General features: G+C 41.8%; 1 non-coding gene across 1 annotated transcript; it reads left to right on the forward strand.

Moving 5' to 3' along the window:
* The first annotated feature begins 36,653 nt into the window (after positions 1–36,653).
* Positions 36,654–36,760, forward strand: LOC131254519 (small nucleolar RNA R71). The gene has a single exon (XR_009175631.1). It is a non-coding gene; the product is annotated as a small nucleolar RNA R71 (small nucleolar RNA).
* The last annotated feature ends 27,187 nt before the right edge of the window (positions 36,761–63,947 follow it).

The raw sequence follows: 63,947 nt of genomic DNA on the forward strand, positions 1-63,947 counted from the left end.
TTATAGCATTCAAGGCTTTAGAATTTGTACTACTTTCACTTTTCTAAGTAGTCATCCAAAAACCATAAGTAATTTCTTTCATGGACATGGTTCTATTATCAGCTACTCTTCCATCATAGAAGGGATCCATTGAGTTACAGTGGCATGCCACACACTTTCATTAATGAATTTGAGGAAGATCCTCATCCTGGCTTTCCAATATGAACAATTTGAGCAATCAACAGGAGGTGGCCTGAAAATGGATAACTTCTCGAAATTTGACATCTTATAGCTTTGGATCTAGCTCTAGGAGGTAAATCCCAAAAAGAGCAACCTGCTCTACTACCACTTGAAACATGAGCTACAGATGTCCTGACGGGGGGGGGTATATTTCGAATATAAAATGCAGAAATAACACTATCAATCGCACAAAGTATTAAAATCTTGATTCCCATTAATTTGTAGGACAACCATCACCTATTATTTTAGGCAGGACAATCTTACATCACGACATCTTTGAAATCAAACTTTCAAAAAAAAAGAGATAGAGGATCAAATAAAATAATCACCATAAATGTGCAAAGAGTTATAGTGGTTCAGTGTTTAATGTACACCTAATCCACTCCCAAAATTACTACCCTCGTAATTTTAGCTTTCACCATTTTAAGGTTTTCACGGGTTCACCTTAATAACCTCTTACAGTTCTTGTGATTTTCACGAGCTTACCACAATAAAACCCCCTTTGTGATTTTCACGGGCGTACCACAATAAAGCCTAATGAGATTTCTGGGTTATTTCAACAAAACCCAAATGAAATAATAACAACAATGCTTATCTTCAGAAGACAAGATGTCGATTTGAATATGTAGTCGAGGATTTGAGTAGCAATTTTCTTTCTTGAGTATTGATGAAGCAGTATATGCTCAACCAGAAAGAATATAGGGATCTAATGTATTTTAAAGAATATAAACTTGGACTATTGCACATTCAATTCTCTATTTCTCAACTAGAGTATAGATTACTCTCTAATTGCATTTAATACTAACTTGAGAAAGGGAATTGAATAAGCTAAATAAAAATAATAATTACCACATAAATAGCTTTGGGAGGACCTGAATTTCTCACTGACTTGTAGAAGATTTACCACTGATATTCATTATAGAAATGAATAAGAGAAGGTCCCTATTTATAGCCAAAATATTTGGAAATTCAGTCCGCCTAAGAATAAATTCAACTGGCCAAATTCCAATGATTATGTTCCAATGACTATCGAATTGCGAGGGATAAGATTTATAAAAAATTTGGCTAGCCTGAACCAAAATTCGGCTAGCCAAATCCCTTTAAAATTTGAAAGTTCCATTGCTAGAAACTTGACCCAAGACACCTTTGGGCTCGCCCAATCCCAAGTTTGGCTGGCCGAACCCAAAGTTAGGTTGGCCGAACTTGCAACAGATTTTTCGTTAGATCAGAAAACTTGGTCGAATCTGTAGCTGGGTTAGCCGAAGTAAGTTGGGCTGGCTGAACCTGAAGTTAAGTTGGCCGAACTTCAATGAATTTACACTGTAAATTAAACATTTTAACCATTTTTCAAAAGGACCTAACCTAAAGTCTTTCTAGGGTCATTCAACCTTGTGGTTGGCATATACTTGATCCTTATCTTGAAATCATGTCAAGTCTTTAACTCCTGAGATGTTGAGACGATCTTCATGAGGTGTCGTAGAGGACTGAAGTGTCTTGACATCTAACTAGCATTTTGTCTATGAAATTTGACAACTCCAGGTGTGCTTCAAATATAAGCACTTACAGAACGTCTTCCCAATTGGACCCAACTTTAAATAGCCTTTCGTCCTTTTTACAATGAGAAGCTAATGTACTTTCCATACTTTATTCTTTTTGAACACTTATTTAATTATCAATGAGAGTTTTTTGTGCTTGTTTTGTATTCCAAATTAAATTCTTTCAAGAAAAGTGTAAAAATAAAGCATACTACCACAACAATCACAAACCAACAAGATTGAGAGAAGATCAACCATTAATTTTCATAGATCCCATGGTAGTTTATGATGGAAAGTGACTCACATACAGTTGCCCACTTTTGTTAGGAAAGAGATCTTACGTAGTTTTATTTTATAAAAATTTCTCATATGCATGCACTAGTAAAAGAGAATATCAAAAGGAGCCTAGAAGAAAGCTTTAGATTTGTCTTCTACACTTTTTACAAAATAATTTCAATTTTCAACTATCCAAAGCCATTGTCATTTGCATCCCTATCATCAACCATTTCGTAAATGCCAAACTCAAAAGGGCCTTTCTCTCTGCTTGAATCAAAACCACCAACCACACTATATGGTGGAGAATAATCTAAAAGAGTGATGACAATGTGGATGAGTGAGTGGGCCCCACTTGCATCTATGCTCATAGGTGAATGATGAGCCCCAAATGGAAGTAGAAAATATAAGAAAAGAAATTACAACATCAAAATAACCCAAATGATGCAAAAAATGTAAAAAAATAAATTACAAAATCATATATTTCCATCTCTACATCAAAAATTGAAAAATGGAATTTCTAATAATTGAAAATTTTGTTATGTTTAGGTTTGAAAGCATGGGTAGAAGCATGATTATAAAAAAAATGCATGTCCAATAGGTATGATAGGCCACTAATAATCAAACAAGGCTACCCTGAACTTAGCAAGCTATAGGATAGGTGGCGCCATTTAACAGAAACTGAAAGTCGGTTCACTCCATCAAGCGTCGATTTTGGTTTGTAGAAAATGGAGCAAAATGCCATTTGGCATTGAATTGAAATCGGGCCAACTTTATTTAACAAGCTCTTGATATCCTTACACATGACACACATGTAAGAGATCCAGATTGTTCATCAATTTTTCCCTATCATGAATAGGCTATATGCTATATACTTATTGTTAATTGGAGGATTTTTTCCCCAATTGAATGTTGGTTGCCCTTTTCTTAATCTTTCATTTGTGATTCTCAATGGTCCCCAAATCTGCAATTAGGATTAGCCCCAATCAAGGGTATATCTTGTCCACTGTAGGTATGGCTCAGATTGAACCAATAATAGGTCTAGATCTGTAAGACCCGTATTGTTCCATAGGCCTCCGCGGTCCTCTCGATTGAATTCCGGTGACCCGCGATCTATTTTCGGTGTTTGCGCGATCCTGAGTCATGTTCCGTATATCAGAGTCGGTTCGACCCAAGACTTATACCCTTGCGACCGCGTGGTCACCGCGGTTCCGATGCCGCGTCTCGCGCGCTAATCCGATACCTGAGCTAGGAGATGTGGGCCCGCATTTAGTTCAAGAAAAACGTCGTGCGTTGCTAATCCCAAGAGAATCTATCACATCAATCATATCAATCAAGTACAAATCACACCCCATCACTCACCCATCCCCAAGTACAACCACCCCTCCCTTAAAGTCAACTCTCCCCATCACCCATCCCTCTCTCTCTCTTTACATCACATCTTTCATCTCTCTTATCTCTCTAATTTCTCCCAAGCAATTCACGTCTCAACCTCCATGAGAGAGAGCTTGGTGTGGCCCACCTTCCTATCTCCCGTCCCCACCATCTAAAGCCCATCTCAACCGTTGAATCATGCCCCTTGGAACTCTAGATCGCATTGGCGGAAGAAGGAAGAGAATATCCTTAGGTGGGTGCCTCTATTCTTCTCTCTCTCTCTCTCTCTTTCACTTTTGTTTTGTGTGACGATGTGGCGGTGTGGCCCACCCGGATGTACCCCACTTGATGTATGTCTTATCTAACCATCCAAACCATTTGGGCCCTACCTTAGGGAGATGGGAAAACACAAATATCAAGTTGGTCCAAATCAAGTGGGCCACATCCACGTGGGACACACCAGTCATGGTACCCACACGTGGGACCCACCTTATGCATGTGTTGAATGCAAACCGTCCAGCGTCCAGGGACGCTGGATGTGGCTGAGACGTGAAAGTGAACCGATAGTGGGGTGTACAAAAAAATGTATATATAATTATGCTTTTGGGGTGGGCTACTCTTGCAGGCCCCACCTTGATGTGTACATCTAATCCACGCCGTCCATTCCTTTCCCTAGACCATTTTAGGCGTTGAGCCGAAAAGTGGGGCCAATCTGGCTTTCGGGCAGGCCATAGCATAGCAAACGGCGTATTTACCGTTGAAATATCCCCTGTCATTCCTATACACCAAAATATATCAAATTTTGGGGTTGGTTGGCTTGTCCTAAGCTATGGGAACCAGTGGTCGGGGTGGATTCTTCCGATGCGGGCCCCACGCATGAAAAACTGTAAAAATACGCGATTTAAAAAAAACAACATATGCAGCAAACGCTGCTGCTACCAGAGACGCAACCAGCGCCTACTGCGGTTGAAGGACGGACGGGTAGGGGAATACGGGTCCCAGCTGTGGGCCCCACCGTGATATGTGTTAGACATCTAAACCGTGCATTTGTTACCCCCTTTAGAGAAGTGGGCCCCCTCCGAAAATCAGCCCGATCTGGAACCCAGGTCACCCACATCATAGGAAACAGTGGGATTAATCGTCTGCCATTGAAACTTTGTTTGGGTTCACATAAGCTTTGGATCAACTTGAAATTTTTTTCCCCTGCATCTAGGTCCGTGTGACCTTATCATTGGTTTGGATGGAAAGTAAATGTTACGGTGGGCCCCACTGATGTTTGTGTTTTATTCACATCGTCCACGGCTGTGGATGGTGGAACCCACCACGGTGTGTGTGTTTTATGCATGCCGTCCAGCCATGGGCTGCTGGACGGTCAGTGGACCCCGCCTTTGATGTAGGGGTTACATCCAAACTGTAAACCGTCCATTCAGTTGGTGGGCTGCCATAGGGCTTGAGATAAATGAGGCAGATCTGCCTGTTAGTGGGCCACACAGCAATAAGTTGTGGAATTTGAATGCCTGCCATTGAAACCCTTTTTGGGGTTGTCACAGAGGTCTTGGTTCGTCTTGAAATTTGTTTTCCCTCTTCATTTGGGTCTGCGTGACCTTATCAACAGATTGGATGGCATATAAACAATATAGTGGGCCCCACGTGGGACCCACTAATGTATGTATTGTATTCCACACCATCCAGGTAGCTGGACGGTGGGCCATACCATGGTGTATATGTTTTATTTGCACCGCCCAAGGTGATGGATGGTGCTGTGAACCCCACTTTAATGCATATATTATATTCAAACCGTCCCTCCTTTTGGCACGTGTGGGGGTGGGACCCACCTTGATGCATGTATTTTATATCCACACCCTCCAATGTTAGGAGGGTGAGCTCACTGGAGTGATGTGGGTAAGTTCTGTGGCCGACCATGGTGTATGTGACTTTCAGCCACACCGTCCATGTTGGGACGATGGGACCCACCCCTGACGTATCTGTTAATCCATACCATCCATCTATGTGGGACCCACACACTAGCTACACAGCTAACATATTGACGCCAGCAATGCTCTATGGGTCTGATCAGAGGTATGTGTTATATCTAAACCATCCATTGTAAGGATGAACCAAGTGCTTTAGGGCGCACCATGATGTATCTTCATTCCATACTGTTCATCAATATTTCATTTGGGTTGTCCATCCGTGGACCCCAGCATCAACAGCTGTTGTATCGTCATCAGCAAGTTCTATGGGACCTGTGTAATGTATGTATTTTACCCTTACCATCCAACCATTGGTAGAGATTGTTTATGGCATTACAAAGAGGATGTAATATATCTAAATTTTGGGTGGGACCCACACTGATGTATTTATTTTATATCCACACCGTCCGCTGGATTGGGACGGTAGGACGCCATCCGTGATGTATATATTGCCGACCATTTGATGGATGGCCCAACAACCATTGCTACTGTGTAGACGGCACGAGTTCTGTGGGAACCACCCTGCACGTGTGGGGGTGGGGACCACCTTGATATCTGTGTTCTACTCAAGTCATCCACCTGTTTTGCCAGATGGACCATCACGTTGTATTTATTTCATCCACACCATCCAGATTGTGCTGGACGATGCTGGACAATGTTTGGACGATGCTGATTACATGGGGAATGTTTGGATGGTGTTGATTTACATGGACAATGTTTGGATGATGACGTGGGCTCCATCGCGATGTATGTTGTATATGTTGTACCCATGCTACTCACCTGGTGAGGCTCACCTGCTGTGTAAGTGCAGGGCCCACTTGCTTGTCGTGCAGGGCCCACCTACTCGGTGGCCTGATGTGATGTATATGGGGCTCGATATGCAGACCACTTGATGTGTATCAGGCCCATGGGTTATGGCCCATTGCAATATACGTAAGGCCCAATTGGTGCGGCCTATTCGATATACATATGAGGCCCATGTGATTAGGCCCATCTGGATGTACTTGTGGCCCGTCCATTAAGGTCACCTGTTGTATATATTTGAGGCCCATGTGTAGGACCCACCTATTGTGTATTTAAAGCCCATGGGTTGTGGCCCATAGTGATGTATATTAGGCCCATGTGATGTAGCCCGTAGTGATGTGTATTAGGCCCAAGTATGTGGCCCACCTGTGAAGTATATCTGAGGCCCACTTGCGATGTATTCGAGGCCCAATATGATGTATTCGAGGCTCAGGGGCAAGGCCTGATGTGATGTATATGTGGTTCATTGAGATTGTATGCCCATTGTGATATATCCGAGGCCCATGGCGTGGCCCATTGTGATACGTTTGAGGCCCTTGTGGAAAGCCCAACGCGATATATGAGAGGCTCATGAATGAGGCCCAATGTGATGTAGGTGTGGCCGTTACATTGTGTATGAATCCCTTATGTAGGCCACTCCTTGGGAGCAATGTTGGTAAGATGTCCACATTGATGTACAATGACGGTTAGATGTCCTCATTGTGACCTTCCCATTGGCTTTATTGGGCCCATTCGCACCATTCTCTAAGTGGGTTAACCTAAATAAGTCGGCCCCATTCGCCCTAGACGGATGGCTCCGTGCCATCAGATTTGATATAACCACGGCCGTGGGCCGATCTTTATATTATGGTTGATCAGTTGTTCATCTATGGACCCCGCCTTGTTTATATGCTGATTGTCGATTAGCGATCGAAGCCGATTATCATGACCGGATTGCCGATTCCGATTATCGATCGATTTTGATTGTCGAGACCTTTATGGTGTTGTATATGTGGCCCTTGTGTGAGGTCATGGGTCCACTATATGTTAGGCTCTATGTGGGTCATTCCTTAGAGGCAATGTTGGTTAAATGTCCACATTGACAAGGTCGGTTATTGGTGCCGGTTATCGATACCGATTACGAGTATATCATTCGATACCAATTATGAATATGTGACAGCATAGCACCATGATACATGCCCATACGCATCATCTGCATGTTTGTTATGAGATGTGATTGACCATTACATATGTCATTGGGTAGGTTGATATGAGACTCCCTGATAGGCGGAGGTTATCTCACATGAGCGCACGGCATGCGTAGGATTGATGTATGACTAGATTGTATGACTCATGCATCACGTATTTTGTGACATGACTACTATATGTCCTAGCGATATCAGGGCCGTAGCCTCCACAGGCATATCGTGGATGGCCAGATGGGACACCGAAAATATTTGGTTCTAGCATACGGGCGCCATAAATGTCTCTGGGTGAAAATTCCTAAACCTCCGTGGCCAGAAAATGCCCCAACATCGAGATCGAGTGAATGTATATGAGCACATGAGAGCCGTATACCAGTAGGCCGCGTCTCCTACTATGTCGTGGTCGGTTGGGAGGGGGTGTGACCTTACCCGCCTAAGTAAGGGGGTAATATTTAGGTTGAGTTTGACCAGCTTGAGGAATGGGTCCACTATCGACTAGCCGGACCCGATATTGGCAAGCGGATAGTGAGGTCTCTTCCACTTACCCAGTTGTGCACTCGGATAGGGGCGGCAAGCTGGCATAGAGTGTAATAGACCCCGGTGATGATCCCAGAGAGGAACTGTACTGATATGTGGACTTATTGAGCAGGAGTTGCATACTCATTCATTCATTCACTATCCACTCGGGCTGGTGGTGCACAACAAATTGTTACGTGTACCTTCGTAATGGCCAGGATTTCAGCTAGGGCACGCGACTAACTTGAGATCAGGAGTTTACCACATTGAGTCTGACAATCCAAATTTAAGTATGGGACTAGTTTGGATAGAAGTCCTTATGGTGGACCTCATAGCCTGCGATACTACGTACTATCACCCCGACTTCATATTCATGCAAGGTCATTCGCACCGCATATTGCATTACATCTGCGGCATATGGCATTTTGGGTTGCTATGTTTCTGTACTTATATGACTTAAACGGACTTAGCAGGATTTACATATTGCATTGTACTCTCGCCATCTGATATTTGTCTCTCTTTGACTCCTCATTTGCATAACTGATTTATATTGCTTACTCTGATACTAGATGACTCATGGACTTGTTAGTATTTCTGCTTACTCTGATATTATATGGCTTGTGGACTTATCGGTATCTCCATTAACTCTGATATTACATTCTGGGCATGCATATTCTACTCACACACTTTCACCACCCACTAAGCTTTCTATAAGCTTATGCACGATAGATGCATGTACGTGGCGTTAGGTTGTAGCAGCGTTAAGATGGGAGCATGCAGCTGTCTTCTAGAGCTTTGAATTTTTAACATATGTATTTTCCTTTCAGCATTGTATTCAAAGATTATATTAGTGGATATGTGATGATGATATTGCCTTTATGATTTGGGTATACTTGTGGTTATGCTTCTTATGAGATAAATGTACGTTGGAAAATCCTCCTTGTAGCATCCCAGGATCGGAACCTGGCGTATGGACGTTGGGAGTCGAGAATGGGGTACTACGGAGGCTGTCGGCACCGGATTCAGCAATCTGAAATTTTGTGAGCGTGACAGGATCTCATTCACTTGTAGTGTACAAACATTTGCTTGAATATTTGAAAGAGAATTTAAATAAATAAGCCCGACTCGAAATATGGCCAGGTTGACTGATTTCATTAAGATGAAAAACAAACTCAATTTGGTCATGAAATCGAATAACAGATTTTCTAATAATTGAGGGTTAATAAACAAAATTTTCTAATAATTAACTAAATATGCAAAACCCTAATTAAGGGTTAATAAATGAAATTTTCAAACTAAAACCTTGATTAGGGTTTGAAAATTCAATGTTTGAGAGAGAGAGAGAGATGTCAATGACAAGTTGCTGACTTAGTGGATGATCGTCAGAAAGATAGATTGCTAGATTTGGAGAACAAAACTCTTTATCAACCCTCTTGTAGTGAGATTGAGAGAGAGGAATAGGGAGCGAGAGAGAGAGAGGGAGAGGAAGAGGGAGCGCGGGAGATCAAGAGAGAGAGAGGGAGAGTGAGAGGCCAAGGGCAAGGGAGAGATAGAGAGAGAGAGAGGGCGAGCGTGAGGGCGTTGTTTAGGTTTTTCGAAGAAAATGGATGAGGGAGAGGGAGCACAAACGGTCCTATTAAGGGACTCGTGGGGCCCATCGTAATGTATGCGGTTTATCCACTTCGTCCATCCATTTTTAATGGCTCGTTTTAGGGTTGATCTAAAAAGGAGTCAGATTGAAGCCATAAGTAGACCACACAACATATTAACGATAGAAACTTAATTTCCATTGTTGCTTATGGTGTAGTCCACTTAGGCCTTCGATTTGCCTACTTTTGGGGGCTCATGCCCTAAAATCAAATGTCAAAATGGATGGGTGGCTTAGATAAAACACATATATTGCAATGGGCCCCATAGAGCCCCTTAAGAACCGTCAATCTCTAGTAAAGGTCCTAGTGAGGGTAGTAGGTTTTAGTTATAAATTAAATCTGTAGCACACTAGGTACGGTTTATATCCATAGAAAGACACTTCCATAGTCCGTCACCTTTGCTCCATTTTTTTGGTAGTGGGCATCTATGAATACATCAAACTATTACTGTATGACTATCCATCGGATCCTCCTCTTTTTACCATGGCACTAACATTTTGGAGTCCATCCACCAACACATTCTTCTTCGAATGTAGTCCTAACAGTCCTACAATTTTGGGTATCTCTACTCTCACCCAACTTCTTCCCTTCGGTGATGCAGTCTTACCAGGCTTCGCTCAGAAGGAACCAAGACATTTCACCAATAAGGCTGGCAAAGCTTATTCTCACTTCATGCAAGTGTACCACAAACATGAAGGTCGAGTAGAATATGAAAAACACACAACCTTCTTGTTGCTCTGGATTTGCCGTCATTTTCTATGTTTGAATGCTCTTCAGAACACCACTGAGTATGTCCAACTTTCCGAGGTGCTCGCACAAGGTTGAAAACTTGACCTTGTGCCCTTTGTGCTCGGCCACCTATACATAGTTATTTATAAAGTGACCACCAAAGATCTATATCTCGGCGGAGGACTACTATGGCTTCTTCAAATGCGGATCTGTGAATACTTCTGTTCTACTCTTGTACATTCTTTAATCCCCTCCGATATTGTTTATACTTCTTATGGTCACAATGTTAATCATTGTCCTTAGGAGATTCGCACATTCTCTAGTTATATGGATTTCTTATTCTTTCATCTTAATAAAGGCAAATGTAACCAAACTTTTACCCCTTTCTTACTCAAAGAATTCGGCCTAGTTTGGTTCATGAGCAATTTTGAAGATAATGATGGACAATCAATATCTCAGATGCTTCTCGCCTGGGAAAGTTACCTCATCTATAGAGATCTTCCCTATGGTGGTACTATAGATACTGGCATAAATATGAAGGCTGGAATCGATTAATATTATCTGAATTTGCTTGCTCGACAATTCGGTCTTGTCCAATGCATTCCTTGCCCATTCATTTATAAAACTTTTAATCATCCCCCTTTCTCTCGGCCGATTTCAATCAAATCAATCTCTATCGTTCCATTCATTCGGCTTTTCAATCTACTAATATGGCTTTTGAGGTTCCTATCTCCCCAAACCAACTCCAAATAATGGATACTTTCTCTGACTGGTGGGAAAGCCATTATAACTGACTAGTTAATAAATTTCCTAAACTCATCACTGCTCAACTCTATTCCTCAATGGAGTTGCGAGGTAAGAAGAGAGTGGCATCCCAATCAACAACAACCTCCTGCAAAAAAAAAAAAAACCAAAGAATAAGCCGACTAATGCCACTACTGTAGCAGATCCTACGACCGAGACAGCTCCAAAACCAAAACGTCAAAAATTTATGGTGAAAGGACTTGTTCTCCAAAAGTCTCCACCTTGGCCATCTTTACCCGCTCCTAAGAGGATTCTTGATTTGGGAACTCCTCTCGGTCTAGCTTCATAACCTCTTACTCTAGTCATCACTTGCATTAGCTCGACTCCACAACCAACACCAATGAGTCGGTTAATGTCAATCCCAATACGTAGTCGAAAGCAATCACGTACTTCCTCAGCCGACGTCATATCTTCTTTTGAAACATATTTCAAAACCAATTACTAGCCATTGCTCTCCGTTGAAGACTGCACCAATAAAATTAAGGAAGGCCTCAAACGTCACGAAGACACTCATTATGATTGATGTTGGAATAAATGGTGGCAGGATAAGGAGAGATTGAATGATTTTATTCTTCCTTTTGACGACACATATCTCACTCCATATCATCCCAATCCACCGCTATTCCCAACTTCTACTTGAGTGATGGTAAAAATCTTAAGAAATCCCCAGTCTGTGGACAATCGATTCATCATTGTTGTTGTCCATTTCGATTTGGGTGGATGCTAGTTTCATTTTCATACTTGTTCACGTCTTTCTTATTGCTTTCTTTCCAACTCCACTCTTATTGTAGTATTCGGGAGGTGTCAGTCACAGAGAAGCACGTTGTTCAAGAACCAATGCTTCAACAAGTTGAACAAATGACCAACATCATCGAGGCAACAGAGGTGCAAGCTACCCATTTCGAAGGGATAATACGCAACGAACCTCTTCATCCTCATCCTACCTTGGAGACTACGATCATCGACACAGAACCTGCATACATAGTCAAACACCCTCAAACACTGACTGTTATTGTCCTCCAAGAAAATTTTAAAAAAATGAAGATGAGAGAGATGAACTCCCTCTAACTTTAACTCCCCAAAGTTCTAGAAGAGAATCATTTTCGCGATCCACCCCAACATCTGCTCAACATCTTTCTCCAATCTAGAACCTCTTGCTGACGAGGAAGAACCACTTTGATCGAGTGCATCACGCAAGGTTACCATCACTGGTCAGACTAAGACCATAGAAATTCTGGTGGCCGATGTATCTATTCTTAAATCGGAACCAATGCCTAATTATGCTCCGATACCAGTCGACGTTGTTCTAGCGTCTACCACGACCATCGAAGATGTGCTTCCAATTAAAGACATCCTCTCTTCTCTCTAACAAGCCCTTAGTAGTAACATTTCTATGCTCGAGTCTCCTACACCCTCTACTAACCTACAACCTTTTTTAAGAGGAAATCCAAACACTCGTACATTTTGGGGGACTAGAAACTGCATCAACCAAACTGTTGGAGAAACTTACTGAGCTAATCGACCAGTATCAAGTCTTTTCTCATTCGGACAAAAGTCTTACAGCCAAACTACCAACATTTAGGGATTTCCTGGACCTAATTAAGGCAAATTGCATGCTTCACATTATGATCGACCATATTGAATTCGAGCATGCGAATGCAACTTCCCAAGTAGCTACAGTTAGCGATGTCGCTGCAAAACTTTCAGGCGGACATGAGGAGATGAAGAAATCTGAGGCCAGGTTAGAGGACATGAGCGCACATATTTTTACTCTAGAAGTACGGCTGATGGTGCTGAAGAGGACTTTTGATGAGAAGAGAGTTGAGCATGACTAAAAGAAGAAGGCAATTAGAGACTTGGCTCTTTTTTCCAAGGCCCAAATAGAAACAATCAGCCAGGTTACACTTGCAACCTTGAGGCATCATATCATCATGACTAAGAAGGGTAGACAGGATGTCACATCCCAAACTCGGAAACCGGGCTCACAAAATTCCCGATCACCTAATCTAGTGCTGACAGCCTCCATAGTACCCCATTCTCAGCTCCCAGCACCCATACACCAGGTTCCGATCCTGGGATCCTACAAGGAGGATTTCAAACATGATCTTGATTCTGTTCAAGCATAACCCACGAACAATAACCACAAGAACACCATCACAAAATTCACTATGATAAAAAACTTTAAGTACAATGTATTCGAAGGGAAATACAAGATAATGCAAATAACGAAAACTCCAAAAGCTCGTCTGCGCGCTCCTGCTGCTACTATGCTACGGCTGCGTCCTTGTGTCACCTGCACGCATCAATCGTGCATAAGCTTATAGAAAGCTTAGAGGGTGGTGTAAGTGTGTGCGCAATATAAGCATGCTCAGAATGCAAGGTCAGAGTAATGCGGAATCATGCTAATGAGTACATAAATGCAATCAACCGTACCAAGGCTATGCGGTGCAAGATATGAATGTTATCGGCCATGTCAAGACCATGCGATGTGAGATGCAGTTCAAGCATGTCAATCCTCATCATATATCAGTACAATTCTCATTCTGGATAATCACCGGGGTCTAGTAAACTCTAGCCAGCCTGCTGCCCCTATCTGAATGCACAATTGGGAGAGTGGAAAAGACCTCACTATTTGCCTGCCAATATCAGGCTCCGCTTGTCGATAGCGAACCCATTCCTCAAGCTGGTCAAACTCAACCTAGAAATTGCCCCCTCACTCAGGCAGGTAAGGTCACACCCATTTCCAACTGACCACGATACAGTGGGAGACGCGGCCTACTGGTATACAGCCCTCGCACGCTCATGTATCCACTCAGTCTCGACAATGGAGTCATCCTCTGGTACCATCGGGTTTAGAGATTTTCACCCAGGGACATCTATGGTGCCCCGATGCTAGAAACGGTATTTTCGGTATCCAATCCAGCCACCCACGATGTGTCTATGGAGGCTATGGCCCTAATGTCGCTAGGGCATATAATAATCACAATCATATAAATATAAGTGCATGAATCATACTACTAGTCATGCAACAACCCTGCACGTACCGCGCGCTCATGTAGGGCAACTCTGCCTATCAGGGAGCCCATAAACGATCCGCCTGAAGGCATATGCTATGATGAGTCACTCCTCACATCAGGCATACATATGATGCGTATGATCATGAATCGTGGATCTATACTAAACATGTTATGTGGTGATGGGCTCTGTTCATAACTCTGCCTATCAGGGAGCCCATAAACGATCCGCCTGAAGGCAAATGCTATGATGAGTCACTCCTCACATCAGGCATACATATGATGCGTATGATTATGAATTGTGGATCTATACTAAACATGTTATGTGGTGATGGGCTCTGCTCATAACGAAGATGGGCCTAGACGACCTACACACTACAAGTATGGGCCTATCGATGGGCCCTAAGGAGAGTGACAATGTGGACATTTAACCAACATCACCTTATAATGTGGACATCAAACCATCATTGCTCCCAAGGCATGACCTGCCATAACATCATTACATTAACCATGGTGGAATCACACTTCAATGGGCCTTATGTACGTCCTATTGGGCCTCATATATATCAAAGTGGGCCTCAACATCGAGCCACAAATACATCAAGATGGGCCTAATCACATGGGCCTTATACATATCAAAGTGGGCCTCAACATCGGGCCACAAATACATCAAGATGGACGAATCACATGGGCCTTATATCTATTAAGGCGACCTCAACAATGGGCCTCATACAAATCAAGGTGGGCCTCAACAATGGGCCATAAATATGGTAAGTGGGCCACATGTATATCAAATGGGCCACACTCAAATATAAATGGTGATAAGGATTTCCACCATTAGAATTCCCAAGGGTTTAATGGTGGACGTTCAGACCCACTGTTTCCTGAAATGTGGCCCACCTGATCCTAGATCTGTCTTATTCTTAATTTCAAGTCTTAAAATGAGCCCTCAAAATGGTTGGACGGCTTGGATGCAACACATGCATCATGGTGGATCCCATAGTGATTGAAAGGATGGACGGCATAGATGAGGTACATACCCATGGTGGGGCCCACACTAATGGGAGGTGTGGATTACAATACATACATAAGTGGGTCCCAAGTGGGGCCTACCATAACGTTTATTTTCCATCCAACCCATTGATAAGGTCACTCAAACCTAAGGGCTCACAATAATGTTTATTTGCACCCAACATGTTGATAAGGCCACTCAGACCTGGGGCCAACCGTACTGTTTATTTTCCACCCATCCTATGGGTGAGGTCACACGGACCAAGGCCACCATAATGTTTATTTATGATCCAATCTGTTGGCAAGGCCACATATACATGGGGCCCACCGCAATTTTTCTATGCCATCCGAACTGTTGATAAGGTCACATGGAACCTGAATGAATAAAAAAAAATATATTGATCCAAACCTTCTGACCTAAAAGGGTTTCAATGGTAGACGTTCAATTCCCACTGTTTCCTTTGGCGTGGGCCACCTGAATTCCAGGTACGGCTGATTTTTGGGTGGCTCAACGCTAGGGGGGAGGCCCACCATTTGCACGATGCAGATGTTCGACTTACATCATGGTGGGGCCTGAGATGGGCCCCACAGTCCAGCCCACAGAGCAACGGATGCTGCTAACTACAGCGTCTAGAGACGCTGACAGCAGCAACGTCTCTGCCTCATTTTCATTTTTTTTAAAAATGGAAATTTCATGATTTTTCCCAAGTGGGGCCCGCATCAGGTGGATCCGACCCAGCCATTGGTCTCCATAGCTCTATACAAACCCATTAAGCCCAATATTCGATGGGTTTTGGCGTACCGAAACATTAGGGGGTATTTCAATGGTGAAAATTCTATTATCCAAACCATGGCACGCCAGGAAGTTGGATCAACCTCATTTTTTTAGCTCAACGCCTAAAATAGGCTGGGGAACGGGATAGATGGCATGGATTTTATACATACATCAAGGTGGGGCCTGCATGAGCAGCCCACCCCAAACTTTAAAATATTTATTTATTTTTTCTTTCGCTGGTAGTAGGGCTGTTCACGAGTCAAGCTAGCTCGAAAAGCTCGCTCGACTCGGCTCGAGTCAACTCGGATTGACTCGGCTTGAATGGCCGATTCGAGCAGAGCCAAGCTAATTATTTGAAGCTCGAGTTGAGTTCAAGCCAAGTTCGACTTTGCTCTATTTCTTTTCTAGTACTTGGACTTCTAATGGCGGAAGAAGATAAAAAACAGATCGATTCTTATAGGTTTCCTCATCCGATTCGAAGCTTTGTTTGGTTTTTTCATTGGGTTTTGTTTTGATTCTCTTAAGATTTTTGAATTTTTCATCAATGGAGGATCAAGAACAGAATCCATTACTCTCTCACCCAACAAGCTCGGGCTCAACTCGAGGTAAACTCGACTCGACTCGAACCACTAGCTCGACTCGATCTCGACTCGACAGCTTTGGCAAATGAGCCAAGCTTCAATGTTGAGCTCGAGGCCAAGCTCGAGCTCGAGCTCGAACTTGAGTACATCATGGACAAGCCAAGCTTGGCCCACCTCGACTCGACTCAGCTCGATGCTCACCTCTAGCTGCTGGTACACGCCCATGTCAGTATACGCACTCCATGTTTGCCACTACCTACGTCCAGTGTCTAGGGACACTGGACGACGTGGGTAGTCATAGACACAATGGTGGGTCCCACATGGACGTGGCCCACCTATTGGATCAACATGATATTTGTGATTTCTCATCATCCAGGCCTACTAGATGGCATGGATAAGGCAGATGGATGGCGTCGATAAAATACATCCATCATGGTGGGTCCACGATCGGTGTGGATCTAGTGGACCACACCCATAGCAAAGGAGAGAGAGAAAGAGAGAGAGACAAGAGACGGTGATGGTGGAGCCCCGCCACTATGGGCCCCACATGATACAACTCATATATCAAAAATGGGTCCCACCAACAAGTGGTCCCTAAAAAAAGGAATTTAACGGTGGATCACCCACCTCTAAGCCTTCTCATTGCTCCCTTAGGCTTGTATGCTCCTATGCTCGACTTTTAACGGTGGATGATGGAGTCTTAATGGTGGGGATGAGAGATGAGAGGGTGGAAAAATGTGCCACACTTGTTGCTCTTGGAATTATTTGGGAAGGCTTGGACGTATGGAGCTTAGGAGAGTAGAGATAAAATGAGGGAAAGAGAGAAAAAAATAATAAAGGGATGGGTGATGTGGTGGTTGTAATGAAGAGGTATGGGTGAGTTTGAATTTTTGTAAAAAGAGGAATGGTGAGGGGAGAGAGAGAGTTGACTTATGGAAAAGAGAGATATGGGTTATTGTACTTAGGGTATGGTGTGACTTGACTTATCCTTGACATGAGTGATTGATTGATTGATAGAACATGTTGTAAAGATTCTCTTGAAATTTGCACGCGCAGCATTTTTCTTGAAATGAACGCGGGCTCACATCATCTACCCTAGGTATCGGTTCGGTGCACGAGTCACGGCTTGGAACCGCGGCGATGACGCGGTCACTAAGATACAAGTTTCGGTTCGAACCGACTTCGGTATGCGCAACCCGGCTTAGGATCGCGCACAAACGTCGAATACGGGTCGAGGATTACCGAAATTCGACCGAAAGGGCAGCGGAAGCTAATGGAACTGTACGGACTATGACACGGGTCTTACAGCTCTCCCCTCCAAATAAAGATTTCATCCTTGAAATTTACACAATCATTGCAAGTAAACATAACTCAAAAAGAAAGAGAAAATATGGTATCATCATATAAAATTGGAGACAGCATACAAGATACAGCGTAAAATCAATCATCGAAGAGATGGGGATAGCACTCTCAAATCTCAGCCTCGCGCTCCCAAGATGCCTCATCAATAGAATGGTGACCCCACTGAACCTTCACCAAGGGAATGACCTTGGTACGGATGACCTGCTCCTTCCGATCAAGGATACGAACTGGCTGCTCAATGTAAGAAGCGTCCTCAAAAACCTCTAACGGCTGCCAATCAATAAAAGGAACGATGTCTGACCAACACTTCCTCATCATAGAGATGTGGAAAACGTTGTGGATGCCAGACAACTAAGATGATAAGGCAAGCCGATAGGCCATGGCGCCAATGTGCTCAGTGATCTCAAAAGGTCTTATGAATCTCGGGGCAAGCTTGCCCTTCGCTCCAAATCGAATTACGCCCTTCATGGGCGAGACCTTGAGATACAAGTGGTCCCCTACATCAAATTCTAAGGGACGATGTCGGCGATCAGCAAAACTCTTCTATCGGCTTTGAGCTGTGTGCATCCTCTGCCTGATGATATTGATAACCTCTGACATCTGCTGCACAAGCTCAGGACCCAGGAGACGCCGCTCTCCAACCTCGGTCCAACAACTCGGAGATCTGCACGGTCTACTATACAATACCTTAAAAGGGGTCATGCCAATAGTCGCCTGATAGCTGTTGTTGTATGCAAACTCAGCTAATCACAGATGCTCATCCCAGCTACCCCCGAAGTCAATCACGCAGGCCCGAAACATGTCTTCAAGGATCTGGTTGACCCTCTCGGTCTGGCCATCGGTCTATGGGTGATACGCGGTATTGAGCTGCAAATCAGTGCCCATCGCTCTCTAAAAGCTCCTCCAGAACTGAGACATGAACCTTGGGTCTCAGTCAGAAATGATCGAAACTAGAATGCCGTGCAGTCTCACAATCTCCTCAATGAATAACCTTGCAAGCCGGTCCAAAGGCCAAGTCACACGGATAGGAAGAAAATGTGCCGACTTCGTCAGATGATCAACGACAACCCAGATAACATCATGACCGCGCTGAATTCTCGGCAAGCCCATGATAAAATCTGTCAACACGTACTCCCACTTCCACACCGGTTGGCACGTATCACACTCGACCACAAAAATGGAGATTTGGCACTTCATCCCCACCCAAAAATACTGTCTCTGTATATCATGATACATCTTCGTCGAGCTATGGTGGATAGAAAACCGCGATCGATGTGCCTTGGTCATAAAATCTCTGCGCAACTTAGGAATATCCAGGACACATAATCGGACTCTGAAGCGAAGTCCACCATTAGAACCAATCTGCCAATCTATCTGACTCTCAGATGCTGCCTCTGCTCGGTAATTCTGTAACGACTCATCTGTCTACTGAGTCTCGATCACCCTTGCGACAAGAGAAGGTTGAATCGATAGGCTTAATAGTTGAACGATAGAAAACTACAGACCAAAATCAAAGTCGTACTCTGTTATATCCTTGAGCATCCTCCACTCATAAATCATCATATGTGCCATCAAGCCTCGTGGCTGACGGCTGAGGGCATCCGCCACCACATTCGCCTTGCCTGGGTGGTACTGGAGGTCAAAATCATAGTCCTTTAGAAGCTCCATCCAGCGTTTTTGCCTCATGTTCAGCTCATACTGAGAGAATAGATACTTCAAGCTCTTGTGGTCAGAGAAGAGCTCGAACCTGACCCCATAGAGATAGTGTCTCCACACCTTCAATGCAAAGATGACTGCTGCCAGCTCCAAATCATGTGTGGGGTAGTTCAGCTCATGGACCTTGAGCTAGCGAGACGCGAAGGCTACAGGCCTGCCGTGCTGCATCAGGACAGCACCTAAACCAATACGTGAGGCATCGGTAAATACAACAAATCCATCACTCCCAGAGGGAAGAGTGAGGACAAGAGCAGACGTCAGATGGTCCTTCAGGTCCACGAATGCCCGCTCACATGTGTCAGTCCAAACAAAATCTACGCCCTTCTGAGTCAACCTAGTCAACGGGGCTGCAATAAGGGAGAAGCCCTCAATGAAACGCTGATAGTATCCCGCTAAACCAAGGAAACTATGGATCTCAGACGCAGTCGTGGGCTGGCCTCACAGAGGCACTGCCTCAACCTTCGAGGGGTCCACTGCGACACCCTTCGTCATCACCACGTGACCGAGGAACTTCACCTCCTCCTGCCAAAACTCACACTTCTTCAGCTTCGCATACAGTTGGTGGGCACGAAGGGTCTGCAAAGCGATCTGCAGATGCTGCGAATGGTCCTCACGGGTCCTCGAATAGATCAGAATGTCGTCGATGAATACCACAACAAACTGATCGAGATACGGACGGAAGACCTCATTCATCAACTGCATGAAGACCGCGGGTGCATTGGTCAGTCCAAAGGACATGACCTGAAACTCAAAATGACCATAACATGTCCTGAAGGCTATCTTCGGGATGTCCTCCTCTCGGACTCGAATATGATGATAACTGAAACGCAGGTCAATCTTCGAAAAGAACTGTGCACCCTGCAGCTGATCAAACAAATCATCTATTCTCGGGAGTGGGTACTTATTCGTAATTGTGAGCCGGTTGAGCTCGCGATAATTGACGCAGAGCCTCAACGAGCCATCCTTCTTCCTGACGAAGAGTATCAGTGCTCCCCACGGAGAACTGCTCAAACGGATGAATCCCAACTCACGCAACTCGTCCAACTGACGTTGCAGCTCACGCAACTCCATAGGTGTCATACGGTACGGGGCCTTCGAGATAGGCGTGGTACCAGGCACAAGGTCGATCTGGAACTCAATATGATGGTGCGGTGGCAATCTCGAAATCTCTTGGAACACATCGAGAAAATCACAGACCACTGACAACTAATCGATACACAAGGCAACAGACTCCTCGACTGCGCAGGACATCAAACAAGACAATGCCTCTCCTTTGGGCTCGACAATGAACTGAAACTGTGGTAAGCCTGGTATGCAGATCGTGACTATCCTCGCGGAACAGTCCAAGATAGCGTGGTACTCGGCAAGCCAATCCATGCCCAAGATAACGTCAAAATCTGAAATCGGTAACACAAATAAGTCAGCGGGTAAAAAAGATATCACCGACCAGAACAGGGCAAGACGAACAAAAAATGGCCCAATACTGAGGTCTTCCCCAAGGGCGTCGATATGATCAATCCCTCACTAGCAGACTCTGTCAGTAATCCAGTCGATCGGTAAAAATCCTCAGACATGAATGAGTGCAAAGCACCGAAATTAAATAGTACTCAGGCAATACATGAAGAGACTAGAAGTATACCCTCAACGACTCCTCCAGATGACTGCGGGTCCTGTTGAGCTACATAGAATCTAGCCTGAGCTGTCTGGGGAGGTGTCTATCCCCTCGGAGGATAATGCTACTGATGATGTCACTGAGGCGCTCGAAACTGTTGCCTCTGCTGCTGCGGTCACGGAGGCTGATGTTGATGCTGCTGCTGAGGGGGCCTCGATGGTGGAATCTGTTGTCACTGCTGTGGTGCTCTCGGCTGCTGTGGAGGTTGCTGTGGTGCTCTCAGCTACTGCTGCTGAGGTCAGGGATACTCCCACCTATGTTATCCTATCCTACCACATCCATAACATGTATCAGAAAGCTGTCTCTGAGGTGGTGCTGCTGGGGGTGCCGAAGGTGCTACTGGTGCTCTGGCGGATGGGTGGCTCCTATATCTCTGTGGTCGTCGATGCTGCTGGGAACAACTGGAGGGGGCCTGCCTCTTCCATCTCCTCCTCTGATCTCGATCAGCCTGCGTGCCAGCCCACTCAATCTCATAAATCTGAGCCTCCGCACTACCATCTGAAAAGTTAGGAGCTCATGCCCAATAACACGGCCTCGAAGACCATAACGTAAGTCGTTATCGAAACGGCGGGCCTTCCGTCCCTCATCATCAACTAAATACGGCGTGAACCTCGATAGCACCACAAAACAGGCCGCGTACTGCACCACGGTCATGTCCCCCTGCACCGGAGTCTCGAACCCCAGTGCTCTCTGACGTCGAATGTGGTCAGGGAAGTACTGCTCCTCGAATCAGTCGATAAAGTCCTCCCATGTCCAGACATAATCAAGTCCTGCAACACGGGTAACAGAGGTCCACCAGTGCTCAGCCTCACCCTGAAAAAGAAATACTGCCAACCGGACTCGCTGCTCGGTCGTACATGCCATAGTATCGAAGATCTTCTCTACATCGGAGCGCCATCTCTCGGCTATAGTTGGATCTGGTTCACCTTGGAAACGCGGAGGATCAAGCTGTCTGAACTCTCGAAGAAGGGCGCTCACGCGCTCCTGCTTGGCCTAGGCTGGAGAAATAACTAGGCGTCTGCCATATCCCTGAAGTGCGGCTGTCACAGCCTGTAACATCTGCTGTAACTAAAAGCCACTCACAGGTACGGTCGGATCCGCACTGGCCTCAGGTAGAGGAACGACATCCTCAGGCAGTTGTTGAGGGTCAAATATTGCATATCAGACCCTAGTTACTGCCTGGATTTATGAATATGGTACTGTTTAACAGCCCGATTTAATCGTATTTGTGGTGCAGAGTGTATTTACGAGTTCAGATTGAAATAGGATGTTAAAAGCAGGGATTTAACGCCCATGAGTCACCAAGGCAAGGGACGGACCTCAGGGGACCAAGATCGACAAATTTACACGCCAGAGACCCGAGAATTTCGAGAAACTGAAGCTCCAGTGGCCTGAAATTGGTACATAATACAAGATTATAAGGTTCCCACCATCCGTTCAGCTCGAAACTTCATATATGGCCTGAAGACCTTAAATAAGCCATACACGTCAAATTTCAGTAGTTGGATACCTGTGGAAGTGGTCCAACAGTTAGATCAGCCTATGAATTACTAATCTGAGGCCCACCTGATATTCAAATATGCTTCAAACTCAAGCTTTATCCACTAGATGATATGAGAAAAGATGTGAACGGAACGGATTTCTCACGACCATCATGATGATGGCCCATGAGCATCGCATGTATAGAGAGTGTATGTGCACTCAACGTGCACCGGATGGAGAAACTCGAACAAAGTCGGTGTTGACCGACTTCTTACATAAAAATGGCAACTGCCATTACAGCGAAGTTACACTGTCATCATCGGTTAATGTTGTGGGCCCCACCCATTGTCCATATGAAAAATCCAAACCATTCATCAGATCCATAAAGGCCTGCTCACCAAGTCCTAGGTGACGAAATTTCAATGTACAGCGGATATTGATTTTTAACCGCCCAAACGTAGGACGGATAGCTGAATGAAAACATCCATGAACCACAACGAATCTGATTCAAAACCAATTATGTCCGACCGATTTTTCAAGGGAAATTCAACGGACGGTGTGGATTTCCCAACCGAACTCAATCATGGACCCCACCACTCAATCAGCGCAAACCCATATACGCAGTCCCCTATTTTCGGCGTCCTGCGTAACGAACAGACGCTGTCCGTTTTGCGGAAGACAGTGGGCCACCTCTGTCATCCGTACGGCTAATCTAAACCGTCCATCTTGTAGATGGCCTCGAATATGACAAACCCATGTTGAAATTTCGGACTCATACGTACACACGTATGCGGTACAGAGGCCACAAACGGACTGCACTGCAACGTTCAAAAGTACTTTTATTGTGATTTCTCCACTGGGCCGCGTCAATGGACGTTCAAAACCACCCATTCTTGACTGAAATTTCGTCCTGAATATAATGGACGGGGTGGATTTCCATGAAAGCACCTCTGTGGGGCCCACCGATCACGACAGCGCTGGACGTGCGAAAGGTTACGCACGTCCGCGAAATCCAGTTTTCCAGGCGGTTGTGGCCCACCATCTTTGATCATATGGCAGATCTGAACCGTCCATCGTGTAGGCCAGCCAAAATACTTCCAAGAGACGTTGATTTTACAGAAATAATGCAAGGAACGCGAGAGTTATGAAGCCCCAAACTTAGCTGCGAAAAGGCTTTCGCTGCGCGTGTGATAGCTTTCCAAATCCGATTTCCACCACTCCAGCAGCTATAAAAAGAGTTCTAAAACGTGGAGAAGGGGGAGCTTGGAAAGCAGGGACGTGGAACAAGAAGAAGAGAGAGAGAAACAAGAGCAGAGACAGGTTCTAGCCTTTCTTCTTCTTTAGTTTCCTTTATTTATGAATTTTTCCAGAGATTATAGCCTCATCATGTCCATGAGTGGCTGAACCTCTTAGCTAGGGCTAAGAGGTGAAGCTTCTAGCGTGATGGGGGACTCTTTCGCTTGTGTTTTGTATTTATACTGAACTGATACTGATTATAGTTTATTTAAGGGAGTGTTTTTAGTTTTTAATGGTCTGTTGTGACTAAAATTACAATGGGTCTGCAATGGCTTTGAGCATGTTCCTTCCTTTTATGTTTATGATGTCAGGAAGCCCTGTTTTTCACCATCGTCTCCTAGGCATGTTAGGATGACGGTACCCTTCCTAACCTTCATAGCATGTTGATTGGTTGGTAATTAGTTTAATTCTGTTGTTTGCTTTGTCTCCTGGATATGGTTTGGTGATGGAATCCATTCTAATTCATATACTTTTCATCTCTTTAAAATTATATTAGAGGAAGTTCAGTTTAATTATCGTGATTTTTGAAGCAGGCATAAGATCTCCCTAATCTCTACAAGTGGATCCTCTGAATCCCTAGTTTCTTATCTCTAATTTCTCTTAAGTTTTACATTAATCTCTCACCATTATTCATCAATTTATATTTGATTTAGATTTCATCTTAGGTTAGTTCTATTTCTACCTAGTTTCAGATTACTTACAGGTATCACTCCCTTGAGATTCGACCTCAGTCTCACCGAGTTTATTACTATATCACAACCCTATACTTGGGGAGTGAACAGCTATGGAGCAGGGATCTCTGGGGGTAGAATGGGAGCCGCAGGTAGTAAAGCGGGAGCCTCAGGTGGTGGAGTGAGAGTCGATCGAGTCACTCTCCTACGCGGCATGTCCTATAGGAAGAAATAAGGACGCCAATCAACTTTAAGAATCGCACGTTAGGGAACTCAATCGGAAGGTCACGCACTCAGAACCTAGTCGTCCTAAGCTCATAGCAAACATGTGATGTTGTTCTCGGTTATTCCCAAGTTATGCTCTGATACCAACTTCTGTCATGGCCCAAACTCGAAAATCGGGCTCACAAAATTTTTGATCGCCGAATCTGGCACTGACAGCGTCCATAGTACCCCATTCTCAGCTCCCAGCACCCATACACCAGGTTCTGATCCTGGGGTCCTACAAGGAGGATTTCAAACATAATTTTGATTCTGTATAAGCATAACCATAAGCATAACCCACGAACAATAACCACAAGAACACCATCACAAAATCCACTATGATTAAAAACTTTAAGTATAATGCATCTGAAGGGAAATACAAGATAATGCAAATAATGAAAACTCCAAAAGCTCGTCTGTGCGCTCCTACTGCTACTATGCTACGGCTGCATCCCGGCATCACCTTCACGCATCAATAATGCATAAGCTTATAGAAAGCTTAGAGGGTGGTGTAAGTGTGTGCGCAATATAAGCGTGCTTAGAATGCAAGGTAAGAGAAATGCGGAATCATGCTGATGAGTACATAAATGCAATCAGCTGTACCAAGGCTATGCGTGCAAGATATGAATGCTATCGGCCATGTCAAGACCATGTGATGCGAGATGCAGTTCAAGCATGTCAATCCTCATCATATATCAGTACAGTTCTCATTCTGGATAATCATGGGGGTCTAGTACACTCTAAGCCAACTTGCCGCCCCTATTCGAACGCATAACTAGGAGAGTGAAAAAGACCTCACTATCCGCCTGCCAATATCGGGCCCGGCTCGTCGATAGCGAACTCATTCCTCAAGCTGGTCAAACTTAACCTAGAAATTGCCCCCTCACTTAGGCGGGTAAGGTCACACCCCTTTCCAACCGACCACGACACAGTGGGAGACGCGGCCTACTGGTATACGACCCTCGCGTGCTCATGTATCCACTCGGTCTTAACGTTAGAGTCATCATCTGGTACTATCGAGTTTAAGAATTTTCACCCAGGGACATCTACGGCGCCCCGATGCTAGAAACAGTATTTTCAGTATCCAATCCAGCCACCCATGATGTATCTGTGGAGGCTATAGCCCTAATGTCGCTAGGGCATATAATAATCACAATCACATAAATGCAAGTGCATGAATCATACTACCAGTCATGCAACAACTCTGCACGTACTGCGCGCTCATTTAGGGCAACTCTGCCTATCAGGGAGCCCATAAACGATCTGCCTGAAAGCATATGCTATGATGAGTCACTCCTCACATCAGGCATACATATGATGCATATGATCATGAATCGATGATCTATACTAAACATGTTATGTGGTGATAGGCTCTGTTCATAACGAAGATGGGCCTAGACGGCCTACACACTACAAGTATGGGCCTATCAATGGGCCCTAAGGAGAGTGACAATGCGAACATTTAACCAACATCGCCTTACAATGTGGACATCAAACTATCATTTCTCCCAAGGCACGGCCTGCCATGAACATCATTACATTAACCATGGTGGAATCACACTTTAATGGGCCTTATGTACATCCTATTGGGCCTCGACCCATGGGCCTCCAATACATCAAATGGGCCTCATATATATCAAAGTGGGCCTCAACATCGGGCCACAACACATCAAGATGGACCTAATCACATGGGCCTCATACATATCAAAGTGGGTCTCAACATCGGGCCACAAATACATCAAGATGGGCCTAATCACATGGGCCTTATATCTATTAAGGCGACCTCAACAACGGGCCTCATACAAATCAAGGTGGGCCTCAACAATGGGCCTCATACAAATCAAGGTGGGCCTCAACAATGGGCCATAAATATGGTAAGTGGGCCACACCACATGGGCCACATGTATATCAAATGGCCACACTCAAATATAAATGGTGATAAGGATTTCCACCATTAAAATTCCCAAGGGTTTAATGGTGGACGTTCAGACCCACTGTTTCCTGAAATGTGGCCCACCTGATCCTAGATCTATCTTATTCTTAATTTCAAGTCTTAAAATGAGCCCTCAAAATGGTTGGACGGCTTGGATGCAACACATGCATCATGCTGGATCCCATAATGATTGAAAGGATGGACGGCATAGATGAGGTACATACCCATGGTGGGGCCCACACTAATGGGAGGTGTGGATTACAATACATACATCAGTGGGTCCCAAGTGGGCCTACCATAATGTTTATTTTCCATCCAACCCATTGATAAGGTCACTCAGACCTGGGGGCTCACGGTAATGTTTATTTGCACCCAACCTGTTGATAAGGCCACTCAAACCTGGGGCCCACCGTACTGTTTATTTTCCACCCATCCTGTGGGTGAGGTCACACGGACCAGGGCCACCATAATGTTTATTTATCATCCAATCTGTTGGCAAGGCCACATATACATGGGGCCCACCGTAAATTTTCTATGCCATCCGAACTGTTGATAAGGTCACAGGGAACCTGAATGAATAAAAAAAAATTATATTGATCCAAACCTTCTGACCCAAAAGGGTTTCAATGGTAGACGTTCAATTGTCACTATTTCCTTTGGCGTGGGCCACCTGAATTCCACGTACGGCTGATTTTTGGGTGGCCCAACGCTAGGGGGAGGCCCACCATATGCACGGTGCAGATGTTCAACTCACATCACGGTGGGGCCTGAGATGGGGCCCACTGTCCAGCCTGCAGAGCAGCGGACGCTGCTGACTACAGCGTCCAGAGATGCTGACAGCAGCAGCGTCTCTGCCTCATTTTCATTTTTTTAAAATGGAAATTTCACGATTTTTCCCAAGTGAGGCCCGCATCAGGTGGATCCGACCCAGCCATTGGTCTCCATAGCTCTATACAAACCCATTAAGCCCAATACTTGATGGATTTTGGCATACCGAAACATCAGGGGGTATTTCAATGGTGAAAATTCTATTATCCAAACCATGGCACGCCAGGAAGTCGGCTCAGCCTCATTTTTTTTACTCAACGCCTAAAATAGGCTGGGGAACGGGATAAACAGCATGGATTTTATACATACATCAAGGTGGGGCCTGCATGAGCAGCCCATCCCAAACTTTAAAAAATTTATTTATTTATTTATTTCGCTGCTAGTACATGCCCATGTCAGTATACGCACTCCATGTTTGCCACTACCTACGTCCAGCGTCCAGGGACGCTGAACGACGTGGGTAGTCACAGACATCATGGTGGGTCCCACATGGACATGACCCACCTATTGGATCAACATGATATTTGTGATTTCTCGTCATCCAGGCCCACTAGATGGCATGGATAAGGCAGATGGACGGCGTTGATAAAATACATCCATCATGGTGGGTCCACGATCGATGTGGATCTAGTGGACCACACCATAGCAAAGGAGAGAGAGAGAGAGAGAAGAGATGGTGATGGTGGGGCCCCACATGATACAACTCATACATCAAAAATGGGTCCCACCAACAAGTGGTCCCTACAAAAAAGGAATTTAATGGTGGATCACCTACCTCTAGGCTTTCTCCGTGCTCCCTTAGGCTTGTATGCTCCTATGCTCGACTTTTCATGGTGGATGATGGAGTCTTGATGGTGGGAATGAGAGATGAGAGGGTGGGAAAATAGGTCACACTTGTTGCTCTTGGAATTGTTTGGGAAGGTTTGGACGTATGGAGCTTGGGAGAGTAGAGATAGAATGAGGGAAAGAGAGAAAAAAATATTAAAGGGATGGGTGATGTGGTGGTTGTAACGAAGAGGTATGGGTGAGTTTGAATTTTTGTAAAAAGAGGAATGGTGAGGGGAGAGAGAGAGTTGACTTATGGAAAAGAGAGAGATGGGATGTTGTACTTAGGGTATGGTGTGACTTGACTTGTACTTGACATGAGTGATTGATTGATTGATGGGACATGTTGTAGAGATTCTCTTAAAATTCGCACGTGGGGCGTATTTCTCAAAATAAACGTGGGCCCACATCATCTAGCCTGGGTATTGGTTCGGTGTGCGAGTCATGGCGTTGGAACTACGGCGATGATGCAGTCGCTAAGATACAAGTTTCGGTTCGAACCGACTTCAGTATACAAAACCCGGCTTGGGATCGCACGCAAACATCGGATACGGGTCGAGGATTGCCAGAATTCGACCGAAAGGACCGCGGAAGCCAACGGAACTGTACGGACTAAGACACGGGTCTTACACAGGAAGAATAAAAGTTGAGATAGAAGGATTTTCAACTTTTAAATTTAGCTTTCTGCATGTTCCCCATTTTTTTATTCATTAATATAATTGGCTTTTGCGCCATTTAATTTCCTCAGTCACCTTTTACTTGGTGTTTTTCATACTTCTTACAATTGATATAACTGACTAATGATGTGGCACACAAAAAATGAGGAGTCATGCACTGCCTTGGCCAAAAATAGCTGACATGATGGCTACACGATCCTACTTTTCATGAACATGAAGAATACCTCCATGTCATAATTGCCCATGATACTCCAATCGTGGGGCACCTAGTCTTATATATAAACAATGGTAAGCTCCATAATGTAACTCACTGAAACCCAATTTTACCCAAATTCTTCTACCCTGTAAATATCGCCATCAGCTAACCCTCTTCCTCTTTCCTTAGTCAGGCTAAGGCCTACATGAAAGAGATCTTTAGCAATGGCCTTGTCAATTATGTCCAATTGTTCACAACCCCAAGTGCAGGGTCGCGATGTAGTAATAATCTCGATGAGACCAAGGTCGAATCCACAAGGACTAATCTCATGTGTATTCTGAAAGCAACTAGAAGTAGAACTAGAAAAGATATGAATTTAAATCTGGAATTAAAGGGAGTAATTATAGAGTGTGTAATTAGAAACTTAAGAATTCAAAGGTGGGAACTAGGGTTTTCAAGGATCCACTTGTAGCAATTAGGGTGATTCCTTACTTGATTCAAGTAACACAATTGGAATTGGAGTCATATCCTATCCAATTGGAAGATATAGCAATTAAGATCAAATCTTAACTTTCTTTGACCTAATTCTCAAAAGAGGGAAATTGTGATAATTGGCAGGGATTCTATCACCAAACCATGTCTGTGAAACGATGACAAACAACAGGATTTACCAATCTCATAATCTCAAAACAAGAAAAGAAGATACTCAAAGCTATTGTAGATCTACTATAATTTAAGTCACAATAAATCATTAAAAACTAAAAGTATTCCTTAAATATTAAACTAAAATCAAAGTAAGTTCAATATAAACATGAATCAAAGCAATAAAAACATCCCATCATACAACAAGCTTCACCTCTTAGCCCTAGCTAAGAGGTTTAGCCAACTATAGACATGATTGAAACTAAAATCCTAAAAGAAAGCATGAAAAACTAAGGAAGAAGGGAAGAAAAATGCTTGGTGACGACTCTCCACCCTTCTGCTTTGCTCCTCCAAACTCTAGAATATGCTTTGGAGCATCCTAGGGAATCCTATTTATAGTTATAGAACTCCAACTTTTGCACCTAGTTAGACAACTCTAGAAACTGCCTCAAATTTACGCAGTTTGCTAAAATAAACTTCACTCTGCGCAATTTCAAAATAAACTTTACTCTGCACAATTTCACAGAATGACCCAGAGTTTCAGAATATATTTTTTCAGGATGATTTCAGGATTCCTTTTCTTCACTTCAAATCTTTGATTCTCTTCATTCTTCACTTGGTTTTCTTGAATCTTTGGCATGTGAATTCTTTAACATCGGTCTCCTAAGATTCATCCCTTGCCTTGGTGATTCTTAAGTAGCAAATCCATGCTTTTAGTACCCTTTTCAATCTAAGTTCTTAAATTCACCTTGCAACACAAACATGAGTAAAATAGAACATTAAGCATTATCATGTTCATAAAACTAAGATATAAATGGGGGATAATATATAATATTTGACCCTCAACGCAATCCCCAACCAGCATTTTGCTGGTTGCGTGAAATAAATCTCAATGCTTAATGTTCAAAACCTCTCTAGGAAAATAATCTTTTATACACTCAAGTATGAATGGGTTGAATTAAGATACGAAAGTGGGGTTTTAAAAACTTAGAGCAGAACCACATAAGCAACCAATCAAGTAAATTCTTTGTCCATTAAATCAAGCATAATTTGCATATCAAGTTTTTCAATGTGCTCAGTGAAAATCAACTTACTTCTTATATGAACATTATTAGTTCATAATGTTAGCCATGTTTATCATATAAGAATAGTTTAAAATTTCAAGTACCGATTCCGAACTTATCCCCTTCTCCTTCTTTTTTCAATTTTTGATTTTACATCGACGGTCACTTTTTATACACTTTTTTTTTCAGACTTTACATTCTTTTCAGAGACTTTTTCCATTCTTTTCCTGTCTTTTCACCATACATGACCTTTTAGTCGATTTCACTATTTTTTAACTAGTTCTATTCATCTTTTAAGGCGGATAAAATTCTCCAGACTCAATTCTCAATATCTATCAATTATTCACATGTTAACAATCAAAGTTTCTAATATTATTTACAAAAAATAGTTTGAATGTGTCATGTAATTTAGATTAACATGATATTCAAATTTTCTCTTAATCAATTAAGCGCAAGAACTTAGGTGATAGATTACTTAGTTGATCAAACTCCGACAATCCAAAATTCAATCTCTATTTTATCATACTCAAACCATTCTTATGTACAAAATTCATCGCTTCTCAAAAAGATTTTAACTTGAAACATTGAAATTTTAAAAAAAAAAATTGCTCAAAACTGAGAAAACACTGATTAGTTCACCTAATCCCCCATCCAACCAAAAAACCTACATTGCCCTCAATGTAAAAGAAATAAGCATGTAATGCAAAAGAGGCAATGAAAAAAGAAGGGAAGTGATGGAAGGGTAATACCTAAAGAAGGAATTTTGAGGCTTTTCAAATGGTCTCAGTGTGAAGATGGGTTAGCACAAGAATTAAACCAACAGAAAGCAAACTATCCTAAACAATAGAAAACACACTATCTTAAATAGCGGAAAGCAAACTATCATAATCCTAAATTATATGAAAGCAAACAAATCTACCTATACCTCCGTCAGACTAGGAGGTCAATCCTAGTAAACAGGGTCAATCAGAGGTATTGACATGGCCTCTGAATCAAATTTTTCAACAAATGGCTTTAAACGATGTCCATTTACTTTGAATTCATTGCCATTGTTTGGATTCTGAATCTCGACAGCCCCATGAGGATAAATATTAGTAATAGTGAAAGGGTCAGTCCAACGAGATCAGAGTTTACCCGAAAAAAGGCGTAACTGAGAATTATACAAAAGGAATTTTCTGACCAGGTGTGAATGATTTTCGAAGAATGTGTTGGTCATGAAACACATTCATCTTATCCTTGTAAATTCTCAAGTTCTCATATGCATCATTCCATATTTCTTCCAATTCATTCAACCGAAGTTTGCACAGCGAGCCAGCGTTGTCCAAATTAAAGTTTAGATTTTTAATCGCCCAGTAGGCCCTACGTTCCAACTCCATAAGCAAGTGGCAAGCCTTCCTATAAACAAGTCTAAAGGGAGACATTCCAATAAGGATCTTAAATACAATACGGTAAGCCCATAAAGCATTGGTCAATCGAATTGACCAATCCTTACGGTCAAGGTTAACCATTTTTTCTAAAATATATTTAATTTTCTTATTGAAAATTTCAGCTTGCCCACTTGTTTATGGGTGGTATAGAGTGCTCACTTCGTGAGAGATGCCATATTTCTTGATTAAGTTTGCAAATGGCCTGTTATAAAAATGTGAACCTTCATCACTAATGATGGCTCGAGGCATTCTGAACCGGGAAAGGATGTTCTCTTTTAAAAACTTAATAACCATTTGATGATCATTATTCCAGCATAGGATCGCTTTGACCCATTTAGTGACATAGTCTACCGCTAGTAAAATATACAAATTTCTAAAAGATTAAGGCAATGGTCCCATGAAATCGATGCCCCAGCAATTAAATGCTTCAATGATCATAATGGGGTTTAAAGGCATCATATTTCGACGGGACAATGCTCCCAATTTTTTATAATACTCATAAGCTTTGTAAAACTCATAAGTGTCATTGAACATAGTAGGCCAGTAAAAGCCGTACTGCAGAATTTTGGTCATGGTCTTTTTAGCAGAAAAGTGACCTCCACAGGCCTGAGAATGACATAAGGAGATGACACTTTGATGTTCATTGTCTAGCACACATCTCCTTAAGATTTGGTCTGAGAAATATTTAAACAAGTACAAATCATTCTAGAAGAATTTATATACCTCAGCAAAAAATTTCTTCTTATCTTACGCAGTCCAATGTGTCGACAAGAAACCTGTGGCAAGATAATTAGCAATATCCACAAACCAAGGTGAACGGGAGACTTTAAACAGTTATTCATCAGGGAACATGTCATTTATATTCGTCGTCTCAAAGGAATAGAGAGGTCAAGGTGGGAAAGATGGTCAGCCACTACATTCTCTACTCCCTTCTTATCTTTTATTTCAAAATCAAATTCTTGGAGTAGGAGGATCCATTTTATCAAGCGGAGCTTAGCATCATTCTTAGAAAGAAGATACTTGAGTGCTGCATGATCTTTGTAGATGATGATCTTGAATCCGATCAACTAGGACGTAAATTTGTCCAAAGCGAATACTACAACTAAGAGTTCCTTCTGCATAATTAAGTAATTTACTTGGGTAGGATTTAGAGTTCTACTTGTGTAGTGTATAACATAGGGCTTTTTCTCTGGCCTAACACTACCTCAAGAGCATAATCGGACACATCACACATAATTTTAAAAGGAATGCTCTAGTCAGGTGGTTGCATCATAGGTGCAGTTGTTAACATACCCTTAAACTTAGAAAAAGCTTCATGACAGTGCTCAGTCCACTCATATGGTACATCCTTCTAAACTAGAATGTATAAAGGACCAGAGAGGTGACTAAAGTCCTTTATGAATCTCCTGTAAAATCCAGTGTATCCTAAAAAGGATCGCACATCTCATATGTTCCTAGGCGGAGGTAAGTTAGAGGTAAGACCAATCTTAGCCTTATCTATCTCAATTCCTTTGGACGAGATGATATGTCCAAAGACAATTCCCTTACAAACCATGAAATGGCACTTCTCCCAATTTAATACTAAATTTTTTTCCTCACATATTCTCCAAATAATCATTGAAGGATAAACTAAAAATAAAGAAGGTATCCAGGAAGACCTTTAAATATTGCCCCACCAGGTTAAAAAAAATAATTATCATGCATCGCTGAAAAGTGGCGAGGATATTACACAGTCCAAATGGCATCCTTTGGTAAGCAAAGGTGCCAAAGGGACATGTGAATGTGGTCTTTTCCTGATCTTCAAGGGCTATCTATATCTAGCTGTAGCCCAAATATTCATCAAGGAAATAGTAATAGAAATGACCAGCTAGCCTTTCCAAGATTTGATCAGTAAATGGCAAAGGAAAGTGGTCCTTCCTTGTGATGGCATTCAATTTCCTATAGTCAATGCACATTCTCCAACCAGTAGTAACTCTAGTTGGTACAAGTTCATTGTCAGCATTGGTTACGATGGTGATTTCGGACTTCTTAGGAACCACTTGAGTTGGACTCACCCATTGGCTATCGGATATAGGGTATATGATACCCCACATCCAATAGCTTAAGAACCTCAGCCTTAAGCACTTCCTTCATATTTGGATTTAATATATGTTGTGGTTGCCAGGAGGTCTTCGCATTATCCTCTAGATAAATGCGGTGAGTACAAATCAAAGGGTCAATTCCCTTGAGGTCCGCAATCGACCATCCAAGGGCTCCTTTGTGCTCAATGAGAGTATAAATAAGCATACTCTCCTATTCTTGCTCAAGGTGGGAAGAAATCACCACCGGGTATGTCTCATCTTGACCTAAATAGACATATTTCAAATAAGAGGGCAAAGGTTTTAAGTCAAGCTTCGGTGCCTTGAAGTTATACGGTAGAGGCACTATATCCGTTTGGGATAATTCTTCAAATTGTGGACTTCACCAGTTAACTTTAAGTACCGGCACAGTATCAACCATGGCACCCGTCTTCCTAATCATATCATCATCTAAATCATGTGAGTGGGCCAAGCATGTCTCTAGAGGGTCAGAGGATAAGGTCATCAGAATTCTATCTTTCACAAAAGAGTTAATCAAGTTAACATCGTGGGCATCGTTATCATCCTCTAATGTCATATTCCCAAAAGACAAATTCATGACTCCATTCTACAATAGATGATTGCATTTGATGTAGCAAGGAATGGGTGACCAAGGATGACAGGAATTTGAGTGCTCATATCCACGATGGGTTGAGTATCCAGGACGATAAAATCTATTGTCAACCTGGACCAACACATCCTCAATTATCCCTCCTGGCACACGAACTGAGTAATTGGCCAGTTGTAATGTGTCCAGGTGGGTTTTAATTCACCTAGACCCAGTTGTTCGTAGACCAAGTATGGGATCAAATTTATGCTCGCTCCTAAGTTAAAAAGTGCATGCTCAATCCAGTAATTCTCAATTACACAAGCGATGGTTGGGTTACCAGGATCTTTGTACTTTTGTGGCACATCTTGCTTGAGGATGGTACTCACTTTTTCTGTCAGAACAATTCTCTATTGAATAGTCTGTCATCTCTTGGTAGTGCATAGATCTTTCAGAAATTTGGCGTATGAAGGGATTTGTTTAACAGCATCCAGTAGAGGAATGTTGACCTTCACTTGCTTAAGCACCTCTAGAATATCCTGAGAGTTTGATAGAGGTTTTAGTGCAATCAACTGCTGAGGGAATGGAGCAATCAGCTTGCCTTAAAGTTACGGTTTTAACCCCATGTGAGGCAATTCTAGGTCTATCATCTGTGTCTTCTTCCAGGTCCCTAGACTTTTTAGTCTTTACCAGAATAGATTTGTCAATTATTTTACCACTCATAAGAGTGGTGATAGACTTAGATTGTTCCACATTTTGATTTGAAGAGCTTGGGTCACTAATTTCGTATTGCGGTTTAAGGTTGGGGAGAGGTTAGGCCAGAAAGATCACTTTATCCCCAATCGAAATTTTTGTCCCACACCCTTGTATGGCCTTTGAAAGGTCTTGAATGGCTTACAATATACTCTGATTGAAAAGCTCTTGATTTTGAAGGTGTTTTAAGGCCGGATCCTCTTGAAGGTTCCCTTGATTCAGGAATTGGTTAGGGAATCCTTGAGGAGTAGTAGTTTGTACATTCCTCCAGTTGGAGTTGTATGTATTTGAGGTGGGTCCACCAAAAGGTCTTTGGTAGTTTTTTGCATTTGACTACTCATTCAGAATTTCTTTAAAAGCAGGTATTGTTGGATAATTTTTAATTGTATGTATGTTGCAAGCATAAATACTGCAAACTACTTTTTTTTCCGCAAACTAGCTATATCCTTCTAAAGTTCCATGGCCTCGACTCTTCTTGTGAGATTGGCCACCCTTGCACTTAAGTCATCTTCTTCTTTTAATACATACATTTCTCCCCTTTCCTTTGATTGAGTAGGCTTAGAAGTGGTGGTTTTTGGAGAGATGTCCCACGATTGTGCGTTTTCAACAAGTCTGTCTAAATAATCCCACACATCATTGACATCTTTATTTATGAATTCCCCATTACACATCATCTCGACCAATTGGCGCATGGAAGATGTTAGTCCTTCGTAGAAGATTTTGTGATGCGCCACATTTCAAAACCGTGTTGTGGGCATGAACTAACAAGATCCTTGAATCGCTCCCAACATTGGAAGAATGTTTCATCTTCCTTTTGGGCGAAGTTCATGATTAACTTTCTAAGGGTGTTCGTCTTATGATATGAGAAAATTTTCTAAGTAAACTCCCTTGTCATGTCGTTCCATCTGCCAATTGATCGTGGACGTAGTGAGTGCAACCACGTCTTGGTCTTTTCTTTTAAGGAGAAGGGGAAGAGTTTCAACCTAACCGTGTCCTTAGACACATTAGGAAAGTATAAAGTGACTATTATCTCATCAAACTCTTTCAAGTGTAGATATGGATTTTCATATTCAAGTCCATGAAATTTTGGAAAGAGTTAGATCACTCCCGGCTTGATATTCATATGTCATGTATTTTTTGAAAAATACCATGCATGAGGGTGTACTCACCCTCGCCGGTTGTAAATAATCTCACAAAGTACGAGGCGGGGGTGCTTGATGCACCTCATTCTCATCCTGGATTTCTTCAACCTTGGCTAAGTTGAGGTGGATTTGGAGGTTGATTGGTCGGTCGATTGGTAGCCATGACTTCAATTAAATCTATGGATCTCGAGTGGTGTCTAATCCTGTAATAGATAAATAACCCCTCAACCAACCCTCCTTCACTCAAGAGATGTCGAGTATTATCACAAACCCACTTGGGCATGAAACACTCTCAGTCCACAATTTCAGAATCTAACCTAAACCTAAAAAAGAAATAGGGAAATAGAAATCTAGAAATATAAAGAGAGAGATTTAAAAAAAAGTTACCAAATTAGAAGCTTATATATTGGGATCCTACAAAAGAAAAAGGAAAGTGAATTAGTTTTTAAAAAGGAACTAAGAAAGCAACCTATTTCTAAAACAAGAAAATGAAAGTTTCTAAAAATAGAAAGTAAACTAGTTTCTTAAATAATAATAAAAAAAAGGAAAGGAAATTAATTTCCAAAAACAGATTTAGAAAGTTTCTAAAAAATTAGTTTCTAAAAACAGAAAAGGAAAGTTTCTTAATCTAGAAATAGAAAGAAAAGTTAGTTTCTAAAAAGGAAAGTTTCTATATATATATATATATATATATATATATATATATATATATATATATATATATATATATATATATATATATTAGTTTCTAAAAACAGAAAAGGAAAGTTTCTTAATCTAGAAATAGAAAGAAAAGTTAGTTTCTAAAAACAAACTAGAAAGAACCCTAACCTAAAAATAGAAGTAAATAAATCCTAATTTAACCTAATTCTAAAACTAATCAAATCTATAAAACGCAACCGTCAATCCCCGGCAACGACACCAAAAACTTGCTCACAACCCCAAGTGTAGGGTTGTGATGCAGTAATAATCTCAGTGAGACCGAGGTCGAATCCACAGGAACTAATCTCGTGTGTATTCTGAAAGTAACTAGAAGTAGAACTAGAAAAGGATATGAATCTAAATCTGGAATTAAAGGGAGTAATTGTGAAGTGTGTAATTAAAAACTTAAGAATTCAAAGGTGGGAACTAGGGTTTCCAAGGTTCCACTTGTAGCAATCATGGTGATTCCTTACTTGATTCAAGTAATACAATTGGAATTAGAGTCTTGTCCTATCCAATTGGAAGATATAGCAATTATGATCAAATCTGAACTTCCTTTGACCTAATTCTCAAAAAAAGAGAATTATGATACTTGGCAGGGATTCCATCACCAAACCATGCCCATGAGACGATAGCAAAGAACAGGATTTACCAATCCCATAATCTCAAAACAAGAAAAGAAGATACTCAAAGCTATTGCAAATCTACTGTAATTTAAGTCATAATAAATCATTAAAAACTAAAAGTATCCTTAAATATTAAACTAAAATCAAAGTAAGTTCAACATAAACATGAATCAAAGTAATAAAAATATCTCATCACGCTACAAGCTTCACCTCTTAGCCCTCGCTAAAAGGTTTAGCAACCACAGACATGATTGGAACTAAAACCCTAGAAGAAAGCATGAAAAACTAAGGAAGAAAGGTAGAAAAACCCTTGGCGACATCTCTCCACCCTTGTGCTTTGCTCCTCCAAACCCTAGAATATGCTTTAGAGTATCCTAGGGAGTCCTATTTATAGTTGTAGAACTCCAACTTTCGCACCTAGTTGGAAAACTTTAGAATATGCTTTAGACTTCACTCTGCGCAATTTTTCAAAATAAACTTCACTCTGTGCAATTTCACAAAATGACCCAGAGTTTCAGAATATGCTTTTTCAGGACGATTTCAAGATTCCTTTTCTTCACTTCAAATCTTTGATTTTCTTCATTCTTCATTTAGTTTTCTTGGATCTTTGGCATGTGAATTCTTCAATCTTGGTCTCCTAAGATCCATCCCTTGCCTTGGTGATTCTTGAGCATCAAATTCATGCTTTTAGCACCCTTTTCAATCCAAGCTCTTAAATTCACCTTGCAACACAAACATGAGTAAAATAGAATATTATGCATTATCATGTTCATAAAACCAAGATATAAATGGGGGATAATATGAAATATTTAACCCTCAACACCAATGCTCTCTACTATTTGACACCGGCCTCTTCATCAAGGAGGCTTCCGAGGCTGCTGAGTCTAATGTTCCTCTAAGGGAGATTCTGGAAGTACTGGGGAAACTTCACTACCCCAGGGACATATACTTTCAACTTAAATTCGAGTCTCAGAGAATAGTTTGATACCTGGATATGCTACTTAGGAAGAGTCTTGTCCCGTGGACGATGCTTATGAGAGGGCATGAAACAACCACCTTTGATGGAACATGGTGCATCAGTTCAACTACACCTTACTCTAAGTCCTTCAAGCACAACACGTTGAGCTTATGGAAGACATTAAGGAGAAGGAACACACTTATGTTGTGAAGGATCCTAGATCGCTAACTACCAGGTTCGGTCGCGGGTGAGCTTTACTAGCAAGAGAGAGGCTGAAGGTAGAGTCTCTCAACTGGCATTCGCGTCGAGCGGCATCCGTGTTGACCGGCTTCTGCAATTTCTACCCATCTTCATAGAGGAGGATTTTAATGGAAACCGCAAAAGGGGATTGTGGAGGCAGAGAAGCTGCACATCGTTCAAGAATTCAAGGAAATAAAGACAGCTTATGCCTAAACTGCCACTCTCATTTGGTGGTCGTTTGTCTTTTTCTTTCTTTTTTCATATAAATCGCTCGGTGGCTCACTTTTACTTTCAAAAAACTTGCTTTTAATTATGCTTCTCGCATCACTCACATATTACTATTTAGCCGCTTTGTCCACAACATAGGACTACATCATTCCTATGGGGTATCAGCATTCAAAATATAAGGCATTGGAGTATTCAATCCAAGATAGTTGGCTAATGAGAATCTTTTGTCTATATGCACCATTAAATGAAAAGGAAAAGAATCTAAATCATTGTATTTATCAAGACTTGCCTCACTAGTTGACCGTATGCAAAGAAATGTTATCGATTGAGTCACTAATGATTCCCACTCAAGTACATTAACCAATGCCATCTTTTTTGTAACCAACGCTAAGATCAACTGCAACCAACATTTAGCATTTTTTTATTGTAATAACTAGTTAACTGACGAGACACATGAAAGTAGGGAGATGTGTGCACCATTTTCTACGGAACTAACATTTATTGTGACCACTCATTCTACTTTCCTTGGAATATAAATCAGCGTCGCACTCTTTCGATTAGAGCTGGGCATTGGACCGAGTCAGATTGGATTGGGTCCAACTCGATTCGGTCTGCAATCTACATGGGCTGACAGAAACTCGATCCGATCTGGGACTGAGTTTGGGACATCTGACTCGAACCGATCCAATGCACGGTTAGCCTAACCCGAACCGAGTCTGACTCGGTCAGGGAAACTGAGTCGGATCGGGTTGGGTATGATTCGGAATGGGTTAGGTCTGTGGGTCAAACTATGAGGTATGTGTTATGTCTAAACAATCCATCCATTTGGAGAGTTTGTCTTAATGCTTGAGCTGAAAAATAAGACAGATCTAAAGATTAATTGGACCACACTGCAAAAAAAATAGTGAGGGATTGAACGTTTACCATTGAAACCCTTTTGGAGATCACGGAAGTTTCAGATTAATATGAAATTTGTTTTTCCTCTTCATCCATGTATTTTTAACCTTATTACTAGATTAGATGGAAAATAAACGTTATGGTGGGCCCTACGAATTTTTTAATGGTGAAATCATTATCCTCGCTACTATTTTCAATGTGGTCCATTGAGCTTTAGATATGATTCATTTTTTTCAAATGCTCCAAAATGATCATGAAAAATGGATAAACGGTATGGATATAATAAATACATCATTATGGGGCCCATGTAATTTTGATCTCATTTGAGATGTTCATACAACTCGGAGCTCGAGGTGTGTCGCTACTCGTCTTTGCATGACACGTATCTATACACTAGTTGTAACTTACAGGCTACAACCTGTAAGCTACTGGAAATTAGATTGCGTACTAAGTTACTTAGTAATCAGTACGCTCTCATCGTACTGAGTAAACTCAGTTGGGCCCACCTTGAATGTATGTAGTCTATCCACGATGTCCATCCATTTTTCCATCTAATTTAAGAGGTTGATCCCAAAATTGAAGCATATCCAATGATCAAGTGGATCATACCACTGGAAACAATGGAGATAATGATTTCCACCGTTGAAACCTTTCTAGGCCCACGGTGATGTTTATTTGTCATCCAACCTGTTCATAATATCATAAATACATGGATGAAGGGAAAACACAAATATAAGCTTGATCCAAAACTTCTATGGCCCCCAAGAATTTTTCAATGGTAGATGTTCAATTCACTATTTAATGTGGTGTGGTCCATTTGAATATTGGATATCTCTAATTTTTGGGCCCAAGCCCTGAAATTATTTGGTAAAATGAATGGACAGAGCAGATAAAATACATAAATCATGGTGGACCCCACAGACTTCACTCAGTACACTAAGCGTAGTGAGTTACTACGCAATCCACTTCGAAGTTGCTGACTGCTGTCAGTGTTAACGTGCATGTCACGAAATTTCTCAGTGGGCTCTTATCGCACTAAGTAAACTTTGTTGGGGCCCACCGTGAAGGCATGTGGTTTATCCACGCCGTCCATTCGTTTTTCCAGATCATTTTAGTGGTTAAACCCAAAATTGATGCATATCCAAAACTCAAATGGACTATACCATGGGAAAAGGTAGAAGTATTGATTTCCACCGTTGAAAATTTTATAAGGCCCCAGTGATGTTTATTTGTCATCCAACCTGTTCATGAAATAAATATATGTGATAAATATCATAAGAATCACTCCAAATCAGATCAGATCGGTCCAGATCGATCCATTCAGTTCGAATTTCGGTCCGGATTGCGCGATCTGAACTCGATCCGAGGAACTATCAGATCTGACTGATCCAACTCGAACTGCACCGATCTAGACCTTCGGATCGATTCGGATCAGGTCGGTTTGTGCCCAGCTATACTTTCGATTATCCCAGCCGTTGCATCTCTTTACCCGCAGTCATTAAATGCCTTTGACGATGCTTATAAAATCATCACTCATTTTCATTTTGTAACCGACATCTTCTCTGCTTCTACTAATAGACCTTAAGCCTTTATGTCTTCTTCAATCTTCCACTCACAATCGCTGGCCCTTTTGAAAGAAATTCTCACTGTGGAGATTGAATATTTGTCCCAATCTCCCCTCCATAATGTTTACTCTTTTGTCAGAGGTGCTACAAAAGCATATTGATGTAACGAACCTCTCAAATAACTTTTAAAGGTTCTAATGAAACTACAATGCCTCAAGGATGCTTATTCCAAAGCCGATATGGAGATACAAAAGCATGTTGGCCTGATGAGGGAATAGTCTATCATTCATGCAGAATCTAAAGCTCTCTCAACCCATTGTGACGCTTCATGGAGTCGTCACTTGCACTGGACCGGTTAGCACAATTTCAACGAGGCCATGCTGCAATCGTTCGAAGCCTAGAGCAAAGAACCAGCCGGCGATCTCTCTGAGACTAAACATCTCCATCCAAGCAGGGATCAACCCGATTGCCATGAGCTCATGGCCTTCATCGAATCTCAGATTGACCTTTACTAGGCTCAATCGCAAGAGAGCGACAATCATAATGAAGAAGTCCACAGCAATGTTGTCATACTCGGCTATTACATCGATGAAGTGACAAATTTCCTCGACCATTTTGTGGTCGAGTGACTGTCATGGAGGATTAAGCAGGCATTGGCTGAGAAGATCCAAGCGGCTTATATCTAAACTGCTTGATCAGCCAATTACAACTCTTTATTGTACACATCATGTTATACATGTATTTTTTATACTAGCCAATGGCCTAAACCCTTTCCCCAGTAATAAAATCTTCCTTTTTTAAGATCAGTAGAAGGGAGCTCATCAATTCCCTTCGTGTTACTCAGCCTGATCCTACACTATCTCCCATAAGGAAGGATAGTAAGCCTTTAAGAATTGGCTGTTGATTGGAGTTTTTGTAACTTTTCCATCCATATCGTGCAAGAGATAGGTTCCACCTTTAAGGACTTTGAGGACAACATAGGACCCATCCCGAGTGGGTAACCATTTCTTGCCCAAGGCTTGGTCCTTGCATCCTATTGGCGACACTATTTTCCAAACCTTATCTCCTTCACCAGAGGATTTTCCTTACACCCTCTTATTATATGCCCAGACGACAGTGGCCTTGTTGGTGATTATAGAATTTAAGGCATTCATCTGAGTTTCATCTAACATTTCAAACTCAACCAGCATGACTTCTGTGAACTCAGGAGGGGTTAACTCGGCTTGATGTGTGATCCTTACTGATGGTATATTAATTTCCAAAGGCACTGCTCCATCGTGTCCGTATGTTAATGTAAACAAACTCATTCCAATACTAGTATGTGGTGAATTCTTATATGCCTAAAGTGCCTCGGACAATTTTGCATGCCACTCATGAAAATTTTCTTCAATCATTTTCCTCAAAATATTCTTTATCATTTTGTTGTTGGCCTCAAATGGGCCATTTGCTTATGCATAGTATGGCGTTGAGTACAAAATCTTAATTTTATATCAGTCGGCCATGGCTTCGACTTCTTGTGCTGAGAATGTTGTACCCCGATGTTTAGAATTAAATATTGCATATTTATTATTTCAATTACATTAGCTTTCCTGGCATTTAAGTGTTAATCCAATATAATCATGTATGTTTTCATCATGCGAGGTGGTTTTGCACCTAAAGAAAAATATACGCCTAAAAGGATAGATTGAGAGCTCAAAAGAATATAATGAAGAATTGAGGATTTAAAAGTCATTAATGAAGAATTCACATGCCAAAGATCCAAGAAAACCAGGATGGAAAAAAGACTGGTGAGATCACAAGTCCAACAAGAGAAAAAACTGACTCTTCAGTCCCACCTAAGGTCAGTTCGGTCCGACCGAAAGTGAACAAAACAGTCCAGTAAGAAATTGTGATTTTCATAATTAATTTGGCTCGACCTTCAGTCCCACCAATGACAGCTTAGGCGAGATCTAAGTTAGACAGATTTTGCATAGATCTTTCGGATGAAATTTGATGCGACCGAAGCAGAACAAAAGTACGAAAATTGAAGTCGGTTGAAAGTCGGTGTGAAATTTTATTATTTAAATGAGTTTTCTTATTTGTTTTAGATATGAATTAAAGCTTGAGAAAAAGACCAAGGGGTGGCGGAGTCTCTACAAAGCCGTTCTTCTTCTTCTCTTCCTCAATTCTATTTTGTTTTTCTTCTAGGTTATTAGCCTAGGCTAATAATCTCTTAGCTAAGGCTAAGGGATGAAGCTTGTGATTCATTACATTATTTATTTTATTTGATTCAACAAACAATGATTGAATTGATTTAAATTTTATTATTTGAGTTGTTTATTTTTAGATTTTTTGTATACTTCGGGTACAATGAATGTTTTGATTTAACAATTGCTTAGCCTTGATTTAGAGAATGAATCAATCTTTATAATTGGTTGATCCAGTGATGACTAAGCGTGTGTTAGAGGCTTTTGATTCCCTACAATTGATGTCCGGGTGTTTCATGAGAAAATTGTTCAATTGAATTCATATTCTAATATTATTTATGATTGGTTTAACCGCTCTATCATCTGATTGAATAGGATATGACTTCGACTCCAATTGAGTTATAATCGATAAATCAGTAAAATAAATATTGTGATTTCTATAAGTGTATTCCTAGATCTTTAGTCCTTTTCCTTCTTGTTTAAAACATTTTTTATCTTGCTGAATTAAAAACCTAGACAAACCATTAGACTTAGATTAGTTCAAGGCCTATGTTCCCCATTCCCTATGGATTCGACCTCGGTCTCACCGAGTTATTACTACTTCGCCCAATCCATGGTAATTGATTCGGGAATCCCAAACCTATGGATGATATGGGTCTCAATGAAATTGATAATCTTCCTATAACCGACTCCTTTCATAGGTCTTGCCTCCACACAATTGGTGAAATAATCAGTGGCCACAATGATGAAAGAGTCCATGCACGATGAGGGTGGATGAATCTGACCTATCAAATTGATCACCTGTCATGCCCCGACATTCGAGTACCCAAATAGGGTATTCGAGACCCGAATCCCAAGTTCGTGATTTTTAATAGATTGATATTCATTACAATTCACATAATTCCATCAAATTTAGTAGATATTCAGACTCATATAAAAGGAAAATACTGCTAAAATAATATAATGTTTACTAGATTCAACTCTTTTAATAGTTTTTTTTTTCTACATCAATATTTGAAATTCAGACTAAATCTAAAGAACAAAAACTAAATTGAAATTTAAACTAAACTTAATTTTCTAAAAAAATAAAAACTAATAGTAGAGGCCCGCCTACTCGTAGTATTCCAGCTCTGCACCTGTCCATTTTTTTTTATAGTAGGGTGAGCATAACAGCTTAGTAGGGTTATTTCTTGTCCAAAATTTAAAATGTTCATATTCTAACAAATTTTTATAAATAAGAGAAAAAAATAAAATACAGATAATAAAAAAACATGAATTTAAGCAATAGAATTGTAAAAATATTATGCATGTGATACTTTTCATGAATTCTCATAAATAATATATGTCATCTTTTACAACACCATACCCAAGTAGATGGCCAAGTTGCATTAACACCCACACACCGGTACCTCGTGGTAAGGAACCTATTTATATATTAGCTGGTCAAACTACTGCTCCAATTGTACTTCTGACGTATGTCATCGCACACAATTGTACTCATACGCTGACACAAAGGAGACTCCAAAGGATTTAGTGGGTTCTAGGGTCTTTCACTCAAGGGACACAATCACCCTACTTGCATACTTTAAGGTCATCCACCCAAGGAACACAATCGCCCTACTTACTGGCGTTAGGGTCTTCCACCCAAGGGACACAATCGCCTTACTTACTTACGTTTCATCCAACATATTAATATTGATACTTAATAAATGATAGACATCCATGTAAGATGAATCATTGTTCCACAATTGAAAATATCAACATAAAGCTATCATGGATTTATTCACGTGCTGTCACTACTCTTAAAAATTATTATAGGAATCAATAATTATTGAATTCTCAAAATATTCACAATATAAATTTTTATTTCTAATCAATAATTCTAAATATAATTTCGTTGAAACATTAATAATTAAAATATTTAAATAAAATATATTTTTTACTATTATTAAAATATACGTGCTTTCTCTTCATATAGGCCCTTGTGACCTTATGAACTGGTTGGATGGCAAATAAAATAAACATACAGGTGAACCAAGGTTTTAACCCTAGACGTCATTATCCCATTGTTTCCGCTTTGGATATGCTTCAATTTCAGTCTCATGCTCTAAAATGAGTTGGAAAATGGATGGACGGAGGGGATAAAATGCACTCGTATAGTGACGGTCAGGATTGTTTAGGCAAATATAGGTCCAATCAAAACCATCACATACTAACCGTGACTGTGAAGTATAGCTTTTGTTAGGTGATCAAAACTATCCATCCATGGCCTAAAAGAATGGATGGCTACAAAAAGTAAGGCCACACACTAAGGATGGACTGGATCATCCGATCAGCATGGTTTTTGCATAGTCACCCATGATATGTGCTCCAACTCAATGAACGGTTCAGATCAGCGATTTAACTGTCCAATTGACCCAATGCAAGTAGGAGAACTTATAGTGGTATGAGAGCACCGAAGCCCTTCTCGTACAGGCACCCATGTGGGCACAACCACACTTCTCGTTCTGATCATATCCCGGCGCAGAAATTTCTTGGAGATTTTATCGGGAAAATCAACCTAAAAATAAAATATTTGAAATATTAAATAAATTTGAAACATAAACATAAACTTCACAACAAATTCCTTAGTTATTGTTTTTAAATGTTTCTGCTAAACATCAATGTGGGCCCCACATATGGTCCGGGTTAGGCAGGCAAGACAATCCACGAGGTTTGAGGTTTATTGAAAATTCTAAGATAAGCAGGTGAGGATTGCTCGACCGTAGGTGAGGCCCACCATGATGTTTGTGACAAATCTAATCCGTCCATTGGAAATTCAAGTCAAGAGGGAGAGGATTGCTCAACTGTAGGTGAGGCCCACCATGGTGTTTTCGGATTTTTCATTTCATTTTAGGACTAGGGTCTAAAAATGAAGCCAATCCAAAGCTCAAGTGGGTTAAACGAACATGAAACAATGAGGATTGAATACCCACTGTTGAAATATTCATGGGGTTATGGGATGTTTATCAAGAATCGACCTGTCCATATGTGTTTTGGGATCATTTTATGCCATGGGCCCAAAAATGTAGTTGATACCAAGACCTAGTGCATGGGTCACACAGTAAGAAACAGTAGGATTAAACTCCCACTGTTAAGGGTCCTCAATTAGTGGTAGGCTCACAAGAGTTTCAACACAAGGTCATGCATACAGGTACTCATTGTGGTGAAATCCACTGCAGTGTGAGTGCGTGGGTGTGTAAGTGCATTGTAAAAACACAGTTTGGAGTCATCTTATAGTCACTTTGAGCTTTGGATCTGTCTCATTTTTTGGATGAGATGAATTTTTCACAAATATCAAGATGGGCTCCACGTATGGTAGGTCGGGGTTAGTTTGGCACAAATGAATCCAACGTTATTGAACGGAGATTGCTAAATGGCAAGTGCAGTAAGGGGTTGTACCGTCGATATGAAAATACAAATATTCATTAACTAAGAGCAGACGGTGCAATGTCTAATGGTGAAAACTGTAAGTAGGTTTCAGGAAATAATTTAAAAGCAGGAGGTTTTAGGTCTATAGCCTAAAAGGCAAGCGGCCATATTGACAAATCCCTTTAATTTATCCAGATTTTGAAAATATCGTGATAGTATCGCATAGTATGGTACGATGTATTTATCACGATACTTTCAAAAAATCGGCCATATTTGTTGCACTGCATGTGAATTTTCGTCGATTATTTCCAACTGTCTATCTATTTTTATATAATGGGTCCCACTTATGTGCGGGTTAGCATATGCGGTTTGGCTACTCACGCTGCTACTGGTCAGTGCTCTGTGGACCTCACTATGGCATATATGTGTTTCATCCACACCATTCATTAATTTTTCTAAGTTATTTGACCACTGGAGGTCAAACATTAAGTAGATCTAAATCTCAACTGAACTGTATCATAGGAAACGATATTGATTGAATGCCCCATATTGGTTGAATGCCTGCCATTAAAAACTTTATAAAGCACAAGAGTTTGGATTAAGTTGATATATATTTTATTTTATTTTTCAAGTCAGCATATGTATGACATAATCAATAGGTTGGATGTCAAGTAAATATTATAGTATGCCTTAAGAGATTTTTAATGGTGGACATTTAATTATTATTGTTATATGTGGTGTGGTCCACTTGAGATTTAGATTTGCCTTGTCTTTTGAATCAAGCATTAAAATGACTTGGAAAATGGATGGATGGCATTGATAAAAACACATAAATCATGATGGGCCATAGAGCACCAATGAGTAGCCATGTAACATCACCTTATCTGTCCACTTTATCTGTCCATTATCTTAGGGCATGATCTCAAAAAGAGGCAAATCCAAATCCGAGGTGTACCGCACTACAAAAATCCAAATCACAAGTGGACCACACCACAAAAAAAATAAAAAATAAATAAATAAAAATTGGTGATGAAACACCAAGAGTGTTAATGGACCGGGCTCAGATTGGAATTGCAATCAACGTATCAAATTCACAATGGACATCAGTCACTTGTACACATATATAACTAGAATATCACGTAGAACGGGCATATATGGATGGACATTATTGATAAACACATGCATCAATGTAGAGCACACATGTGTAGTGAACTTTAAAATCCATGAAAATCCCGCGTGGGACCAGATGCAATTCCATCCCACCTAATTCCAACCGCACACATCCTCCCCAAATGTTGAATGAAATTTGCATGAGATCAAATGCAATTCCATCCCACCTAATATCATCTAATACCATATGCCAAGTGCCCGTAGATGTTCAATCACCAATGTTTCCTCTATTGCAACTCACTAATAATTTAATCCGAATTATTTTTGGACTCACACCTTAAAATGAAACGGAGAAATGATGAATGTAGTGGATAAAAGACATACATCATGGACAGGGCTTTGAATAGCTACTGTCAGTGTCATCCGGCAATCCACATCCGTAGAGAGCATTCATGGACATTTGCACCGGACCAAACCCAATTCCATCCCACCTAATCCCATATAATACCATGTTCCAAATGCTCTCAGATGTTCCATCACCACTGTTTCCTGTGCTACAACTCACCTAATATTTTTATTTGTATTATTTTTGAGCTCATATCTTAAAATAAAACGAAAAAATGATGAATATAAACACATGCATCATGTAAGTGTCATCAGGCAATCCACATCCGTAGAGAGCATTCATGGACATGGGTCATGTCCATGGGCTCCTCAAATAGCATACACGAGTGAGCTCCTCAAATAGTATACACGAGTGACAAAGCACATGTGTGAAGAGTAGGGAGCAAAATCCCAACCCTATTCGTGCTTGTACATTGCACTCATATAATCATTCCCTTCAGAATCCTTGAAAATTTTCAGTCATAATTAAAGTTTCATCCCTGCCTCTTTAGCTGGAAACATCACCCCATTTATCTGCCACCTTTAATCATCTCCAACACAACTTGTGGGAGACTGATGGGGGTGTTGTGGACTCCCCATTTGTACACGTGGCATCTACATCAAATCCAAACCGTTTAGATGGTGTGACCTATTATGGATTGGTCATATACTATATATCAGATTGATTGGACGACTCTAACCTCTGATAAATGGATACTTGTCTGTTGAATTTTGACCATTCACCTTCCACCAACCGGCAAGTTAGGATCATACTTTCGGTATATTTAACTTTTGCGTTATAATCCATCTGAAGTGGGTCCCACTATTTGGACCGTCTTGTTTGATTTTTCTTTTGTGGTGGGCCCAGCACCGTATCTGTGGTATAATGCCCAGCGGCCTATCATTCCTGGCGTGGGCATGCTCGTGTTAGAGCGAAATAAGAAGTATCATTCAAAAGGAAGAGAATTAAGAGTTCCTTTTGTTCTGTCGCGACTTAGAAACCAGCGTTTGTCGCCACCCAGTAGGGCCCACACACTAAGTAATCACATGATCAGAACTGTCCATTTTCTGGAATATGTATTATGTGGTCCACCTTAAGATAATTAGACTGAGTGGATTATTCTGACCCATCAATTTCTTTGATATGAAATCAGAACAGGGAAAATACATTTTCATTGGTTCGCATTCATCTCTAAAAAATCAAACGTCAGAATCATCAATGAAGATTATTACGGAATGTTATCTTAGTTACAGTAATTTTTAGAATATGGAAGGTTCAGATCACTGGACCATTTTAGCAAGTGGACCCCCATTGGGTGCGACAGACGCAGGAGCCTTAGTCGGGACGGAGGCAAAACGAACTCAATTAGCGGGGGCTGTATAATGCATGCTACTAAATGGTGTTATACACACACACTCATCATGGCATATATGCATGCATTTCACACCATCCAAAGGGGGGGTCCCATTTTTTAATGGATCATACATGCATACATGATTTTGCTCATTGAATTTGGACAATTAATCATTTTCCTTCTAACAATCCTTGATGGCCACTAATGGATGGTTAGGATTTTCCAACCACCGTAATTCTAGGCTAATTTCAATCAAGGTGGGGCTCTTGATTTTACAAAAAATAAAAAATAATAATCTTATTATATATTAATTTTATCATTTTTATGATTAAATTCTATATTTATCAAATCATATTTCCTACTTTAAAGGCGAAGGTAAAGGGATTCTTTTATCCATTCATTTTTATCTATACTCTCACGTTCAGACCGGTTATGACCGAATTTGCTCCAATCCCAATGGTCTTTGGCCAGCTAAAGAGCTGCATTGAGCTTCGGTAACAATGAAGGATATGTATGCATAAAGTGAGACTCGTTTCCAAAATCCACTCCAACCGTCACGTGAATGACCTAATTTTAGGCATAGGGCTCAAACTGATCTCCATCTACGGTACTGATCGTCTATACGATTGGAAGCAATGCATAGGGTGACACTTACCCTCCAAATTATTTCCTTTGTCATGGCCCACTTCAATCACGGACTGTCCTGATTTTTTTAGCCCTATGAGGAAGTTGTTTTTTTTTTCTTTTTTCTTTTTGTTTTTTTGTTTTTTTTGTTTTTGTGTGTGTCATATAAGAGATTGAGTAAATTTCATATAATCACTGTTGTAGGCCCCATAAAAAATTAACATATTGGACGTCTCCCAATAGGGGTTTTAGAGCTCACAAAATCAGAATTTTGAATATGCTCGGCCCCATGGTCCAGCTTGAAATAGTTCAAAATTCAGATCGAGACCAACTCTAGCCCAGCCATTGAATGATAGGTTAGCCTTATTTTTTGAACTTGGTCCTAATATAAGATTAGTCATTTAAGAGGGTATATGGATTGTAATTTACTTAAGCTACTTTTGCCATAAGGGCCTGTTTGGGAGCATGGATTTGAAATCTTCTTGTTGCGTTTGTGAACGCCTCACCCCCACGCGCGCATGGGCGTGGCGGTGCCCTCGCTTTCTTAGCTTTCATATTGATTTTTATCATTGTGAGCGATGTGTGCTATTGACTCAGGTACAAGAGTGCATTTGATTTGGAATCGCCACTAGCCAAATAAAGCATAAAATCTACGACTGGTTAGAAACCATAAAATCACTTAGGAGTTGGGGAATCTCACGATTTCTCAACTCAAGTGACTCTCGCGGTTGGTTTACGGCCGTCAATTCCGAGTAAGGGCCTTGGTGACGAAAAAGGAAGGGTTTAAGCATCATTTTCCGCCCGCACAATGTGCGGTCTCTACTTCACAAGATCTACAATTTTTGGGGATTTAATGGAATTTCGGCATTTTATACTTGGTCATACTTCACATAACCCAGGTGAGCCAGGCAGGCAGAGATAAGAAAAAAGAAGTTATCTAGCTTTACATCTATAACGTCTCAGAAAAATCCATACAAAGACCCGAATACAATCTCAGGCAGAACTACCCAAGGACCGTGTCTGATTATATATAACTTAGATAAAATTTAGTTAAGTACTAAATAATCGGTGGATTAAGCTTGGGTCACCATTTTCACAAATGAGATGGCCTAAAACCATGAGTACCACTGACTCAACGTCACCTAAAGTCTTAAGAGAAATCTCAGGAGCCTGTCGCTCTCGGGAGTACATTGAAACCGTGTATCGGACCTAGACCGCACGTCAAGGGTCCGATGATCGCGAAAATATAGGATTATGTCCGTCCTGATGCAGGCTCTCCACGATCCGATGATTGAGTAAGTATGAGCGTTGATCTGACGCACGCTCTCCACAGTCGATCGGCTTATCTAATCGCACCGAAATCATGTCCTGGCATGGATCCATTGTCAGGGAGCATACCCTATGACGTAGATGAGTCGTGGGCCTCCCTATGAGCCCTGTTCGTCAAAAACAGTCGTTCAAAGGGTATAAATTATGTATACAGTGGCCTCGGGGCCATTTGCATCACTTCTGGGCTTATAAATAGCCCTTATTTCACCCCTCCTCTCTCATATACGAATTTCACAAAAACCCTAAGGGAGAGAGAGGAGAAAAGAAGAGAAGAGAGGAAAGAGAGAAGAGAGATTTTGGGAGATCGCTGTAGGAATCCTCTCCCACGAATTCACGAACCAAATCTCTGCCCCATTTCGCTACCCAACCTCTTTCGGCTACGATTTTGGGTAAGAAATCCTAACCCTAATATCGTTGTAGAGACCTAAGATAGTTATTTGTCAACCTAGCTAACTTGTTTCATCATTTAGGTGCCCGACGTTCCATTTTCAGAAACGTAAAATTTAGACCGAGTCCGAATCGAGCATTCCGATGGAAGGTGCGGACTATAAACGCTTAGGTTGTGGTTATCAATGCTTTCATGTCAACTAATGATTTATGTCTAACTTGATTGCTACCGTATTGTCTTAGATACGTCGATTTCTGTATGATATACACGTATGAACTGTGATGAGTAAAAGATACATCCTATGTGTTTGTTGAAATGTTTAAATGAGCATTTGAAAATGATTTGTGCTTACTATGATTACTGATCTAGGATTCATTATTGTCATATGCATGTTGATCTCTTTGTATAAGGAATTGATAAAACATATGTTGTAACTAACCTAGTCTATGTGTTTGATGAATTGCCTGAATGAGAAATTGTCGATGATTTGTATTTACTACGAGTATTAAGATAGGATTCTTTACTGCCTTATGTATGTGTATAATTTCCTTCATGTAATCATATTTTTCTCCATGTAATTAATTGATAAAATGCAAGTGTTTGGTAACATGATTAATGTGTTTGATGAAATGCCCAAATAAGGAATCCACTTGGATTGTTCGTTAAATACTGAGATGAATATCACATGTGTTTGTTAGCTGCATATGAGTAGGATTAAGGTTACAATGTAGCTCAAGCAATTGATAACAGTCCCTATTCGGGTGGCCAAATTAGTCTCGCCACATTGGGTATACTCGATGAATCCGGGTCGTACGGCGATTGTCGATAGTGGTTAGGCCACGAGGGGTGCTTATGCGCTCCATGTCGATTAAGTCAGCGTGTGCCCGTACCAATCAAATTTGCATAACAAACCGATTGGCCTATTGTGTTTTTACCATGTATGGACGCGACTGCTTGAATCTAAGGTACCCCTCACCAATGTAAAGGCCCACTTTAACCATGGTACCATAATCCGCTAAGATTCATGAGCCAGGCATGGTAATATGGGACACCGTGTTCGAGCTGTCATCCTACGCTGGGGTGACTAGCCTCCCCTTAGTGACCAATAAGCAAATAAGACTCATGAGCTAGGCAATTGTGGTATGGGACACCATGTTCATACTGTCGGCCTACGCTGAGGTGACGAGCCTCCCGTAGTGACCGCGAGTATAAATTCTTGTAACTTGCTTATCGTATACATTTCATTAGGAGTGATGACCCTACAGCTTACCTATCGTATGTGCTTAACTAGGAGTGACGACCCTAGATGGATCCTTCGATTCGGGTCATTGATATAAAGGGAGGTACCTTAGCTTCCCAAACTTGCTGTATGAATAAACTTAATTAATTATCTGGCTAACACAACCATGCATTACACTGCATTAGTTAGGATGTGCTTTAAAGGTGATGAAGTTGCACCGTTTTGAAGAAGTGTTGTTATATGCGAAATAGGTTGTTATAGTTACTTGTGAGGGAGCTTCAATGCGAGGGCATACATCATTACTTGCACTCCATTTCTTCATTTAAAAAATTAGTTAGGAAGTGATTGTTTTATTGCTTTATCATTACTGCTTGATTGACTTGATAACATGTTAACTTTTGCCTTATAGTACTACTGAGTTGATCACTCACTCCCACTCTAAAACAGTGTTTTAAAATACCAACTAGACTCTGATTTAGATGCAGGTGCTGATGAAGTCTATGCAAAGGAGTAGGACTTTATGGATGAGGAGGAGGAATTCTCCTACTTTCAGCTCTCGGGCGGGTTGATGTAGACCCCATGCCGATGTGAAGGGACCACTGGGATATCTGGCTTAGATGGACACTTTTACATATCCATATTTTATTCATTTTGAAATGATACATGTATATATTGAACCCGGTTACGTACTCATACTTTGGAAGAAACCTCGTGAAACATTTGTGTACTTATACAGATATGTTTTAGATTTCCGCTCTTGCTTAATTTCATTAAATTCGGAGTATGATGTGTTATTTAGTATAATCCCACGCATGCTTGACTCATTAACATGGAAGAAATCTGAATATCATCATCCATAATGCATAAGTGATGTTCTGAATCTCAGGAGTAGAGCTTTACTCGATTCTTGAAATTCAAGGCGTTATAAGTTGGTATTAGAGCATGATTTGGATTAAACTAGACCTGGAATTATAGGCTAACATGACAAACTTTGACTTAGGAAGGAGGTGATGAAATTTAGAGATGATCTTAGGATCTCAAAGTTTCACCGATAGGCGAGACCGAACACTGTAATTTAGTCTACAACGTACCTGAGATCACCTGCATTGACCTACATCGCCTCAGGGCCGTCAGTCGACGGGATTAAGTCCTTAGTTGATGAATTTCAGACCTGAGACGGATTTAAGTGGCGCAAATACACATGCGATGGACCACGAAAAACAGGCCCTACGGGCCTAAGGACCCAAACCAAGAAGTTCAGAGGGGCCCAAGGGGTCCCATGGACCAAAACCCATCACCGGAGGGGGTGGTAACCGCCCCATGGCGAAGGCACCGCTGGACCAACCAGACAGGGGCAATGGCGGCGCACCGCTGGCCGAACCAGATGGGTGCAATGGCGCGCCGCCGCCGGCTGAGCATGGAGGGTCCCTCCCACATGTGGGGGCCTCCTTTTACTTATCCATTCCATCTTTTAAGCCCATTTTACACCCCTCTCAACCATTTTCACACCTCCAAACCATTTTCACGCCTCCAAACTCTCTAAAAACCCTCTTTCTCTCTCAAATCTTCATTTTCATACTTCCAATCTCCCATTTTCTTTACATCCTACACCCCTCCACCACTATTTCTCTAAAACCATCCTTTACATCTCCTAATCTTCCTTGTATTTTCATTTCTACCCAATCACTCTTAATCCTTCAAATCTCTCCCTTATTCTCACTCATTTGAGCACAAAATCCTCCTTTTTGTGTCTCATAACCCCCATACCTTCAAATCCACCTCATCGTCAAAGTGTTTCCATCTCCATGGCTCTTTTCAAGATTGTGACCGCCATCTTCTCTATTTCGATGCTCCTTTCCCTTATAGAAAAGAAGAGAGTGGCCCCGGATGAGGTCGGGCCTAGTTGTCCGAGTCGCTCTAAAAAGAATCAAGTGCGGAGACAAGTGCAAGCACCGAGCAAAGGTCGAAACGGGACCTCGACCCTCAAATCCTGATAAAGAGGTCTCTATCAGCGGGCGCCGAACTTGGTAAGTTCCGTAATCGCAAGATTGTTTTCGAAGCTCAGGTGGATGAGAAGTTATTTGGGATATATCCAGTGATCACTCACCTCCTAGAGAATGGGTGGGATCTCATATTTGAAGGAAAAACACATACTAGTGAGAGCACCATACGAACCTTCTATGCACACATAAGGGACCCAACTCTTGAGCCTCTCCAGTTTACCATCCCATTGGGGAGAACAGAAACCAGTGTCGATGTGGATATCATGGCACATATCATGGGAGTAGAGCATGGTGTTGTGCATGCCAGCAAGACTAATCTCGCTAGTGGACGAGAGAGAGATCGTCGCACTCTCTTCCTTTGCGACCAACTTATTAATTGGTGGCGAGGGAACAACCTCCCATCGACAAGTGTGACGGAAGATTTCCACCTGCTCCACCATATATGCACGTACAACTGTATCCTAGATCGAGCAATCACACGAAATGCACTAGATTAATAGTGTACTTCCTGTACCGAGTTGGATAGGGAGAAAAAGTGTGTCTACCTACTCTTACCTTGACCCAGATAATTAATACGGCACGGTCTACTCGGGGGGGACTCGTCCCTCCCATTTGGCCGACTCATCTGCAAGATCGCCCGCAACTTCCGGTTCAGGCTCCACATGGACAACCTCACCCCTATCCATGTCGTCAATGAGACTACCCTCAACAATATGAAAATAGGCCCCAGGCAACGCCAAGCCAAAGTTGAAGAATTCAAGGATGAGATAGAAGAAGAGACCAAAGAAGAGGAAAACAGTGAAGAAGAGGAAAACAGTGAAGAAGAGAAGGCTCAGGACTCAGATGGGGGGCCTCTTGCTCGTGATGACCACCATGACCGGGCCGCCCTAGACGCCCGCATGGCTAAGATCGAGGAAAACCAGGCTTACCTGAAGCAGAAGTTCGAGGAAAACCAAGCCTACCTAAAGCAGAAGTTCAAGAGGATGTCCCGTACCCTAAAGGCCCTCCTGTGCTGCATGTAGGATAAGGGAGCACCTCCGCCTTCGCTAGAATCGGAGGAATAGTAGTATAGTTTGTAGTTGTTTTCCTTACATTTTGTAATAGCCTTGGATAGGCTTAGTTTAGATGCTAGGATTGGTAAGTGTTGAAGCCTTTTGTAGTAAGCTTTCATGTATTCTCTGTCATAGTACATATGATGTCGCAACATACGTAAGTGTGACAATTTTTGTTAAATGAAATGTATGAAGCTCCTTTTGTTTAGAACTGTGTAGAATGGTTGGAAAAAGTTAATGATGTTATCTAAATCCTATAAATGTTATACCCAATGTTGTATATAGGGAATGCCTCCTAAAACTACTCGGAACATGGCACGTCTCCCACTTGGCGGGTTGGTTGACGGGGCCCTTCTCCCAAGTGATAGTCAAACGGACCCTAGTTTGGGTCCGAGTAGCAAGACGATGCCGGATTCACAACCGGCCACTGGCCCCACAAATGGGCCAACACCGAGTGCACCACCGGTTCTGGGTCAGAACCGTGCGTCTTCTTCGACGCCACACATGCCTCAAGTAGCCTCTCCCCCTGATAGGTTGGAGCAAATGATGCTCTTAATGCAACAACAACAACAGGTTCTGGCAACTACAGCGGGGGCCATCGCACAAAACATGAATGTGGCCCCGCCGATGCCAAACGTACAGGCTACTGGGACTATGACTATAAGTGGCCTGTTCAAGCGCTTTCAACGCCTCCGTCCTCCCACTTTTATGGGTACTCATAGACCCGAGGAGGCCGAGTACTGGTTGGATCATATTTCTAAGATGTTGAGGTCGTTACACTGTACCAAAGCGGAACAGGCTGAGCTAGTCACATATATGTTTAAGATGGAAGCTAGCCTATGGTGGGACAGTATCATTTGAACCATTCCCACAGAATTTGCATGGACGTGGGACAAGTTTGAGGTACGCTTCCATGAGAAATATTTCCCCCTCACTTACCATAATGAAAAGGAGGGCGAATTCCTCCGCCTTCGACGGGGGAAATGACAGTGGCAAAATATGAGAACCGTTTCACGGAGCTGGATAGATATTCTCCTTTGATTTTGGCAAATGAGCCGATGAGAATGCGACGATTTTCAGAATGGTTGCGGGCTAACATCCGCACCAAGATGTGTTGTGCTAGCATCCCCAACTATGCTGAGCTAGTGAACATGTCCCTGCGAGCTGAGCAGGATGGTGAACGAGTGTCTCAAACAGGCATGCCAATGGGCCCGAGGGCCAGGCCTAAATTGTAGAACTGGCCGTTTCTCGGCAAGAGGCCGCGTACGAACTCGCCTCCAAGACCTATGGCCCCACCGGCTCAGTACAGGCAATCCGATCTTTAGTGTACCTATTATAACAAAGCAAGTCATATTGACCCCTTCTGTTTTACCAAGATGAAGGATAATGGCTACACGCCGCCTCAAAGGGTCAATCGCTAGCCACTGCATGCTATTTCGGCTCCACCTCTACGATCTGTAGCATCGGCACAACCATATAACTGACCTCCTATATCTAAAAATAGGCCGCCTCAATGACGTATGACAGTGCACCCTAACCGCTCGCAATAAGCTCGCGTGTATGCACTCGCCACTGAAGCATTAAATCAGCGGTTGTAGTACCGCTAGCCTTTGAAGTCACTGCCCACATCCAAGGTACACCAATATTTCTGTTGGTGGACACCGGGTCCACTGTTTCAATGATAGCATGCTCTACAGTCAAGCGATTAGAGTTGGACACTACCCCTATGGTTGGGGTGAGAGTCATCGCCGCAACAAGAACCTTCACAAATGCCACTAAGCTTTGTAAGAGTTGCCCGATAGACTTAGGGAGCAGAGTGGTGTGTATTGACCTGATTGTAACCCATATATATCATTATGACGTCATCCTTGGCATGGATTGACTCACCAAAATGAAGGCAAAGATCGACTGTGAAACCAGATTGGTGACAGCCCATGGGCCCGAGGGCACTACCTTCACCTTCCCAGTTCAGGTCAGTTGTGCTTACTGCATTTGTTGTTATGCTTCCCTATTGAAAATTTGTGATGGTCCATCACTAGGGGACACGCCAGCAGTCCAAGATTTTACGGACATGTTCAGAACGATCCCTGGACTAACTCCTCAGCACGAGATCAACTTTATCATCGACCTTGTGACAGGTGTGACACCTATCTCCTTACCGATATACTACATGCCTCCATGTGGAATGAAGGAACTGAGGAAGCAGATTGATGATTTATTGGACTCGGATTTTATACAGCCGAGCGTATCTCCTTGGGGAGCTCCTGTGTTGTTTGTGAGAAGAAAGATGGATCATTGCAATTGTGTATAGATTATCACAGGCTAAATCACATCACGATAAAGAACAAGTATCATCTACCCAAGATAGATGACCTGTTTGACCAATTGAAGGGGGCTCAGTACTTCTCCAAGATAGATTTACAGTCCGGGTATCATCAGTTGCGCATCAAGAATGAAGACGTGCAGAAAACAGCTTTCAGGATCAGCTTTGGGCACTACGAATTCCTCGTGATGCCGTTTGGACTTACAAATGCACCAGCCGTATTCATGGATCTCATTAACCGGGTATTTCGGCCGTATCTTTACCGATTCATCATCATATTCATAGATGGCATTCTAATATACTCAAGGAGTCGGAAAGATCACGAAGAACACCTGTGAGCAGTCCTTGATACTCTTAGACAGAATCAGTTGTTTGCATAGTACTAAAAATGTGACTTCTAGAAGGAAGAAGTCAAGTTCTTAAGACATATGATTTTCAAGAAAGGAATCGTCATGGACCTTGCCAAGGTAACCACGATACAAGACTGGGAGTAGCCCGACTCAGTTACAAAAGTGAGGAGTTTCCTCAGATTTGCCGGCTATTATCGTCGATTCATTAAGAATTTTTCCAAGATAGCCCGACCGTTGGCTCGACTTACTCGGAAAGATCTTAAATTTGCTTGAAATGAGAAAACAAAGGTAGCCTTTCAAGAATTAAAGGACAAGCTGACGTCTGCACCCGTATTAGTGCTGCCAGAGCAAGGGGTTAAATATACTATTTACACCGACGCCTCTCACGTCGGTTTGGGTTGTATGCTTATGCAGAAGGATAAGGTGATTGCCTATGTGTAATGACCCGAAAAATTTCGTGCAAAGACCCGAGTACTACCTCAAATTCTTTAGAAGTTATATATGGGTTATTTAGCGCTAAACTAGATTGCTTGTGTAATTAGCATCAATCAATTTAAATTTGATCTGCAGGACTCAAAACCTGTAAAATCGTTAGCGCTATGTTACTCTGAAATCTGGGATTCAACGCTAAATCCAGTTGCTCTCGGGATTTTTTGAAATCTTTGGATCGGACCGGGACCGCGCGTCGAAAGTCCGATGGCGATGATCTTAGACAGTTAAAGTCACCTTGTTGGGCTTGACCATCACCTCAGAAATCAAGTCCAGATGATGTCCTGGGTCGATTTAATTGAGTCCGGAGTATAGAGTATGAGAATGGTGAGAAATTAAACGTGTCGCTTGCGCGACGATTTTAAGCAATCTGACCGTTGGATTCTGACCCAATTTCACCCTCGGATCAGGGTAGATGGCCCAGGCATGTCATAGTGCTTGTGGACCTGATCGAGTTTCGGTGACCGCTGAATGGAGATTAGTCCACCACGGCTGATCTGTAAATTCGATCGGTACAAAAACTCAGTCTGACCTAGATCCATGGTCAGTGAGCTTAAGTCCGACCGCACGTAGAAAGAGGACCACCGGAAGTGCTCCGTTGGATCGAGAGAGGCCTGATTTGGTTATAACCTAAGTATACCTTGGCCCTGGGGCTATTTTCATCAATATTAGGCCTATATAAAGACCTTAAAACCCTCACTCTCTATTCCATACGAATTTCCTAAACCCTAGCTAAGAGAGAGAGGAAAAGAGAGAGTAAGTGAGAGAGAAGTTGATGAATCCTCTTGAGATTCTTTCTTGTTTCCCTGCATCCCTAAACTGTCACTTCTGAATTATTATTCTGGCGATTCTAAGTTCATTCTTGGGTAAGTTAATCAAACCCTAATCTGTTTTAGAGTTTAGAGTGGTCTATGTGTTGATGTAGCTCATTTCTATTCATGCCTTAGGTTATCTAGTCGCCGTTAACGAAGACTTATCGTTTAAATCAATTCAGTGCACTTTTTCTGGTTTAAGGTGCGGACTATATCCGTATAGGTTATGGTTTTCAAGGCTTTAAATGTCAGATAATGATTTATTATTGTTGTGGGTGTAATTTCACATGCCAAATGCGATGATTATATTGCGTTCCTGATATATAAGAGTTATGTTGAGATTTGTGTATTCTATGTGTATGTAGAAAGTATCGTATACATATAAAATACGAACATGTGTTTGCCATGATTATTTGTCGTGTACTTGTGCTAGTTATATGTGTGCCAACTCCTTGGCAAAAGGAATTGTCCAAATGTGCGTTATCACCAACATATATCATATATGTTGGAATATGTAGTCTAAGTGTTTGTAGAAATGTTTGAATGGTCTAATGTATAATACATTATCCTATTTACAGGCGTTGAGAAGAGATTCTTAACTCTCCTACTGGTGTGTATGATTTCCTACAGTCTATTTACACTCTTTGTTATTTAAGTTCAAGCACTACTTATGTTGAAATCCATGTTAAGTTGATATTCTTCAAATGCTCACATACTGTATGAGTTGAATTGTTGTTCCATTACTGTTCTAAATTGTTACTATAAATATCTGTGATAATTGAATCTGTTTGGGACTATGAGATAGTCCAGGAAATCGATAATCGACCGTGAGCTCGTGGCTGAGGCTGCTTTCGCCACGTAGGACGTATTTGACGAACCCGAGTCGTATTAGAGTTGTCGGCAATGGTTTGACCACACGGAGTGTTTGCGCACTCTATGTCGTTCAACTCAACGTGCGCTCGCACTAGTCGAGTTCGTCAAGTAACCCGATTGTCCTGATGTATGTTAACCATGTATGGATGCTATTGTTTGAATCTAGAGTACCAAACTTACCGATGAAATCCCGTTAACCGTTGTACCTTAATCCGTTAAGACTCATGAGCCAGACATGGTGGTATGGGACACCGTGATTGAGCTGTCGGCCTATGCTGGGGTGACGAACCTCCCCGTAGTGACCAGTGAGCACAGCAGACTCGTAAGCCGATTATGGTGGTATGGGACACTATATTCGCGCTGTTGGCCTACATTGATTGGTGACGAGCCCTTTGTAGTGCCCTCGAGCATACCTTGATACTGCATTAGGGTGACGAGCCTTAGGGTAGTAACTAAGGTATGATAGGCGTGCATTGATTGGTGACGAGCCCTTTGCAGCGACCTAAAACCATATGATCGTATGAAATTGCCTAGGACTGACGACCCTAAAATGGATCACTGTGTGGAAGTTGATATGAGGAAGGTACCTTAGCTTCCCAAATCTTACTGTATGAAAGGGACTAATAATAACTTGGTAATCATGTTCATGCACCGCATTGCATGTGCGTAGGAGTCGTTGGCACTGCGGGAGGTTGTCATGCGTACCGTAAGATGAAGACGCTGAGGGAGTGCAGGCGAGGGCATGCATCATTTCTACATACATCCTTGCATTAACAAGAGTACTTTAGACGTGTTTAATTGTATTGCCTTATCATTACTGCTTGATTGATTTGATATCATGTTAACTTTTACTGTATTGTTCCACTGAGTTGATCACTCACTCCCACATTCTGGGATGGTGTTTTAACACCAACCAGACTCTGTCTTAGATGCAGATGATGACGCGACTCCTGAGGCAGAGCAGGAGTTCGAGGATCATGAAGCCGCGTTTTCTATTATGCAGTTCTCAGGCGGGTTCATGTGAGTCATATCCTGATCGACGGGGATTCTGGGTTTTCTTTTGGGAATAGCTGAATTTCATTTTGATATTTGTATTTTGAATATAAACACTTGTAATTATAACCTAGCAAGGCATACATATCACAGGGACTTACACATGTACACATATATTTCTTTAAGTCTTCCGCTTGCACTTTTCACTTATCCCTGGATTATGTTGCAATTTGGCTTAATCTATTCCTTGTGTTATGCACTCAAACAGACAACATACATCCATCATTAATTATGTTGCATAAGTGATGTTTTGAAACTCGGGAGCTGAGTCATGCTCGACCCCCGAATTTCAGGGCATTACACTATGCCTTAGACAGTTGAGGAAATACGAAGAAAATTACCCCACTCACGACTTGGAGTTGGCAGCAGTCATTTTTGCATTAAAGCTTTGGAGACACTACCTCTATAGTGATAAGTTCAAGCTCTTTTACGACCATAAGAGCCTCAAGTACATCTTTACACGAAGGGACCTGAATATGAGGCAACGACGTTGGATGGAAACTTTGAAAGACTTCAAGTTTGAAGTCTCTTACCATCCTGGCAAGGCCAACCTTGTGGCCGATGCGTTGAGTCGCAAGAAACTGTAGAATTTTCAGCCCCACTGATGGTAGGAGAGTGGCACATGGTGGAGTTCGTGCGAGATTTCGAACAAAGGTTGATAGTGGAGGAGCCATTCAAGAACGTCACACACCTC

Source organism: Magnolia sinica, chromosome 8, assembly GCF_029962835.1.
Source record: "Magnolia sinica isolate HGM2019 chromosome 8, MsV1, whole genome shotgun sequence".
Classification (NCBI taxonomy): domain Eukaryota; kingdom Viridiplantae; phylum Streptophyta; class Magnoliopsida; order Magnoliales; family Magnoliaceae; genus Magnolia; species Magnolia sinica.